The sequence below is a fragment of the Arachis stenosperma genome, chromosome 9 (assembly GCF_014773155.1).
Source record: "Arachis stenosperma cultivar V10309 chromosome 9, arast.V10309.gnm1.PFL2, whole genome shotgun sequence".
NCBI lineage: Eukaryota > Viridiplantae > Streptophyta > Magnoliopsida > Fabales > Fabaceae > Arachis > Arachis stenosperma.
In genome coordinates this window covers 80,401,444-80,473,532 of record NC_080385.1, presented here as the reverse complement: position 1 = coordinate 80,473,532, position 72,089 = coordinate 80,401,444, and the positions used below count along the sequence as shown (strand labels likewise).

The window sequence follows — 72,089 nt, the reverse complement described above, 5'->3', positions numbered from 1 at the left end:
ACAAGAATGGTTGTCAGTCACCTTGTTCATAGGTGAGAATGATGATGAGTGTCACGAATCATCACATTCATCAAGTTGAAGAACAAGTGATATCTTAGAACAAGAACAAGCGGAATTGAATAGAAGAACAATAGTAATTGCATTAATACTCGAGGTACAGCAGAGCTCCACACCTTAATCTATGGTGTGTAGAAACTCCACCGTTGAAAATACATAAGAACAAGTTCTAGGCATGGCCGTGAGGCCAGCCCCCAAATGATCCAAGAACTAGATGTCCGAAGATGATAATACAATAGTAAAAGGTCCTACTTATAGAAAACTAGTAGCCTAGGGTGTACAGAGATGAGTAAATGACATAAAAATCCACTTCCAGGCCCACTTGGTGTGTGCTTGGGCTGAGCAATGAAGGAATTTCGTGTAGAGACTTTTTCTGGAGTTAAACGCCAGCTTTCATGCCAGTTTGGGCGTTTAACTCCAAATTTTATGCCAGTTCCGGCGTTTAACGCTGGAATTTCTGTAGGTGACTTTGAGCGCCGGTTTGGGCCATCAAATCTTGGGCAAAGTATGGACTATTATATATTGCTGGAAAGCCCAGGATGTCTACTTTCCAACGCCGTTGAGAGCGCGCCAATTGGGCTTCTGTAGCTCCAGAAAATCCACTTCGAGTGCAGGGAGGTCAGAATCCAATAGCATCTGCAGTCCTTTTCAGTCTCTGAATCAGATTTTTGCTCAGGTCCCTCAATTTCAGCCAGAAAATACCTGAAATCACAGAAAAACACACAAACTCATAGTAAAGTCCAGAAAAGTGAATTTTAACTAAAAACTAATAAAAATATAATAAAAACTAAACTAAAACTACCAAAATCATACTAAAAACAATGCCAAAAAGTGTATAAATTATCCGCTCATCAATCGTCCGATTATAAAGCAACAGATCGACAGAAAGTGAAAAAAAATTCACTGTACGATCTCGATAGGAATGATCGATCGACAAAAGTGAAAACGCGATTCACCTAAAGACCGATCATCCCGGGATAAAGTCACCATCTACAAATCGGCAAAGATGAACACAGAATAATGCAAGAAGTTATCGAAAGTGATCCCAAAAAAGGAGCCTGACAAGGTCCTATGGATTGCTATATAATAACTTAAAAAGACTGGTCGATACCAAAAAATCTGACCAAGTCATCCCAAGTTATCAGCAAATCCCTGGAAAGAGGTCTGGCCAACCCTATTAAAGAGGAATTGCTATAACTTAGAAGAGATCGACCTAACGAAGTCGGTCTCCTACAAAACAAGTTGTAAAAGTAATCCCTGAAAGAGACCTAACAAAGGTCCAAGAAAGAGGATTACAAAAACAACTTAGAAGAGATCGACCTAACGAAGTCGGTCCCCCTACAAAACAAGTTGTAAAAGTAATCCCTGAAAGAGACCTAACAAAGGTCCAAGAAAGAGGATTACAAAAACAACTTAGAAGAGATCGACCTAACGAAGTCGGTCTCCTACAAAACAAGTTGTAAAAGTAATCCCTGAAAGAGACCTAACAAAGGTCCAAGAAAGAGGATTACAAAAATAACTTAGAAGAGATCGACCTAACGAAGTCGGTCCCCTACAAAACAAGTTGTAAAAGTAATCCCTGAAAGAGACCTAACAAAGGTCCAAGAAAGAGGATTACAAAAACAACTTAGAAGAGATCGACCTAACGAAGTCGGTCTCCTACAAAACAAGTTGTAAAAGTAATCCCTGAAAGAGACCTAACAAAGGTACAAGAAAGAGGATTACAAAAACAACTTAGAAGAGATCGACCTAACGAAGTCGGTCCCCTACAAAACAAGTTATAAAAGTAATCCCTAAAAGAGACCTAACAAAGGTCCAAGAAAGAGGATTACAAAAAACAACTTAGAAGAGATCGACCTAACGAAGTCGGTATCCTACAAAACAAGTTGTAAAAGTAATCCCTGAAAGAGACCTAACAAAGGTCCAAGAAAGAGGATTACAAAAACAACTTAGAAGATATCGACCTAAACAAGTTGTAAAAGTAATCCCTGAAAGAGACCTAACAAAGGTCCAAGAAAGAGGATTACAAAAACAACTTAGAAGAGATCGACCTAACGAAGTCGGTCTCCTACAAAACAAGTTGTAAAAGTAATCCCTGAAAGAGACCTAACAAAGGTCCAAGAAAAAGGATTACAAAAAAACAACTTAGAAAGATCGACCTAAAGATAAGTTATAAAAGTAATCCCGTAAGAAGAGACCGGACAAAGGTCCAAGAACGAGGATTACAAAAATAACTTAGAAGGGGACCAACATAAAGAAATCGGTTACGAGGCGCTAAAAATACAAACAAGAGCAAGGAAACCGAGAAACAAGATGGACCCCCCCCACATACACGGCCTCAAAAGGTTCCAAGCTACAAGCGACAAGCACGAAAGCAACCTTAAAAGGGCCAGATAGTAAAATTCCAACAGATATCATGCATAATACGATAAAGCTTCAAGGGGCCACCAAAATCCAACCTCAGAAAGCTACTTTTGTTTTTGTAAAGTTGCCAAGCAGGAAACTGAAAAGTGTCAGTAATCAAACAAAATAATAAACAGTTTAAAAAACCCACAAAACGGGCCATATACACAAATATCCAAGAAAAAAGATCAACTAAGATCAGGGGCCTTCCCAGCAGCATCAGTATGGGGAGAAGGAGGGCGAGTCTGCAGGGGCACAACATCTACAGTTCTATCATCCCGGTTAAGGACCTAGCAGTCCGGATCAGATGGAACAGGAGGAACAGAGGAGGTCGACACCTTAAGAGAAGGCACTGGAGGAGGATCAGTCTCATCATCATCCTGGTCATCAGGGACAATCTTACCATCTCTCACAACATTGTCCAAACTGATGAGAGTCAAGTCGGCATCAGGAGCTACAACCCGGAACTGCTCCATCAGATTCTCGGAGGCAGCAGTTACGCTACCCACAAGGTGACCCTGAAGCTCACCATAATTAACCCGAGCTGTTTCCAAATCCTCCCGAAGACGCATCAATTCCCTATAAGCCGAGACATAGCTATCCTTATGTTTCAATGCCATGTCTTCGGCCAGCTTCAAAGAAGCAGCAAGGGCAATAGAGCTGGCCTTCTCACCCTCCAGTTCCTTCTCCACCTTGGCCAACTTCACCTCCAACTCCTCCTTCAGACCCTTGATTTGATCAAATTCTGACTTGGCCTCCTCCATAAAAGATTTGGTAGCATGAACCGGAATCCCCTGAATTGTTCGAAAAATAGCCGCACCCATATGGGCCATCTTCACACTATTTTGGGTGATAAAATACAAATGCTTTAGAAGAGACACGTCGTCGATGGAAAGCCCACCATAGGGGGTAATTTGCTGGTCAACAAACTCAATGGCATCAAAGTCCGGGGCATCCAAGTTAAAAGGCTCGAATGTTTTTTGCTTCTTGCTAGGAGGGGCACCAGGAGCTGCTGTAGAAGATTGTGGAGGATTGACCAGACGAACCCGAGGAATAGGAATTACTTTCCTCGGCCCGGGAGAACTCGGAATAGGAGGTTTAACTGGAGCTTGGGAAGATCCCTCGCCGACCACTTTGGCCGAAATGTTTAAAGCAGCAGTTGCCTTCTTCGCCTTCTTGAAGGCCTTCATGGAGTCATTGTTCTTAGACATCTCTGCAAACACAAAAACAACCACGACAAAGAGTTACAAAAGAGGAACAAAAAAGGAAATAAATATAGAAGCAAGTCGGCCCAATAGACAAACAAATACCCAAAGCAGGCCGAACTAAAGACGGATCGTTCAGAAATCTCTTCGTATCCAGATGGGGAGGCTTCCCCCACAAATCTTCAAGAACAACTACAAAATCCTGCTCAACCTCACTAAGCATTTCCCATGTGTAACGTGGCACTCTTACATTCTTTTGCCACTCTAGAGGAAAAGCAGGCTCATCATTTTCATCAAGAAAAAAGGGGCGGGCCCCCTCAACAGCTCGAACTTTAAAAAAGTAGTTCTTGAAGTCCTTAAAGGACTCATCATACATTGCAAACACTTTATGGCCCTGGGCGGACCGGAAAGAAACCCAAGAAGCTTTCTTTTTTGAAGAACCGCCAGGCTTGGCAGAAACAAACAAGTAAAGAAAAAGAGTCTGGGAAGGTGTTACATCTAGTTCATGACAGAGAAGTTGGAAAATTTTAATAAAACCCCAGGAATTGGGGTGAAGCTGGGATGGAGCAATATTACACGACCACAACAGATCAGTCTCAAAAGCAGTAAAAGGAAAAAAAACGTTCAACTGGCTGAAAAAAGTATTCATAAGCATAAAAGAAGAGGCGTTCTCCCTCAAAAGAAGTCGGAAAGCACACTCTCTCGTCAGAATCAGGGGCAACAAGTTCGTAATCCTCCTCACGGGCATTGTTACCACAAATCATATGGCGCTTTCTCAGCTCTGTGCAAAATTCAGCATCCACAACAGAAACACACAACAAAACAAGGGAGTCCAGCCAATCAGACATCCCCTCGGGAACTCTGGAAGACATCTCTACAATGTTATTGCGAGAAGACATGAGGCCAACTAATCCTACAAAGTAAGAAAAGAAGATAAGGGTTACTACAAACATCTCGGACAAAGGGAGAAAACAACTCGGTCAGTAGATGAAACAGCGAAAAGGAAAACCCCAAGACTCAAACCAAAAGTCCTGGGGCATCCTTTGGAGGCAGTAGCAAAGCAAGGTTCCCAGAAATACTCTACAGCTTACATCCTAGCATTTCTCAAAAAGGATTCAAAACAACAAACGCTTTTCACCTAAGAAAAACACAGTAAATCATTACAAGCCTGCCAAGCAAAAAACATTCCCAAAACATCAAACACGCCAAGCAGAGACCATTAAAGATGCAACCTTTTTTCAAAGATCAGGCAAAAAGCAAACCTCCAAAAGCAAGAAACAGATGCAGATTCTCTGTCAGAAGCAACTAAACCCTAGAAAAGCCTCGACGAAAATGCCAAAAAGAGCATGAAAGAAAGCAAAACACGTTTACAGTGAAGGAAACAAGAGCAAAGATCACAAAAAGGTTCAAAGCTTTCAAACATGCAAAATCAGAACTTCACCAAAAAACTAAAGACGAAGCTACGAAAGAAGCAAGAAAGCTAGTACCAACCTGGAAAGGGCAGCGAGCTTCAAAGAAACTGAAGATGGAAATCTGGGAACACCTTCTCACAAAGAACGCGAACAAAGAGCAATGTCGCAGGGAGAAACGTGAAACTCCAGGCGAAAACAGAAGCTCCAGAAATACCAAAGGACGCCGCAAACACTGAAAAAAGGATAAGCGCGAAACAAAAAAAAAATAGAAGAGCGGAGAGAACGGAGATGAGAAGTTATGAAAAGGGCAAAAGAAGAGAAACCGTTTCTGGGCTTTCAAAAATCAAAATAAAGAGCCAAAAGGAAACGGGGCAATTAATGCTAAAATTAAGGAAAGCATTAAACCCTCGCACGTTCCCAAAACGCCGATATAAAAGCGCGCGCCTTTAGAGGAAACGTTCTACATTCAAAAGCTGCTACAAAGAAATCGACAAAATGCTTGAGTTCGGCTTCACCGAAGAAGGACTGAAGTCAAGGACTCGGCCTCAAAAAAAAAAAAAAAAAGAAGACCGAGCTCAAGCAGGGGCACTGTTCATACCCTGGGTTGAGCTGTCCGACCCGGGATGTTCTACAGGCAAAGCGACCGACCTCTTCAGGTCAGGACAACCCGACCTCTTCTCAAAGAGCTCGGCCAAGTCACAGGAAAGCCCAAACAAAGGGCCCAAATAGAGGAACACGCCCCAAATCCTAAGGCGGCCCAAGCCTACAGAGAGAAGGGCGGTTCCCTTAAAGATAAGATGACCTCACTTAAAGATAAGATAAGATAAGATAACTAACTTATCTTATCCACAGAAGGCCACATCTCACCATTATAAATACACTGGAGCACCCAAGTATAACTTATACTCTGATTTTACTCAATACATGTTTAATACCCTTGCTAACTTAAGCATCGGAGTCCCTTGCAGGTACCCCCCACCCTTCGGTGACAAAGGATCAACAGCATTCTCAGTTCCACAAGTCGGACACACCAGCTCCGGCTGCTATACACCTGCCGGACATGTCGGCTCCGACCAGCACAGAAGATCTCGACCGAGATCGACCTATAATTTCAGGTAACCCTCGGAACAGTTTTCTTTACTTTTGCATTTGTAAGTGTAGCCTTTTATGTCTCGTACTATTCTTACGAATATGTTAACCAGAGTCCCTCCTAGTCTTTGAGATTGGCTAGACACCACTGTCCTTTGTTGTGTCCCCGTGACTGATAGGGAGTATTGTGAGGAATTTCGTAGGCATCATAATATATGTGAGAATAGAGAGGATGAGAGGAACTATGTTTTAGACGCGCCTGATTCAGAAGACAGAGTGTGTTTCCCTCCACTAGAGGATTTAGAGTGACCATTCTTTTATGCATATGATTGCTTCTTCACTAGGTTAGGTATCCGACTTCCTTTTACTGACTTTAAAATGAATGTGCTTCGGTCTTGTAACCTTGCCCCTACTCAGTTGCACCTAAATTCCTAGGCATTTATGAAAATATACCACCTCCTATGTGGGAGCTGGATGTCCGACCTTCATTAAATATCTTCTTTTATCTTTTTGTTGCAACAAAACTATACAATTCCACAAAGAAGTCGGGGTGGATATCCTTCCGAGCTGTACAAGATAGGAAGGTTTTCTCTATTTTTGATTATTCTTTTTATGATTTTAAAAAGCATTTTTTCAAGGTCCGAGGTGTTGACGGAGTCTAACCTTTCTTTCTACCCAAAAATCAAAACCCCTTTTTTCCCTTGTACTAGCAAGATACCCTTATAACCCTTAGGCGTGATGCAGCCGAGTTATATGACATGGAGAGGGGTGTTGTAGATTTCTTTTAGATACCTGAGGCTAGGCTCCTTATTTGGATATGAAAATATTTTTGGGAATTCCCAGCTTTCTGAAGTCTGTGCTCAATAGCTCCCACTTCCTTTACTTGTTGACTTCTATTATCTATTATTGTCATTTTTGAATGCATTTTGTTTTGTTTTGCAGAGAGTATGGCTTCAAAATTGGCTATTAGAGTCCTTTAGAACACTGAGAAAATTGTTGTATCCCAGAACCTTCAGGAGCAGAAGGAAGTCCAGGTCTAGTCTTCGGTCTGATTTTCCCTGAGGAAGTCGGGATCGGGCCCTTCTAAACAGAAAATCATCATCCCTACCCGTTGTTCCCGACTTATACCTTCTAAACCTTCTCCTTAGTCTCCTTCTTCCACTGAACCTCCTTCCAAGAAAGTGGACGAAAAGGAAAGCATTTATACAAAAAACTTTGATGCCTTGCCTTGGAGGGAGAAAAATGTCCTCCCTTACCACCACTTGAGTACCGATGACGTGCCACTTCAAAACCACCTGCAGACTTTGGCACGTGGAGGGACTCGTACAGTCGGAGTATGCACTACTCTTGCCAGGGAGTTGAAGAACTTTCCTATTCAAGCCACGGCCAATGCGTTGGTGGCCGCCGGGGCCAACGTGGAGAGTTTAAATGAAATAAGGAAAGAATAGGAGCAGGAGAGGGTGACCTTGAGGGCCGACTTGGAAAGAGCTCAGGAGAGAACAAGCAAGTTAGAGGCTTCTACTACCTTAGCCGAGGAGAAGGCAAAGTGATTTTAAGAGAGTTATACTCGTGTCTTCGGGGAAAGACTGGCACTGGAGGAGGAGTTGGAAAAAATGAAAGAGAAGCTCGCTGACCTTGACGAGTCGGCAACATTGGGGATGGATGAGATGTTCAAGAACCTAGAGGCTTAGGTTAAGGTCTTGGCTCCTGACCTAGATCTTTCCCTTTTCAGCACGGACAACATAGTGGTGGTCGGTAAGATAGTCCCTAGACCCGAGGAAGATGAGGAGAAACCTCCACTTAATTTGAAGACCTCGTGGCCTCAAGTCGGTCAGACCTCCACATCGGGAGCCTAACCCAAAACTGCTGTCGTGGAGACCTCTTCTTCGGCTTCGGTTGTTGTTTAGACCATGCCAGTGTCCGTCCATCCTCCAACTCCTTCGGCCAAGAAAGATGAGGTTATAGGCGAGGACCTTATTCCTTTTTGAGCCTTTTGTATTCTGCTTTATATGTACTGGTATGGCCCGACTTGTGGGTCTTATAGCACTTTAATTTTTTTATAACAGCTTGTAGTTTTCTAAACACTTTTACCTTTTATTTAGTTGCTTTTCACAAATTTTTTATGAAGTAATGTTCCAAAAACTATTCTGTTTATATTGTAGAGTATTCTTCTATTTTTTGAAACAATGTTTATGTAGTTGGATTCAATTTTCTTTGACTTTAGAGCCTTAGCAAATCTTAACTTAAGAGTTTCCTTCGTAGTTCCGACTTTAAACAATCGGCCTTTGTTAAGTTATTTTTACAGCTCATTTTTTATCCGTCCTTTTTAGGTCGCCTTGTATGAGTTGTTTATATAACTTCTTACATTAACTTGTACCTCGTCACTTCATCTTGCCGACCACTTTAGGTCAGGCAATAATTTTCGCAGCTTATTGAGCTTAAATTAATGCATTCAAGATAGGAAATCTTTAGAGAAAGAAATGGAATACGAATTTTTATTGATATTTAAGAAATTCCTTTACAAAAGCATACTAGGGGCGTGAACATCCCTAGCCCTTGTGTTGGAGCCTCGTTAAAAAACTCTTGAAATTGGAAAAAAGAGTGCAACAATTAAACAAGGTTCACTACTTAGCTGTAGTATTTCTTTAGGTTATAAGCGTTCCAGGACCTTGGGAGCTCTCGCCCTTGGAGGTCAGACACCTTATAGTAACCTTTGCCTAAGACCTCTACTATCTTATATGGTCCTTTCCAATTTGCAGCCAGTTTTTCTTTTCCTGACTTCTGTATTCTGATGTCATTTTGGATTGGCATGAGGTCGTTGGTGGTGAAATTCCTCTTGATCACCTTTTGGTTGTATCTTAGAGCCATCGTTTGCTTCAGAGCTTCCTCCCTAATCCGAGCTCTTTCTCGGACTTCATAGAGGAGGTCGAGCTCTTCCTTTTGCGCCTGAGTGTTAACTCTTTCATTGTAAAATATAACCCTGGGTGATTCTTCAACTACTTCTATGGGTATCATTGCTTCCATTCCGTAAGCAAGTAAGAAGGGTGATTCTCCCGTTGTGGAATGTGGAGTGGTCCGAAAGGCCCACAAGACTTGAGGAAGCTCATCGGCCCAAGCCCCCTTTTGCGTCTTGTAGTTGGCGTTTAAACTCGGTCAATATGACTTTGTTGGCAGCTTCCGCCTGTTCATTGGCCTGGGGGTGCTATACTGATGTGAACTGGTGTTTTATTTTTAGGTTGGCCACCAAGTTTCTAAAGGTTGAGTAGGTAAATTGAGTCCTATTGTCCGTGGTGATGGAGTGGGAGACTCCAAACCTTGTGACAATATTCTTATACAAGAATTTCTGACTTCCTTGAGCAGTAATTGTTGCTAACGGCTCTGCCTCATTCCATTTAGTGAAATAGTCAATCCCTACTATGAGGTATTTGACTAAGCCTGTGCTTGTGGAAATGGTCCAAGTAGATCAAGGCCCCATTTCACAAATGGCCATGCTGAGGTAACACTGATGAGCTCTTTGAGAGGCGCAACATGGAAATTAGCATGTTTCTGGCAAGGCAGACATACCTTAACAAATTCGGCTGCCTACTTTTGTATGGTTGGACAGAAAAAGCTAACTCGGATAACTTTTTTGGCCAGTGACAGAGCTCCCAAATGATTTCCACATATGCCACTACGTACGTCCTCTAAGACTTCCTTTGTGTTGGAGGTCGGGACATATTTTAAAAGGGATGTTGAGATCCCTCTTTTGTATAAGATATTATGGACTAGTGTGTAATTTTGTGCCTCTTTTACGAGTCTGCTGGCTTCCTTTTCATCCTTGGAAAGTACGTCGAATTTGAGGTAGTTGACTATGGAAGTCATCCACCCTAAATGTTAATTGGATATGGTCAGTACTTCCTCTTCCTTTGATATGGATGGTGATTGTAGAGTCTCTTGAATAAGACTTCTATTGTTGGTCCCTGGCTTGGTGCTGGCTAATTTTGAGAGGGTGTCAACTCAGGCATTAGACTCCCAAGCTATATGTCGGACTTCACTTTCCAAAAAGTGTGTTTGTTGTTCTCATGTCTTATCCAAGTACTTCTTCATAGTGGGGTTTTTAGCTTGATAGGTGCAATTAATTTGCGAAGTTATTACTTACGAATCACTGACCACCACCACTTTTTTAGCCTACACTTCTTTAGCCAGCTTCAAGCCAACAAGTAGGGCTTCATACTCTGCTTGAATGTTGGAAGCAAGAAACTCAAACCTTAAGGATAGCTCTATCTGAGTTCCTTGGTCGCTTTCTAGAATAACACTAGCTCCACTTCTAGCTTTGTTTGATGACCCATCTACATACAAGCTCTATATAACTGGGCTTCCCGGGCTTTCAGTGTATTCAGCGATAAAGCCGGCAAGGTATTGCGACTTAATGGCTGTCGAAGCTTCGTACCTTAGGTCAAACTCAAACAGCTCCACCGGCCATTGTAGTATTCTTCCTGCCAAGTTCGTTTTTTGTAAGATATGTTTCATTGGATGATTAGTGCGGACATTAATGGTATGAGCATAGAAGTAAGGTCAGAACCTTCGAAATGTAAGGATAAAGGCATAAGCAAACTTCACTAACTTTTGATAGTTCAACTCTACCCCTTGTAGGTGATGGTGTTTTTGGAAAATGAATTCCCAACACACAAATCTAACTGGCAAGTGTACCGGGTCGCATCAATTAGTAATAACTCACTTAGAGTGAGGTCGATCCCACAGGGATTGATGGATCAAGCAACTTTAGTGGGTGATTAGTTTAGTCAAGCTAACATTGAGTGTATTGTGTGAAGTTGATCAACAGAATGTAAAGAGCAATGAATTGTAAATTACAGAAAGTAAAGTGGACAGAAGCTTAAAGAGCAAGAAATGTAAATTGATAGAATCTTAAATGACAAGAAATGTAAATTGCATGAAATGTAAAAGGGGGGTTGGGTGCTAGAAATTAAAGAGGCAGTAAATCAAAGCTTAGAACAAAGGACAGAATCTTAAATGACAAGGAAAGTAAACAGCATCACAGAAAAGGAAATTGAGGTGCAGGGAAATTTAAATTGCAGGAAATGTTAATCAAGCACACAGCAAACTCAAACATAAATTGCAAAGGAACAAAAGTGCAGGAAAGTAAATTGAGAGTTGCAGCAAATCTAAACAGAAAGGGAAAATTTCATTGAAGAACAAAATAAAAAGTAAATTCAATTCAATTTCAAGAGCTAGGAAGGAAATTCAAGAACTCAGAGGCTCAATGAGACTAGAAAACAAGTCTAGATCTCAATTCCTTCCTTGATCCAGCAGAAAACAATTTGCAGAAGGAGGAAAGATGGAAGCAGTAAATGAAAACTCAAATTCAATTCTCAACTCACTAAGATTATGCAGAAGAAGAACAAAGAGAAGTTTCAGATCAAGAATGAAATAGAATTCCTTCACTCCCAATCCAAAATTCAAATTCAAAAAGGAAAAACTAAAAGGGAGAGCTCTCTACTCCTAATCCTACTGCTCCCTAATGGAGCCAACCTTCTTTCTAAAATGAAAATGATGCCTTATATAGGCTTTTTACAAAATGAAAATGAAAATCAAATTCAAATAAAAATCCTAATCTAACTGATCCTTGTGCCTTTGAGTGATGTCAATTGGGCTTTGCTTGCTTTGGATTTGAGGAAGAGTGGATCCGGTTGGCTTTGGTTCAAGTTAGTTGGAAAATAAACCAAGGTCACCTCCCAGAGCAATGCTCGGTTGGTGGGGTGAGCGCAGCATTCCCTTGCCTTGGCCTTCCAATTCTTGGTGCATCCCAGCTTCTTGGTCCGTGTCAAGCAGCGCTCGGTGAATGGCAAGAGCACAGCATCCATGTTGCTTTGGGTGGCGCTTCTTTTTTTGTTCCATGTGTGCCTGGTTCAAGCCCTGGTGGATGCATTTTGGCTAATTTCCTTGCCAAAGCCTTGTGTTGCTCCTTCCTTGTGTCCCCCAGTTTGAACCTTAAACTTCACCTCTCCTTAGCATTCTGCATTGCTTTCTTTTCATGAGGAGCCCGATAAAGTTAACAAGGTTAACTTGGCGCTCTCTTTGAGAGCGCTACTTCCTTGCTTAATGAATGCCTGATCCTTGTGTAGCGCTCGGTTGTTGCAGGCAGCGCAGCATTCCTTTTAATAATGAGCGCTTTGTTGCCTTGGCTTTGATTTTGCATGCTTTTATGCCTTTGGCAAAGAAAACTTAATAATGCATGCATCATTGGCTTTGTTAATTAATTGCTAATGCATTGGCCAATTTGTTTTAACGGCATTAAAATGAAATGCATGCTTTCATTAGCTTTACTAATTAAATATTTCATGCATGCATTCATTATGTTTTAATTAATAAAACCAATTGCATTAACGTTGAAAAAGCATGATATGTTCTTTAGCCAATTGGCTTTAATAATGCATGCTTTCATTAAATTCATTCAGCCATAGTTAACTGCATGCATGCATAAGCATTAATGCATGTGTATAAGGCCAAGGCTTCATGGTCATGGGCCACGCTTTTAAAAACGTGGTCCAAGGCTCCAAAGCATGCTCAACTTTAAAGTGTGCCCAAAATTCCTCTTTTCTTCTTTTTAGCTTATTTTGTGCTCTTTTTGCTTCTTTTTCCACTTATTTCCTACAAAATTTATAAAATCAAAAGATCAAGAAAGTATACCATTTAAGCACAAAAGAATGCAATATTTAAGCACAAATCATCAATTTCTTATATGAAAGAGCATAGAAAAACATGACATGATGACATGTCATCACAACACCAAACATAAACCTTGCTTGTCCCCAAGCAAGAAAAGAATCATGCAATAAAGATTGACAACCCAAGGTAAGAAGAATAGCAAGTTAATGTTCATGGTTAGCTAGTTTTCTAAGCATGCTACAATCATAAAAGAAATGTAAATGATTGATGCTTCTATCTAGCTCAATTTATGAGATTTTTTTTCTTATATTTCTTCCTTGAAACAAGCTTTTGATTTTTCTTATTAGCTTCTCCTTTTGGGTGTTTTACCCCATGAGTTGATAGAAAAACTACGACACTAAATGCTTTGTCTTCAAGTATTACCACTTGATACATAAGCACCGCAAGCATTTAATTAGAGGACTTCATTAAGCTCATTTGTTTCTTTTCTTTACTCTCTAATCATTGATGCTCAAAGCCTTGAGCTTTGAAGGAGTGCTCTTTGCACTTGAGCCTAACCTTGACTTCTTAGTGTTTTGTTTTCAAGCTTTTTGCTTGATACATAAACACCACAAGTACTTAACAAATTAATTGTCATTGGTACTCAGAGCCTTCAGCTTTCTCATTCTTTCCCTTTTGCTTTTCTTGCTTTAACTGTATTTGCTTTTTCAAGGTTTTCATGATTTCAAAAGATTTCACAAAATATCCTAGATGAAAACTTCAATTAAATAAAATCTAATGCAATTGAGCAACAATTAACCATACTAGCCTTCTAATACTTGTATGCACATGCTAAGTTCTTCTTTAATGCCTTGTTTGTTTATGATCATGATACTTTACTGTTTTGAACTTTACAAAACTCAAGTTGATAGTCATAATGGCATGGCAACATATTACAGATCATAATTCACGCTATGCTCATTCATACCACACATGCATACAGAAAAGATAAAGGCAATCATGCAATTTAAAGTGCTTGAAAACAAATGAGAGGAAAAGGAACTTTACAACCTTGTAATTCATCTTCTCTATTGTTGTCATTTTCCTCCCATTCTTTCTCTTCCCTTTCCAAACTTAGAATGCTTGCTCATCCTCAAGCATCAATTAGAACAATGGCTATGGGGCTAACATGGATCATGAATGTCTTACACAATGAAATGTTAGTAACACATGTGTTTTAGGCAAGCAGCATTAAAGATAACAATCAAGGCACAAGAAATAGAGACATTGTGATTGCAAACTTAAGAAGGTGTGCATGATACTTTGCATAAAAATTTAGTGGCACATCAAACTTAGTGTGACACTTTCACTTGGAACTAATTCAAGCATCCAGTAAAGATTGGAAGCAAATTTTGTTGCATAGCAATACCAAACTTAGAATGCAATCCTATGTCAATTTATTTGAACTAAAACTAAGCAAATGAAACTATTATTTGTTAAATACAATCACCAAGTGAAGCATCTGTCATGAATAAGGATTTCTTGGTGATGTATTAACAAAAATAGCTAATAACAGAAAGCATTAAAAACAAGAAAATGGCTAAAACAAAGAGAAAACTAATATTGTCCAACTAAAAAGAAAAATAACACTGCAAAGGGCATTATGATTATACAGACAAGTGGTGTTGCTGAATGAGTTGCATAGAAAAATAAGTGGCACACCAAACTTAGAATCTTAGTGTGACACTTCCATGTAAAATTGATGCAATCATTCAAAGAGATTGAAAACAAATTGTTGCAGGACAACACCAAACTTAGAATGTAATCATAAGCCAATTTATTGAAATTTAACAAGGCAAGGAAAGAAAATAAATAGAGCAGGGAAATGAAATGTTACCCAAGGTTAGGTTGCCTCCCAACAAGCGCTCTTTTAGTGTCATTAGCTTAACATGTTGTTCTTCACTTTCTTCCTCTTCTTCCAGTTTGTTAAGAGGAATGACCTTAAGGGGAGACATGAACCAGCTAGTGTCCCTTGTCTTGGCCTCTCCTCAGCAAGCTTCCTTTTGTACATGGCTTGATTGAGCTTGCTTGCTGGATCAGGGACAGGATTGGTGTTCTTGTTAATTGCCTTCACTTCTTGGATGTCAAGACATGGTTGCTATGTGATTATTAGAGTGTTTTCTTCATCAAAAGCCTTTTGAATTGGTTGTTCCATGAGCCCTTCCTCTTTGCACTTCTTTGCTTCAATTGAGTGTGACTTCTCTTGAGTGTCTTCCTCACTTTCTTGCTCATCTACTCCTTTCTTTGCACTCAACATTTGACTTAATAGCTCTTTCATGGAGGAGGTTTGTTGATCTTTCCAACATCTCTTCATCTCCTCTTCATATCTTTTAATCACAGATTCAGTTATTGAGACTTTTTGGTCCAGGGGAGTTTAAGGAGGTTGTGAGTGTTCAGGTTCTCTTGTCATCTCAAATGCAGTTTCAGGTTCAAATATTTCCACCACCTCTTCCTTCTTTGCAATTTCACTTGACACATGGACCTTGTGTTCTTATTTTTCTATTTCCTCCTTCCTTGCAGTCAACAATTATTTTACCTGCACTTCTATATTTTTGAGGGAGTTCTCTTGTTCTTTCCATAGTTTCTTTGTTTTCTCCTCATGTCTTTTTAACATGGACTCAAGCTTTGAGAGTCTTTGGTTCATGGAAGTTTGTGTGGGTGGTGAGTTTTGGCAAGGATTTTGTATGGAGACAAAGTCTAGTGATGAAGAATTTTTAGATGAAAAACTGGAAGGTGAGGTTTGACAGCTTTCCATGAATGAATTGAAGGTTTGCTCAAGTGATGATAGCTCTTGATAAGTGGAGTATGAATCATTAAAATTCCCTTCCTAGCCATGGTTTGTGTAACTATCATCACAGTATGAGTCACTTTGTGGCTCTGGAAAATGTTCATATTCTTTTAATTCTTGGTGATACTCCCAACCACTATTAGAATAATAACTTGAATCATTTTATGGTGGTGGAAAGTATCCCATATGATTCCCTTGCTCATCTTGTGGTTCTGAGGCATATCTCCATGGATTGGAGTGCTCAGAATTGGTATTTTCTTGGTGATATTCCCAGCCACCATTAGAGATTGGTGATGGTGGGTAATATCCCATAAAATTTGTTTGATCATAAGATGAGTTGAATTCCATTTGAATTTTGTAAAACACAACACCAAGAAAAATTGAAATTCATGTCTCAGAGAAGAATTTCTTAGTGAAGCAATAACTCAAAAACCTTGGTTTCAATCTAAAATAGAGGACAAAAATAAAGAAAATACGTGATCTATGATGAGCGGATAATTTATACGCTTTTTGGCATTATTTTTAGTATGTTTTTAGTATAATCTAGTTAGTTTTTAGTATATTTTTATTAGTTTTTAGCTAAAATTCACTTTTCTGGACTTTACTATGAGTTTGTGTGTTTTTCTGTAATTTCAGGTATTTTCTGGCTGAAATTGAGGGTCCTGAGCAAAAATCTGATTCAGAGACTGAAAAGGACTGTAGATGCTGTTGGATTCTGACCTCCCTGCACTCGAAGTAGATTTTCTGGAGCTACAGAAGCCCAATTGGCGCGCTCTCAACGGCATTGGAAAGTAGACATCCTGGGCTTTCCAGCAATATATAATAGTCCATACTTTGCCCGAGATTTGATGGCCCAAACCGGCGTTGCAAATCAGCCTCAGAATTTCTAGCGTTTAACGCTGGAACTGGCATAAAAATTGGAGTTAAACGCCCAAACTGGCATGAAAGCTGGCGTTTAACTCCAGAAAAGGTCTCTACACATGAAAGCTTCAATGCTCAGCCCAAGCACACACTAAGTAGACCCAGAAGTGGATTTTTACGTCATTTACTCATTTCTGTATACCCTAGGTTACTAGTTCACTATTAATAGGATCTTTTGACATTGTATCTCTACCTCATGACACTTTACACGTTTCTTTGTGTACTTCTTACAGCATGAGTCTCTAAACCCCATGGTTGGGGGTGAGGAGCTCTGCTGTGTCTTGATAGATTAATGCAATTACTACTGTTTCTTATTCAATCATGCTTGCTTCCGTTCTAAGATATCACTTGTTCTTAACCCGGATGAATGTGATGACCCGTGACACTCATCATATTCTCAACTATGAACGCGTGCCTGACAACCACCTCCGTTCTACTTTAGATTGAGTAGATATCTCTTGGATTCTTTAATCAGAATCTTCGTGGTATAAGCTAGAATTGATGGCGGCATTCAAGAGAATCCGGAAGGTCTAAACCTTGTCTGTGGTATTCTGAGTAGGATTCAATGATTGAATGACTGTGACGAGCTTCAAACTCCTGAGGGCGGGGCGTTAGTGACAGACGCAAAAGAATCATTGGATTCTATTCCGGCCTGATTGAGAACCGACAGATGGATAGCCGTGCCGTGACAGGGTGCGTTGAACATTTCCACTGAGAGGATGGGAGGTAGCCATTGACAACGGTGAAACCCTACATACAGCTTGCCATGGAAGGAGCCTTGCGTGTTTGATGAAGAAGACAGTAGGAAAGCAGAGATTCAGAAGATGGAGCATCTCCAAAACCTCAACCTGTTCCCCATTACTGCAAAACAAGTACTTATTTCATGTTCTTTTACTTTTCACAATCAACCCTGATAATCTTTGATATCCTGACTAAGATTTACAAGATAACCATAGCTTGCTTCAAGCCGACAATCTCCGTGGGATCGACCCTTACTCACGTAAGGTATTACTTGGACGACCCAGTGCACTTGCTGGTTAGTTGTGCGGAATTGCAAAAGTGTGATTGCAATTTCGTGCACCAAGTTTTTGGTGCCGTTGCCGGGGATTGTTCGAGTTTGGACAACTGACGGCTTATCTTGTTGCTTAGATTAGGACTGTTTTATTTTTGTTGGTTTAGAGTCTTTTAGTGAGTCTAGTTTCATATTTTAAGTTTGGTGTCAATTGCATGCTTTTGCTTTTCTTTTAATTTTCGAATTTGCATGTCCCTAGTCCCTTTTTGATCCTTAAAAATTCTAAGTTTGGTGTCCTTTTTGTGTTTTTCCCTTAAAAATTTTCGAAAATTAGTGTCTGATTTCCTAAAAATTTTAAGTTTGGTGTCATTTTGTTATTTTTCTCTCTCCTCATTTCAAAAATCAAATCTTTTTCAAAATCTTTTTAATTGACTAATTGATTCAGTTTTCAATTTGCTTTGATCTTATTTTCTTTTAGTTTTCGAAATTTGACTTTATCTTCCATTTATTTTATTTTATTATTTTCGGTCAAAAAAATATATATATTTATCTACTTGCAATCCATATCATTTCCCTTTATCCATCATGGACCTAAGAGGAATTGAACAGTCCAGAAGGACTCTGGGGTCATACGCTAACCCCATTACAGCTGCATATGGGAGTAGCATCTGTACACCTCCCATCAAAGCAAGCAGCTTTGAGCTAAACCCTCAACTCATTATCATAGTGCAGCAAAACTGCCAGTATTCCAGTCTTCCACAAGAAGAACCTACTGAGTTTCTGGCACAGTTCTTACAAATTGCTGACACAGTACATGATAAAGAGGTGGATTAGGATGTCTACAGACTATTACTGTTTCCATTTGCTGTAAAAGATCAAGCTAAAAGGTGGTTGAATAACCAACCTACAGCAAGCATAAAGACATGAAAACAGTTATCAGACAAATTCCTGAATCATTTTTACCCTCCAAAGAGGATGACACAGCTAAGGCTGGACATCCAAGGCTTTAAACAAGAGGATAATGAATCCCTTTATAATGCCTGGGAGAGGTATAGAGGTATGCTAAGAAAATGCCCCTCTGAAATATTTTCAGAGTGGGTACAGTTAGACATCTTCTACTATGGACTTACAGAAAAAGCTCAGATGTCTATAGACCACTCAGCTGGTGGATCTATACACATGAGGAAGACAATTGAAGAAGCTCAAGAGCTCATAGACACTGTTGCTAGAAACCAATATTTGTACTCTAGCAATGAGTTCTCTCCAAAAGAGGAAGTCATGGCAGTAGTCACTGATCCTAATCCTCAAGAACAGATGATTGAGCTTAATCAACAATTGCTCCTGATGACAGAACAGTTAGCAGAATTTAAAGAGATGCTCCATGAAACTAAAGTTGCTAACAAAAAAATAGAACTACAGTTGAATCGAGCAAAACAGCAGATATCTAAACAGATAACAGAAGAGTGTCAAGCAGTTCAACTGAGGAGTGGGAAGACACTGAACAACACCACTCAAAAGAGCAAAAAGTCAAATAAGGAACAATTGACAGAGGATAACCAAGCCACTGCTCAAAATCCCTCTGAGGACAGTAAGAGCCCAGAGAGGAATACTTTTGGCGTTCAAACGCCAGAAAGGGAAGGAAAGCTGGCGTTAAACGCCCATTCCTTGCCCAGTTCTGGCGTTCAAACGCCAGAAAAGGGGGAGAAGTTGCCGTTAAACGCCCAATCTTCACCCATTCCTGGCGTTCAGACGCCAAGGGAGGATCAGACACCTGAGAGTGCTGACAGTAATCCCTCTAAAAAGGATTCTTCAACCACTTCTGTAAGGAATAAGCCTGCAGCAACTAAGGTTGAAGAATATAAAGCCAAGATGCCTTATCCTCAGAAACTCCGCCAAGCGGAGCAGGATAAGCAATTTGCCCGCTTTGCAGATTATCTAAGGACTCTTGAAATAAAGAATCCGTTTGCAGAGGCACTTGAGCAAATACCTTCTTATGCTAAGTTCATGAAAGAGATCTTAAGTCATAAGAAGGATTGGAGAGAAACTGAAAAAGTATTTCTCACTGAAGAATGCTGTGCAGTCATTCTGAAAAGCTTACCAGAAAAGCTTCAAGATCCAGGAAGCTTTATGATACCATGCACATTAGAAGGTGCTTGCACCAAGACAGCTCTATGTGATCTTGGAGCAAGCATCAATCTAATACCTGCATCCACTATCAGAAAGCTTGAGTTGACTGGAGAAGTCAAACCAACCCGGATATGCCTCCAACTTGCTGATGGCTCCATTAAACATCCATCAGGCATAATAGAGGATATGATTGTCAAGGTTGGGCCATTCGCCTTTCTAACTGACTTTGTGGTGCTGGAAATGGAGGAGCACAAGAGTGCAACTCTCATTCTAGGAAGACCTTTCCTAGCAACTGGACGAACTCTCATTGATGTACAAAAAGGGGAAGTAACCCTGAGAGTCAATGAGGATGAGTTCAAGTTGAATGCTGTGAAAGCTATGCAGCATCCAGACACACCAAATGACTGCATGGGCGCTGACATTATTGACTCTTTGGTGGAAGAGATCAATATGACTGAAAGCCTAGAATCAGAGCTTGAGGACATCTTCAAGGATGCTCAACCTGATCAAGAAGAACCAGAGGAAACAAAGGAATTTTCGAAAATTCTTCAAGAGGAGGATAAGCCTCCCAAACCTGAACTCAAACCATTACCACCATCCTTGAAGTACGCATTTCTGGGAGAGGGTGACACTTTTCCAGTGATTATAAGCTCTGCCTTAAATCCACAGGAAGAGGAAGCACTGATTCAAGTGCTAAGGACACACAAGACAGCTCTTGGGTAGTCCATAAGTGATCTTAAGGGCATTAGCCCAGCTAGATGCATGCACAAGATCCTGTTGGAGGATAATGCCAAACCAGTGGTCCAACCACAGAGGAGGCTAAATCCAGCCATGAAGGAGGTGGTGCAGAAAGAGGTCACTAAATTACTAGAGGCTGGGATTATTTATCCTATTTCTGATAGCCCCTAGGTGAGCCCTATCCAAGTTATCCCCAAGAAAGGAGGCATGACAGTGGTTCATAATGAAAAAAATGAACTGGTTCCTACAAGAACAGTCACAGGGTGGCGTATGTGTATTGACTACAGACGGCTCAATACAGCCACCAGAAAGGATCATTTTCCTTTACCATTCATAGACCAAATGCTAGAAAGACTAGCTGGTCATGATTATTACTGCTTTTTGGATGGCTATTCAAGTTACAACCAAATTGCAGTAGATCCTCAGGACCAAGAGAAAACAGCCTTTACTTGCCCTTTTGGCGTGTTTGCCTACAGGAGGATGCCTTTTGGTCTGTGTAATGCTCCTGCAACCTTTCAGAGATGCATGTTATCCATCTTCTCTGACATGGTGGAAAAATTCCTGGAAGTCTTCATGGATGACTTCTCAGTATATGGAGACTCATTCAGCTCCTGTCTTAACCACCTAGCACTTGTCCTGAAAAGGTGCCAAGAGACTAACCTGGTTTTAAACTGGGAGAAATGTCACTTTATGGTGACTGAAGGAATTGTCCTTGGACACAAAATTTCAAGCAAGGGAATAGAGGTGGATAAGGCAAAAGTGGAGGTAATTGAAAAATTACCACCACCTGCCAGTGTTAAGGCAATCAGAAGCTTTCTGGGGCATGCAGGATTTTACATAAGGTTTATAAAGGATTTTTCGAAAATTGCAAAACATTTGAGTAACCTGCTAGCTGCTGACACACCATTTGTGTTTGACACACAGTGTCTGCAGGCATTTGAGACCCTGAAAGCTAAGCTGGTCACAGCACCAGTCATCTCTGCACCAGATTGGACATTACCATTTGAACTAATGTGTGATGCCAGTGACCATGCCATTGGTGCAGTGTTGGGACAGAGGCATAACAAGCTTCTGCACATTATTTATTATGCCAGCCGTGTTCTAAATGATGCACAGAAGAATTACACAACCACAGAAAAAGAGTTACTTGCAGTGGTCTATGCCATTGACAAATTTAGATCCTATCTAGTGGGATCCAAAGTGATTGTGTACACTGACCATGCTGCTCTTAAATACTTACTCACAAAGCAGGATTCAAAACCCAGGCTTATAAGATGGGTGTTGCTTCTGCAAGAGTTTGATATAGAAATAAGAGACAGAAAAGTGACAGAGAACCAGGTAGCTGATCATCTGTCCCGAATAGAACCAGTAGCTGGGGCGTCCCTCCCTTCTACTGAGATTTCTGAGACTTTCCCAGATGAGCAACTCTTTGCCATCCAGGAAGCTCCATGGTTTGCAGATATTGCAAATTATAAAGCTGTGAGGTTCATACCACAAGAGTACAGTAGAGTGCAGAGAAAGAAATTAATTTCAGATGCCAAGTACTACCTATGGGATGAGCCGTATCTCTTTAAGAGATGTGCAGACGGAATGATCCGCAGATGTGTACCCAGAGAAGAAGCACAAAGGATCCTATGGCACTGCCATGGATCATAGTATGGAGGACATTTTGGAAGTGAGCGAACAGCCACTAAAGTCCTCCAATGTGGCTTCTACTGGCCTACTCTCTATAAAGATGCCCGAGAGTTTGTGCGTAACTGTGAAAGTTGCCAAAGAGCTGGTAACTTGCCTCATGGATATGCCATGCCTCAACAAGGGATATTAGAGATAGAATTGTTTGATGTATGGGGAATTGACTTCATGGGTCCATTCCCACCATCATACTCAAACACTTACATTCTGGTAGCAGTGGACTATGTATCTAAGTGGGTAGAAGCAATTGCTACACCCACTAATGATACCAAGACCGTGCTGAAATTCCTCCAGAAACACATCTTCAGCAGATTTGGTGTTCCCAGAGTACTAATCAGTGATGGGGGCACTCATTTCTGCAATAGACAGCTATACTCTGCTATGGTCAGATATGGAATTAGCCACAAAGTGGCAACTCCATATCATCCACAGACAAATGGGCAAGCTGAAGTCTCTAACAGAGAGCTAAAAAGAATCCTAGAATGGACTGTGATGGCCCGAAGAAAGGATTGGGCAAAGAGTTTGGATGATGCTCTGTGGGCATACAGAACAGCATTCAAGACTCCTATAGGAACCTCTCCATACCAACTGGTGTATGGGAAGGCCTGTCATCTGCCCGTGGAACTGGAACATAAAGCCTACTGGGCAACCAGATTCCTAAACATGGATGCTCAGTTAGCTGGTGAAAAAAGATTGCTCCAGCTAAATGAGCTAGAGGAGTTTAGACTCAATGCCTTTGAAAATGCAAAAATTTATAAGGAAAAGGCAAAGAAGTGGCATGACAAGAAGTTATCATCCAGAGTCTTTGAGCCAGGACAAAAAGTTCTGCTCTTCAACTCTAGGCTCAGATTGTTTCCAGGAAAACTTAAATCCCGGTGAAGGGGTCCGTATGTGATTACAGGAGTGTCACCATATGGATATGTTGAGCTTCAGGATATTGATTCTGACAAAAAGTTCATTGTTAATGGACAGAGAATCAAGCATTATCTTGAAAGCAATTTTGAGCAAGAATGCTCAAAACTGAGACTTGAGTGATTCTCAGTAAAGGTCCAGCTAAAGACAGTAAAGAAGTGCTTGCTGGGAGGCAACCCAGTCATTAGCAGGTTATATGTTTTGTTCTTATAAAGGCAAGTATCAAAAATGAAGGAATTCACAGAGTTACAGAAGGATTCAGTGCAAAAAGCAGAGAAAAAGAGCTTACTGGCGAAAAAATGCCAGTAAGGGGTACTTTGGGCGTTAAACGCCAGAATGGGCACCATTCTGGGCGTTTAACGCTAGTAAAGGTGCCATTTTGGGCGTTAAACGCCAGAATGGGCACCATTCTGGGCGTTTAACGCCAGGTGTGCAGCATCCTGGGCGTTTAGCAAAATGCCTAGTGATAAAGGGAATTCTAGCGTTTAACGCCAGCCAGGGCACCTGGCTGGGCGTTAAACGCCCACAATGGGCAGCAAATGGGCGTTAAACGCTAGAATGGTTGCCATTCTGGGCGTTTAACGCCAGAAAGGTGGGGGACCAAGATTTTGCTTTCCAATCAAATTTTTTTCAAACTTTACTTTTCTTACCCATACTTTTCTACATAAACACATCTCAACCTTTCATCATTCACTTTCAATTCCTCAAAAATCAAAATCATTCTTCAAATCTCTCTCAAATCAATCCCAAATCTTATTCAAAAACTCACCCTTCTCTCAAATTCTCTCCATATCTTCTCAAATCTCCTTTCAATTTTTTTCGAAATCTCCTTCCCCCCTTATAAAAACACGCTCGGCCTCACCATTCCCCCACACCATTCGAATTTTCTCTTCTCCTCTCTCTCCCCCTTCCTTTCTTTTGCTTGAGGACAAGCAAACCTCTAAGTTTGGTGTGCTTTTCCGTGATCACTAAAGCCAAGATTCATCAAGATCATGGCTCCTAAGGGAAAACAAACCAATTTAAGAGGAAAGAAAGAGAATAATCCAAAGAATCTTTGGAATCAAGAGAAGTTCTTAACCAAAGAACATGAAGACCATTATCACAAAATAATGGGTCTGAGGTCAGTGATCCCGGAAGTTAAATTTGATCTGAAAGAAGATGAATATCCGGGGATCCAAGAGCAAATTCGAAACAGAGGATGGGAAGTTCTAACCAATCCTGAGATAAAAGTTGGAAGGAATATGGTTCAGGAATTCTACTCAAATCTGTGGCTAACAGATAAGCAGAGAATGACTGGAACTGCTTACCATACTTACAGAACCATGGTCAGAGGGAAAGTTATGTACTTCCATCTGGACAAAATAAGAGAAATCTTCAAATTGCCTCAACTGCAAGATGATCCTGAATCCTTTAATAGGAGAATGGTGAAAGCAGATAAAGGGTTGGATCAAGTTCTAGAGGACATATGCCTCCCTGGAACTAAGTGGATAACCAATTCAAAGGGTGTTCCAAACCAACTCAAGAGGGGAGACCTCAAACCAATTGCAAGAGGTTGGCTAGACTTCATTGGGCGTTCCATACTGCCCACTAGCAACCGTTCTGAGGTCACTATCAAGAGAGCAGTGATGATTCATTGCATTATGCTTGGAAAAGAAGTGGAGGTTCATCATGTGATTGCTTGTGAGATCTACACAATTGCAAATAAGAATTTCACTAAAGCCAAATTGGCTTACCCAAGCTTGATCTCCTTGCTCTGTAAAGAGGCTGGGGTAAAGATGGGAGTAGATGAATTCATACCCATTGAACATCCAATCACCAAGAAGTCAATGGAAGGACAAATGCAAGACAACTCTATCAAAAGGAGGGCGCAGGAGTTCCTCCCTGAATTTCCTGAAATTGGCTACTGGGCCAGCCTAGAAGCATCTATCACCAAGTTGCAAGAGACTATGGAGCAACTTAAGGAAGAACAGCAGAATCAGAACTGCATGCTCTACAAATTGCTGAAGGAACAAGAGAAGCAGGGGCGTGAACTTCAAGAACTGAAACGCCAAAAGTTCTCCCCTCAATTTGAGGGAGCATCCACTTCTCAAAATCAAGGTTGTTGAGTCCTAACTCTGTGAAAAACCTCTATCATTAGGAGCCTATTTAAATTTTTGTTTTCTATTTTTAGTCCCATCTTATATCTATTTTTGAGTCTTGTTCTTAATTCATAAATAATAAAATTTAAAATTCATGTCTTAAAGCTATGAATGTCATATGAATCCATCACCTCTCTTAAATGAAAAATGCTTTAATCACAAAAGAACAAGAAGTACAGGATTTCGAATTTATCCTTGAAACTAGTTGAATTAGTTTGTTGTGGTGACAATACTTTCTATTTTCTGAATGAATGCTTGAACAGTGCATATGTTTTTTGAATTTGTTGTTTTGAGAATGTTAAAATTGTTGGCTCTTGAAAGAATGAGGGAAAAAGAGAACTGTTATTGAGGATCTAAAAAATCATCAGATTGATTCTTGAAGCAAGAAAAAGCAGTGTATTCGAAAAAAAAAAGAAAGAAAAAGAAAGAAATAAAGTTGTGAACCAAGGCAAAAAGAGTGTGCTTAAGAACCCTGGACACCTCTAATTGGGGACTCTAGCAAAGCTGAGTCACAATCTGAAAAGGTTCACCCAATTATGTGTCTGTGGCATATATGTATCCGGTGGTAATACTGGAAGACAGAGTGCTTTGGGCCACAGCCAAGACTCATACACTAGTTATGTTCAAGAATCATTATACTCAACTAGGAGAATCAATAACACTATCTGAGTTCTGAGTTCCTATAGATGCCAATCATTCTGAACTTCAAAGGATAAAGTGAGATGCCAAAACTGTTCGGAAGCAAAAAGCTACTAGTCCCGCTCATCTAATTGGAGCTAAGTTTCCTCGATATTTTGGAGTCTATAGTATATTCTCTTCTTTTCATCCTACTTTGATTTTCAGTTGCTTGGGGACAAGCAACAATTTAAGTTTGGTGTTGTGATGAGCGGATAATTTATACGCTTTTTGGCATTGTTTTTAGTATGTTTTTAGTATAATCTAGTTAGTTTTTAGTATATTTTTATTAGTTTTTAGCTAAAATTCACTTTTCTGGACTTTACTATGAGTTTGTGTGTTTTTCTATGATTTCAGGTATTTTCTGGCTGAAATTGAGGGTCCTGAGCAAAAATCTGATTCAGAGACTGAAAAGGACTGTAGATGCTGTTGGATTCTGACCTCCCTTCACTCGAAGTGGATTTTCTGGATCTACAGAAGCCCGATTGGCGCGCTCTCAATGGCATTGGAAAGTAGACATCCTGGGCTTTCCAGCAATGTATAATAGTCCATACTTTGCCCGAGATTCGATGGCCCAAACCGGCGTTGCAAATCAGCCTCAGAATTTCCAGCGTTTAACGCTGGAACTGGCATAAAAATTGGAGTTAAACGCCCAAACTGGCATGAAAGCTGGCGTTTAACTCCAGAAAAGGTCTCTACACATGAAAGCTTCAATGCTCAGCCCAAGCACACACTAAGAGTTTGTTTGGGTGAGCTTTTAAAAAAAAGATCTTTTTTTGAGTTATCTTTTTTTAAAAGATCTTATAGAGAAGTAAAAGTAATTTTATGTTTGGATATCTCATCTAAAAAGGTCTTTTTATCTATCAATTATGTTTGGGTATAACAATATAAAAGTACTTTTTTGTTTATTTATTATATGAAAAACATCTTTTTTTTAAGGAAAAAAGATCTTTTTTTGTAAATTATAGCTTCTCAAAAAAGATCTTTTTTTGATTTTACTAGTGCTTTTACTTTTACTACTAGAAATTTGCCAAACACGTTAAAAAATAAAAAAAGATCTTTTCTCATTGAAAAAAGATCTTTTTTTAACAAAATAATGGCGCTCAAACATGCACTAAGTGGACCCAGAAGTGGATTTTTACGTCATTTACTCATTTCTGTATACCCTAGGTTACTAGTTCACTATTAATAGGATCTTTTGACATTGTATCTCTACCTCATGACACTTTACACGTTTCTTTGTGTACTTCTTGCAGCATGAGTCTCTAAACCCCATGGTTGGGGGTGAGGAGCTCTGCTGTGTCTTGATGGATTAATGCAATTACTACTGTTTCTTATTCAATCATGCTTGCTTCCGTTCTAAGATATCACTTGTTCTTAACCCGGATGAATGTGATGACCCGTGACACTCATCATATTCTCAACTATGAACACGTGCCTGACAACCACCTCCGTTCTACTTTAGATTGAGTAGATATCTCTTGGATTCTTTAATCAGAATCTTCGTGGTATAAGCTAGAATTGATGGCGGCATTCAAGAGAATCCGGAAGGTCTAAACCTTGTCTGTGGTATTCTGAGTAGGATTCAATGATTGAATGACTGTGACGAGCTTCAAACTCCTGAGGGCGGGGCGTTAGTGACAGACGCAAAAGAATCATTGGATTCTATTCCGGCCTGATTGAGAACCGACAGATGGATAGCTGTGCCGTGACAGAGTGCATTGAACATTTCCACTGAGAGGATGGGAGGTAGCCATTGACAACGGTGAAACCCTACATACAGCTTGCCATGGAAGGAGCCTTGCGTGTTTGATGAAGAAGACAGTAGGAAAGCAGAGATTCAGAAGATGGAGCATCTCCAAAACCTCAACCTGTTCCCCATTACTGCAAAACAAGTACTTATTTCATGTTCTTTTACTTTTCACAATCAACCCTGATAATCTTTGATATCCTGACTAAGATTTACAAGATAACCATAGCTTGCTTCAAGCCGACAATCTCCGTGGGATCGACCCTTACTCACGTAAGGTATTACTTGGACGACGCAGCAAAAGTGTGATTGCAATTTTGTGCACCAATCTAGACTTCTCACCCACTTAATCATTGTTGATCTAATCAATTCCTGGCAACGGCGCCAAAAACTTGATAGTGTTTTTGGAAAACGAATTCCCAACACACAACTCTAACTGGCAAGTGTACCGAATCGCATCAAGTAGTAATAACTCACTTAGAGTGAGGTCGATCCCACAGGGATTGATGGATCAAGCAACTTTAGTGGGTGATTAGTTTAGTCAAGCTAACATTGAGTGAATTGTGTGAAGTTGATCAACAGAATGTAAAGAGCAATGAATTGTAAATTGCAGAAAGTAAAGTGGACAGAAGCTTAAAGAGCAAGAAATGTAAATTGATAGAATCTTCAATGACAAGAAATGTAAATTGCATGAAATGTAAAAGGGGGTTGGGTGCTGGAAATTAAAGCGGCAGTAAATCAAAGCTTAGAACAAAGGACGGAATCTTAAATGACAAAGAAAGTAAACAGCATCACAGAAAAGGAAATTGAGGTGCAGGGAAATTTAAATTCCAGGAAATGTTAATCAAGCTCACAGCAAACTCAAACATAAATTGCAAAGGAACAAAAGTGCAGGAAAGTAAATTGAGAGTTGCAGCAAATCTAAACAGAAAGGGAAAATTTCATTAAAGAACAAAACAGAAAGTAAATTCAATTCAATTTCAAGAGCTAGAAAGGAAATTCAAGAACTCAGAGGCTCAATGAGACTAGAAAACAAGTCTAGATCTGAATTCCTTCCTTAATCCAGCAGAAAACAATTTGCAGAAGGAGGAAAGATGGAAGCAGTAAATGAAAACTCAAATTCAATTCTCAACTCACTAAGATTATGCAGAAGAAGAACAAAGAGAAGTTTCAGATCAAGAATGAAACAGAATTCCTTCACTCCCAATCCAAAATTCAAATTCAAAAAGGAAAAACTAAAAGGGAGAGCTCTCTACTCCTAATCCTACTGCTCCCTAATGGAGCCAACCTTCTTTCTAAAATGAAAATGATGCCTTATATAGGCCTTTTAGAAAATGAAAATGAAAATCAAATTCAAATAAAAATCCTAATCTAACTGATCCTTGTGCTTTTGAGTGATGTCAATTGGGCTTTGCTTGCTTTGGATTTGAGGAAGAGTGGATCTGGTTGGCTTTGGTTCAAGTTAGTTGGAAAATAAACCAAGGTCACCTCCCAGGGCAATGCTCGGTTGGTTGGGTGAGCGCAGCATTCCCCTTGCCTTGGCCCTCCAATTCTTGGTGCGTCCCAGCTTCTTGGTCCGTGTCAAGCAGCGCTCGGTGAATTACAAGAGCGCAGTATCCATGTTGCTTTCAATGGCGCTTCTTTTTTTGTTCCATGTGTGCCTGGTTCGAGCCCTGGTGGATGCATTTTGACTAATTTTCTTGCCAAAGCCTTGTAATGCTCCTTCCTTGTGTCCCCCAGTTCAAACCTTAGCTTTAACTCTCCTTAGCATTGTGCATTGCTTTCTTTTCATGAGGAGCCCGATAAAGTTAACAAGGTTAACTTGGCGCTCTCTTTGAGAGTGCTACTTCCTTGCTTAATGAATGCCTGCTCCTTGTGTAGCGCTCGGTTGTTGCAAGTAGCGCAGCATTCCTTTTAATAATGAGCGCTCTGTTGCCTTGGCTTTGACTTTGCATGATTTTATGCCTTTGGCAAAGAAAACTTAATAATGCATGCATCATTGGCTTTGTTTATTAATTGCTAATGCATTGGCCAGTTTGTTTTAACGGCATCAATGGAAGAGAGATTCAAGAAGGAAGCTGGTTCAACTGAGAAGGCATGACCTCAAGCCCGTGGCTAGGGGATGGTTGGAGTTTATTCAACGCTCAATCATTCCCACTAGCAACCGGTCTGAAGTTACTATAGACCGGGCCATCATGATTCATAGCATCATGATTGGAGAGGAAGTAGAAGTTCATGAGGTTATAGCCCAAGAACTTTATAAGGTGGCGGACAAGTCCTCTATCTTGGCAAGGTTAGCCTTTCCTCATCTCATTTGTCACCTTTGTTATTCAGTTGGAATTGACATAGAGGGAGACATCCCCATTGATGAGGACAAGCCCATCACTAAGAAAAGGATGGAGCAAACAAGAGATCCCACTCATCATGAAATCCCTGAGATACCTCAAGGGATGCACCTTCCTCCACAAAACTATTGGGAGCAAATCAACACCTCCCTAGGAGAATTGAGTTCCAACATGGGACAACTAAGGGTGGAGCACCAAGAACATTCCATCCTCCTCCATGAAATCAGAGAAGATCAAAGAATAATGAGAGAGGAGCAACAAAGGCAAGGAAGAGACATTGAGGAGCTCAAGCACTCCATAAGATCTTCAAGAGGAAGAACAAGCCGCCATCACTAAGGTGGACCCGTTCTTTAATCTCCTTGTTCTTTATTTTTCTGTTTTTCGAAAATTATGCTTATGTTTACCTATGTTTGTGTCTTATGGTCATTAATGTCTTAGTGTCTATGCCTTAAAGTTATGAATGTCCTATGAATCCATCACCTTTCTTGAATAAAAAAAATGTTCTTAATTGAAAAAGAGAAGAATTGCATGAATTTTGAATTTTATAACAGATTAATTATTTTGATGTGGTGGCAATACTTTGACTTCTGAATGTATGCTTGAACAGTGCATATATCTTTTGAATTTGTTGTTCATGAATGTTGGCTCTTGAAAGAATGATGAAAAAGGAGACATGTTACTGAGGATCTGAAAAATCATAAAAATGATTCTTGAAGCAAGAAAAAGCAGTGAATACAAAAAAAAGAGAAAAACGAAAAAAAAACGAAAAAAAAAAAGAAAAAAAATTAATGAAGTTGTGATCCAAGGCAAAAAGAGTGTGCTTAAGAACCCTAGACACCTCTAATTGGGGACTCTAGCAAAGCTGATTCACAATCTGAAAAAGTTCACCCAATTATGTGTCTGTGGCATGTATGTATCCGGTGGTAATACTGGAAGACAGAGTGCTTTGGGCCACGGCCAAGACTCATAAAGTAGCTATGTTTAAGAATCATCATACTTATCTAGGAGAATCAATAACACTATCTGGATTCTGATTTCCCATAGAAGCCAATCATTCTGAATTTCAAAGGATAGAGTGAGATGCCAAAACTGTTCAGAGGCAAAAAGCTAAAAGCCCCGCTCATCTAATTTATACTGATATTCATAGATCTTTTTGGATTTCATTACATATTCTCTTCTTTTTATCTTATTTGATTTTCAGTTGCTTGGGGACAAGCAACAATTTAAGTTTGGTGTTGTGATGAGCGGATAATTTATACACTTTTTGGCATTGTTTTTAGTATGTTTTAGTTAGTTTTTATTATATTTTTATTAGTTTTTAGTTAAAATTCACTTTTCTAGACTTTACTATGAGTTTGTGTGTTTTTCTACGATTTCAGGTATTTTCTGGCTGAAATTGAGGGACCTGAGCAAAAATCTGATTCAGAGGCTGAAAAGGACTGCAGATGCTGTTGGATTCTGACCTCCCTGCACTCGAAGTGGATTTTCTGGAGCTACAGAAGCCCAATTGGTGCGCTCTCAATTGCGTTGGAAAGTAGACATCCTGGGCTTTCCAGCAATGTATAATAGTCCATACTTTGCCCAAGATTTGATGGCCCAAACCGGCGTTCCAAATCAGCTCAAAACTGCCCGGCGTTAAACGCCGGAACTGGCACAAGAATGGGAGTTAAACGCCCAAACTGGCACAAAAGCTGGCGTTTAACTCCAAGAAAAGTCTCTACACATGAAAGCTTCAATGCTCAGCCCAAGCACACACCAAGTGGGCCCGGAAGTGGATTTTTATGTCATTTACTCATTTCTGTAAACCCTCGGCTACTAGTTCTCTACAAATAGGACCTTTTGCTATTGTATTTTATATCTTTTGATCATTTCAGATCTTAGGATCATCTTTGGACATCTAGTTCTTAGATCATGGGGGCTAGCCTCACGGCCATGTCTGAACCTTGTTCTTATGTATTTTCAACGGTGGAGTTTCTACACACCATAGATTAAGGTGTGGAGCTCTGCTGTACCTCGAGTATTAATGCAATTACTATTGTTCTTCTATTCAATTCAGCTTGTTCTTGTTCTAAGATATCACTTGTTCCTCAACTTGATGAATGTGATGATCTGTGACACTCATCATCATTCTCACCTATGAACGTGTGCCTGACAACCACCTCCGTTCTACCTTAGATTGAGTGGATATCTCTTGGATTCCTTAATCAGAATCTTCGTGGTATAAGCTAAAATTGATGGCGGCATTCAAGAGAATCCGGAAGGTCTAAACCTTGTTTGTGGTATTCTTATTAGGATTCAATGATTGAATGACTGTGACGAGCTTCAAACTCCTGAAGGCTAGGCGTTAGTGACAGACGCAAAAGAATCAATGGATTCTATTCCAACTTGATTGAGAACCGACAGATGATTAGCACGTGTTGTGACAGAGCGCGTTGAACATTTTCACTGAGAGGACGGGACTGTAGCCACTGACAACGGTGATGCCCAACATACAGTTTTCTATGGAAAGGAGTAAGAAGGATTGGAAGAAAGCAGAGAGACGGAAGGGACCAAGCATCTCCATACGCTTATCTGAAATTCTCACCAATGAATTATATAAGTATCTCTATCCTTATTTTATGCTTTATTCATATATCATTCATAACCATTTGAATCTGCCTGACTGAGATTTACAAGATGACCATAGCTTGCTTCATACCAACAATCTCCGTGGGATCGACCCTTACTCGCGTAAGGTTTATTACTTGGACGACCCAGTGCACTTGCTGGTTAGTTGTGCGAAGTTGTGAAATTATGTTTAGACCATGGTATTGAGCACCAAGTTTTTGGAGCCATTACCGGGGATAGTTTGAGTTGTGCAAAGTAGAGATCACAATTTCGTGCACCATAAGTATATTGAAATACATTTAAAAGTTACACTGTATGCGGCTTGGCCGTAAGATTTATATGCACATTATATGCATCTGGAAAGCCATATCTGGGACTTGTGCCCGGGTAATGTCGGGAGTGGGTAGGCAACCGACACATAAGCTCATGACTTGCAATAGGAATAGACATGTATCATACTTGTTTGTGCATATTTGTTTGTGAGTGTGTTTCTTGTGATTGTGGGTGTGGCTCTGCTAAGTGGCTGTTTGAATCTGTGTTATATAATTGTTGAATTGGAATGAACCTTGTTGACTATTATTATTGACCAAGTATATATAAAATGAACTAAACTTCTAACCCCGATCCTACTAAGAACTTCCCAGTTCTTATCCACTATTTCCACCCCTTTAAGCTAAGGTGCAAAGATTAGGTGCGGAGCTATAGAAGTATAGAAGATTGTGTTTACAAGTTAAGTTCTTAGATTTTATTTTCCCCTCGTCATTTACTGTTTTAGTTTTTAGAGGGGTAGGACTTGCATTTGAGGATCTTGAATAAGTCTATGTATATATATTGCTACGTGAATATATATATATATATATATATATATATATATATATATATATATATATTTGTGATCAAGTGGTTTAAAATAATGAATATTCATTTTCTTAATTAAAGTTTCGTTTAGTATTCGCAAAGGCTCAATATTAAATATAGATAGTATAAAATAACAAGGTTTAAAGGTAAGTAACCCCTGAGCTTTTAGTACGATCATGAGGTACTAAAAGTTAGGGTGTTACATGAACAGGGCGTTCTGGTCGTCCTCCTTTTTCATCCTGTCTTCTGTTTCTCGAGTCATCTGACCTATCGGCCAGGTATATATTCAGCCAGCCTTCTCTAGCCAACTTTTCTATGACATTCTTTAAGTCATAACATTCATTAGTGGAATGTCCATAGAGTTTATGATACTCGTAATATTCAGCCCGACTTCCAGCTTTCTTGTGCTTAATCGGACGAGGAGGTGGAAGTTTCTCCGTTTGGCATATCTCTCTATAAAAATCTACCAGAAAAACCCTTAGAGGAGTGTAGTTATGGTATTTTCAGAGATTCTCTACAATTTGCTCCTCCTTCTTCTTGGGCTCTCTTTCCTTTTTCCGGGGGGTAATAGGGCAGGTTTATGCATGGAAAGGGTTCCCTAGGTCGGAAATTTTTCTCCATGTTGATGTATTTCTCTACCCTTTATTGAACTTCATTAAAAAAAATTGGGTATCATTTGGATATTGACTGGGAGAATGGTCCCTCTTTGAGTCCATTGACTAGGCCCATGATCACAGTTTCAGTGGAAAGATTTTGGATTTCCAGGCAGGCCTTGTTGAACCTTTCCATATAGTCGCGAAGAGTCTCGCCGACTTCTTGCTTAACTCCCAACAAGTTCGGGACATGCTTGGTTTTATTCTTTTGAATAGAGAAGGTCGTCAAAGCTGGTTATTAACCTAGGTAGCAAGTTATCAAACCACTTCATGGTTGCCTTTGTCAAAGAAGTCGGGAAGGCTTTATAACGGGTGGCATCAGAGGCGTCGGCCAGGTACATTCTGCTTTTGAAGTTGTTGAGGTGAAGGCTTGGGTCAGATGTGCCGTCATAGAGGTCTATGTCGGGTGATTTGAAATTCCTGGAAACTTTAGCCCTTATGATCTCTTCCGTGAATGGGTCTTCTCTACCTAAGGGGCTTTCTTCCTGATCTGTTCGATTACTCCTGTTCTGAAGATCGGCTTCCAGCTTCTGGAGCTTGTCTTTTAGCTCCTTTCGTCGTCTCACCTCTCTTCACAACTCCCGTTCTACTTTTCATTGTCGTTCAGCCTCGTGTTCGAGCTGTTGCAGTCGATTCTCCTGGCCATGAACCAGGTCCAGGATCTCGGTGGTATGAAAGCGGTCTTCATCCTCGGGATGGTGGATTTTAGAATGGATCCTCCTTGTATGAGGATTTCTCGAAGTTCCTTCCCCGTGAGGCCCTTGGGTGTTTTGTGGTAGAGTAGGAGGCACGAAGGCCTGGCCTTCTGGCTGAGCTTCTTGCTCAGATTTAGATGCCGTGTGGCCGTCTTCATGCTCATGGTCTGCTATTTGTCAGAGAGAGAATTTCAGGTCCCCGGCAACGGTGCCAATGTTCCGAGGGTTACCTAAAACGTTGATTTGGGTCTGAATGTGAGGTCTAAATCCGTTCGTATGGCAGTGTCCGATCTCTTTGGTGCCGAGGTGTCGCTTGTCCGAGTTCCTTGTGAGGAGGTGAGGGATGGTACCTACAACAAACTCCGATGTTTAACGTAAGGGTTTTAAGCAGGTTTTTGGTAGATTAGAACGTATATTATATTTGTGGAGTGCTAGTGTATTTATAGTAGAGTTGATAACCACTTTTGTTGGAGTAATTCCATCTTTTCTTATGGATGATCATTCCCTTTATCTTGGGAGTTTCTTGGAATCTATCTTTTAAGAAAGATAAAGATAATAAGAGAGATTCCTAGAAATAATTATCTGCCTTGGGTAGAAAAAGCTACGCCTCCTTATGTCGATGTCTAACCTTTTTAAAGTGGTCGAATTTATTATGAAGGCCATTTTTTTTTATGATCTTTTTGTCTCATTAGACTTGACTTTTATTTGCTGGATATGATAAATATATATTAAAAATAAATTAAATTACATATATATTTATATATATTTATATTGGTTATTAATTTTAGTATACAAGTAGCATTTTTGATATATTATAACACTTGGCTAATAGAAAATAGATCTCTTCCATTCAAAATTAATTTGGATGCTAATAAAATAGAAATAGTGAGCGCGTGCGTGCACGAAAGAAAGACTTCACCCCAGTTACCTTTGAGCAACTCTCTCTCTCTCTCTCTCTCTTTAAAGGCCACAGCGCACTCAACCATACCATTCTCTCCATCCTCTCATCACACCAAAAACTGTCACAACTATTACCAAAAGCTGATAATCAAAAACGAAAAATCCTCAAACTTTGAACCCCGTTGCCACCACCACCAACACACGACTCTCCTTTTATGTCTTCTTTCTCTTTCATTTTCAACTCTTCTTAAATTTCACACAGTGACACCACAACAAACATAACTGATAACCCAAACAACTTCATTGGGAACTGCGAAGTAGTGGAATTCCATTTCGGTTCACCCAAAACAACACGACATAACAACTTTTAAACCTTCCTTATTTTCCGCTCTTCGTGCTTCTCAAAACACAAAAAATGTGCCCATAACGACGCTTCTTTGATTCGTTTCTTCAACTAACAATCTGTTGAAACTTTCCCATATATATAAAAGAGTGAGTTTGCTGGTTTTGCTTTCGGCTTTAAGAGAAAGAGATCATCATGGCTGGTAACAATAATAACGGGTCGGAAGGTTTGGGCGACGATTTCTTCGAACAGATCTTGGCGGTTCCAAGTGAGTATGGCGGCGGTGGCGGTAGAACATTAGTGGGGTCCATGCCAATGGTGCTTCAGTTGGGGTCCACAGTATCAAGCACTACTGTTCCGGATGGCTTAAGAATGGGGATGCCTTTGGGTTTGAATTTGGAGCAAACTGGTTTCCTTAGACGCTTTCCTGAACAAGTTTCTGATGTTGAGGCTGCCATTAACAACAACCACCACCAACAACAACAATACCTTCGTCTTAGTAACAATACCAACAACAACAATATTAATAATAATAATAATAATAATAATAATAATAGCTCTCCATCTTCCTCTTCTACTGCTGGAATCACTACTGTAAGTATCTATGTTATATTCTTCTCTATGTATATCTTCGTTTTAACCAATTTAAATACATTAAGTTAAATTGTCAATTAACTTAAAATGTAAAAAGTAAAACGGAGTATAATTAAGTTGTATATTCCTTTCATGTTTTGTTATACAAAATACGAAATCTCAGCTACCAAAACAGTCATTAATAAGTATTTGTGTACAAAAGGATGTTAGTTGTTTAATTTGTTTAATTTATTTTTAATACATATTTTATATTTTAATATGTATTATAATAAGTGACTGATTTTTTGTATATATATTATAGTTGTTTGGTATATCTTTTCATCGTTGTAATTGAATCTAAAATGGAACGAGGGATATATGGCATGTTATGTTGTTGGTGGTGCTATATGCATTAATTTGGATATATGGTTGAGTGGAAATGACTACAAGATTAGAATTCCAAACTATCTATCTGATTAACTTACTGAAATGCCTACAAGCAAGGGATTACTTTATCATAGGAAGAAAAAGAAAAAAGAGAGTCTATCTGATCTTCTGGTTTATTTTGATTTGGATCTCCATAATTTGATTTGTTACCTTTAATTTGCACATGCATTTAGATAGACATAGATATATGTGTAATTTCAATTGGTCTATCAAAGCAGCTAGCCATGCAACGATGATAATATTATTGTTGCCAAGATCATTTTTGGGAGGTAAGAAGCTCACTAAGTTGGTTGGGGTGTGAGCAACTAATAATTATGCATGAATGTAGAGGACAAGAATTGGAGAAACTCAAGCATCGCACAAGAATATGAAATATTATACTTGATCTTGGTTTGGTTTCTATGTTTTGTTTTGTTTTCATTTGGATGTAATTGTTTATGGTTTGTCTTGTGTTGTGTGTATGGTAGGATCGGGATTCGATGCACATGAGAGGTTTGTTTCCAGCGTTTGGACAGTTGCAAAATACTCCCCCCCTTCCTCCTCCTACTCAGCCACCTCTTCGCCCCACTCTTCCATCTCCTCTCCACCACCACCAGGTATCTCATCTATTACTATTAACTGAAAATATAACTATTTTTATTTATTAAATTTACATAAATATAATTTAACTTTGAGTTTTCACTTTTTATTGTTATTATTATCATTATTTGAAAATAAAATTAATGTAACTCAGTTACTTTCAACTTTGATTTATATGCCTTTTACATTACTAATTTTTATAACCCCATTATTGTTATTAAATAATAGATGTTCTAACATTTCTTTACAACTATATATACAAATACACTAAATAAATTAAACTATACATATGATTATATGTATATTTATAAATAAATACATAGTACTTAATTTGTTGACTAATTTTAATACATAAATAATATTTTTTATCATTTTAATTTTTTATGTCCAAATTTATTCTGTTGGACATGTGTTTTAGACTTTTAGTAACGAAATTATTCCTTAATAGAAATATAAATGATAAATTTTAAAAGATTAATAGAAAATTTTATTTGTACATTTAAAATTTTTTTAAAAAATAGATCACACAATTTAAAGTTTAAAATATAAACTAAAATAATGTTACATATTAGTACAATTTATTATTTTTTATTAATAATTAATTAATAATATTTAAAAATGTTAGTTAAAGTTATAATATTAGAGTGCTGTACCAAAAATTTAGGATCTTAACTATAATTATCGTCTAAAATAAATTAATATTGTTGGACCTTAAGTTTTTTTTCTATAAATACAAAAAATATATATATTTTACTTTTTTCTAATTATTATTATTATTACTATTATTATTATTATCATTATTATTATTATTATTATTATTATTATTATTATTATTATTATTATTTTATAATTTTTTAATGAGGGGTAGTTTAGTAATAAAAAATAAAATTAGTAAAAAAGACGATTTTAAAACAAACTGAAATCTTGGGACCATTTTAGAGCAAAAAAAAGGTCGAAGACCAAATAAATTTTTAATCTCTACGTTGGGACCAAAATCATACTTATCTTTTATTATTATTATTATTATTATTATTATTATTATTATTACTACTACGTCTCTAACCCTTTATTCAGTAATCTAATACTATGATTATTATTATTATCATCATCATCGTGAAAGATATGATAATGATAATTATGCTTTAATTATACCCATCTGCCCAATGGGCCACTTTTGTTCACTCAATAATTACCTTAAACCTATACGACGACAAGTTATTAAAATACATTAACCTTAAAGTTGGATGACTTTACAATGCATATAAAGATGAGATGCCTCTGCACACACACACATATATATATGTGTGTGTGTTTCTTTTCTGTTATTATGTCCTTCATCCGTGGCCATTCATTCATTTCTTTACTATATATAAATAAATAAATAAATACATAGAATACTCAACAATTATTTTACTCCCTGATATCATTATATTTAATGAAAGGTTATTATGCGTGCCTTTCCCTTCCAACTCTTTTATTTATTAACTATGAAAATCTCACGGTTGGGTTTTGAGGCTTCCATTACAATTTGAACCTTCTCTGGCTCTGCTTTGGATGCGTTTATATTTATGTTCAACCGTTTCAATCTCTCAAGAGCAATATTCGCATTCTCTGAATAATTGCCTTTTCTCTCTTTCATTCACTCTTATATCAAAAATAAAAATGAATACTCAGGAATTAGGATTTTGTTTTGCATACAGTCGATCAAATTTTATACTTATTATTATTAGTATTTAGTACTATTTTTTACAGAAAAATATTAGAAACAAATACTTATTGATATATTAAATAATATTTTTTGTCAATATTTTATTTTTATATTATTAAAATTTATTTTTTAGAATTTTAAATTTAGTTAATACCATATTTTTTATATTATATATAAAATTATATTATTAGTCAAATACTATTTTCCTTTTTTATTTAAGCATACACATAATTAATTACCACTTTGGTTTAAGCTTGTAGGTAGGTAGCTTAATTCTACAATCAAAGACTGATGAGTACTTACTACTTACCAGTACTACTTTAGTTGAAATACCGGATTTGTCCCCCCTTTCCACCAAACGCGTTTTCTTTTTTCCATTTATAAATTATTACGAAAATAAAATAATATACAGGCATGCCCCTATGTTCCATCTCAGGGCCAATTATGGGACGATTTAGATAGCGCGTGGGTCACATATTTGAATATTTCTATTTCGTATAGGAGCTTGTCATTTTGTCAGTGGAATTATCATGTGCACATTTTGAAATTCTCAAGCTCCATCTTCATCTTAATTGTGGGACCCTAACTTAAATTCAGCAATTTTTTAAATGAAAATTAATGAAAACATTTATGTTTTAAATTAATAGCTTTAATACACTAATTAATATAAAATCCTTAATAAAGACCCAATTTCTTTTAATAAATACACGTATGTTTACTCCTAAACTTGGATACGATATCTATTAAGCTTAATTATAAAGTACAGATATTTCGTTGAATTACTGTGTTTATTTATCAGATATAGATATTTGTCTATTGTATTCAACCGTATTTTAATAAAAAAATAAAAAAATTTTGCCGAATATATTTAAACACATTTAAATAGTATCACGTATTAATATATCTAGCGTTATTCTTAATATATATTCTTAAAACGAGTTTAGAAATAATATATATTATTATTTATTAAAACAAAAAATATTTTAAATACTTTATATAATTTAAATAAAACATTAAAAATAGTTAAAAAATTATTTTATATTTTAATATCAATAAAATATCAAAATATCATTATAATTTATCTAAAAAATACTTTATATTTTATATATATGTCGTGTCTACATGTCTTATAAAATTTTAAAATTTATGCATATTTGTCTGTTGTATTCAACCGTATTTTAATAAAAAAATAAAAAAAATTTCGCCGAATATATTTAAATACACCTAAATAGCATCACGTGTTAATATATCTAGCGTTATTCTTAATATATATTCTTAAAACGAGTTTAGAAATAATATATATTATTATTTATTAAAACAAAAAATATTTTAAATACTTTATATAATTTAAATAAAACATTAAAAATAGTTAAAAAATTATTTTATATTTTAATATCAATAAAATATCAAAATATCATTATAATTTATCTAAAAAATGCTTTATATTTTATATATATGTCGTGTCTACATGTCTTATGAAATTTTAAAATTTATGCATCCACGTATCCCGTATCGTATCCTGTATCCATGTCCGTATCCATACACCATAGCAACTTAATAAAATATAAGTAGCATTCGTTATATAAATATAAAATAATTTTATCCTGATAATTAATTCTATAATGTGATATCAATAAATTAATTATTTTTAAATTTATTAGTTAAAAATTATCTAAATATATAAATTTAACTAATTTAAATTAATCGAATAATTAACTCACTCAAAATACTTTAAGTGTCTGAATTTCGATTCTTTATCTTATGCATGTCAAAATTCAATAACTATTGACAAACCCTTAAAACTCTACAATATCATTGTCAAATATCTTAATAACCACACTTTTTTCTAAATTAAATTGTGTATAACACTAACTCTTTTATGAAATCCACAGTCCAAAGGGATGTTGATGTGTCCTAACTGCTAATGCAATGAATTTGTATTCATGTTAATTGTAATTGTGCATGAATACGAAACATCTAGAATCTGTTTTGCTTGCACTTAATGAGTAATGAGTTGTCTACTTGTTGTCCCTAACAAGTTCTATTTATATATGTAGTGACTTAAGGGCAACGCCAAACATGTACTATGGCTAAGTCCTTGTTAGCTTTTTAGGGAATTGGTTCTATCTGCGCAAAGCATGGCATTTCTTAAAAAAGAATTCTCCTTTTACATAGAATGAGAATGTCACATTAAATGACAAACTAATCAGATGTTTTTGGAACATAAAATATTGTAATTAATTAGTGTGCTTCTCTCTTATTTGGAGAGTAATAAGTGTCCTGTACATATGAAAAGAATAATCCTTTTGCAATTGATAGTTGCTACCTGACTTCTTAGTTTTATTGAAAATTCAGAATATATAGCACGATATTAATTCTGGTCGTGCTACTCTATTATTGTGTAGGTTGCATTTCGAAGAATAGAGTGAGTCATTGTTATGGATCCAGCACGCGGATTCCTGACCCAAAGTAAAATTCCGAATCCGGTTATCCGAATCCGAATCATCGAAACTCTCTAGAAGGTCCGGGACCGACCCACTAGAACTCCCAACCAATTTTTGAATTCGAACGTCTCCCTTATCTTAGCCAGAGAAAATAAGATACGATAGCTACCTTCGCCTATAAATAGAGGACCCAGGTCCCTCCAGGTATTCATTCATTCCTCACACCTTGTACCTCTCAGATCCATTCTGACTTGAGCGTCGGAGTGTCTTTGCAGGTACCTCCCCCCATCGCTCCAGTCAAGTAATTCGGCTTCCGCCTCGACCTGCTAGTTTCCGATCCATCCCTCAACCCGTACTGGAGGCATCCAGTAGATTGGCGCCGTCTGTGGGAAACTTACGCCGGTTTAGTCGGAATGGCGGATGAACCCGAAGAGCATTCCATAAGTCGCCAAGATAACTCCCGAACACGAAACCCTACTCCTGAAAACCAAGAAGCCATACTCCAAGGAAGGATAGCAAGTACCGTCCATAACAAAGAAAACAACCCCGCCAAGACTCGGAATCTCGGGAATCCGGAAGACAAGTCAGCGCAAATAATCAGAGAACTCTGCCACAGAGTACAGGAACTTGAAGGTCGGGTTGCCAACAAAGAAAGGCATAACGCCGAACATGGAAGTCACGCAACCTCCAGATCCAGGTCCCGCCACGGCAAATCGCCAGAACGACGACACGCCAAAAGGCATGATAGAAGCACCTCACGTAACAGATCTCCAGAATGAAGATACAGCAAAAGATACGACCGCAGAATATCTCGCGATCCCGCCCACACGGACGATGACCAACGATACCGAGAAACCAAATGCACAAGAAACGACCATGTGATAATGGGAGCCACCCCCTTCACAGAAAGAATTTTGAAAGCAAAGCTCCCCAAAGGATTTGATAAATCCACGGACATGAAATACGACGGAACCAAAGACCCCCAGGAATATTTAACAGCATTCAAAGCCTGAATGAACCTAGAAGGCGCCACTGACGCCGTCCGATGCAGAGCCTTCCCAGTGACCTTGTCCGGACCAGCGATCAAATGGTTCAATGCCCTCCCCAACGAATCCATAACCGGCTTTCGCGACATATCACGAAGGTTCATGGCCCAATTCACCACCAGAATCACCAAGGCCAAACACCCCATCAGCCTATTAGGGTTCACACAAAGGCACGACGAATCCACAAGGAAGTATCTCGACCGATTCAACGACGAATGCCTAACAATCGACGGGCTCATAGACTCGGTCGCAAGTCTCTGCCTTACGAACAGACTCATGAATGAAGACTTCCGCAAACACCTTACCACCAAACCAGTATGGTCCATTCACGAGATCCAAAACATCGCCAAAGATTATATAAACAACGAAGAGGTCAGTCAGGTCGTCGCCGCCAACAAACGGCAACACAACAATGCCCAATACGGCAACCCGACTCCTCGGCACAACCCACCCAGAGAAGGCCTAAGGGAACACCACAAACCAACAAACACAAATCGACCACCCAGGATCGGCAAATTCTCTAATTACACACCCCTAACGGCCCCAATTACCGAGATATACCACCAGATAGCAGATCGAGGCATCATCTCAAAAGCCCGGCAACTCAAAGAAAGAACAGGTAGCAACAAAATCCTCTACTGCGACTACCACCGAGGTTACGGGAACAGGACACAAGACTGTTTCGACCTCAAAGACGCCCTCGTACAAGCCATAAGAGATGGCAAACTCCCAGAGTTCGCCAAAATCATCAGAGAACCAAGACGTGCAGAAAGGGACAGGTCAACTGAAAGAGAAGGACGCAACCCGAGAACACAAAAACAACCTCCCAAGGAAAGTCTAGAAGACAACCCGACCATAATAGTAAACGTTATCACAGGCAAAGACATACCAGGCAAATCAAAATCGACGCTAAAAAAGGACCTCAAGGTCTTGGCCGTCAGAAATCAAGCCCCATCTACCACTCCCGACAAAACGATAAACTTTCTACCCGAGGACTGCCAACACGGCACCTAGGCCGAAGATGCACCTTTCGTCATCTCGGCAAGAATCGGAACGGGACTAGTTCGAAGGATACAAGTGGACACCGGTGCAGACTCCAACATCCTCTTCCCAGAATCCTTCGACAAGCTCGGGCTCCGCAACGAAAATCTCCAAACACACTGCAATGGCGTTATAGGACTTAGGGACAATTTCCTCAAACCGGACAGCTCCATCACCCTACCCCTCACCATAGGGACAGGCAACCAAAGGAAGACAATTCTGTCCGAATTTGTGGTCCTAAAAGATTCCACCGCCTACAACGTCATCCATGGAAGGAAAACGATCAATGACATCTCCGCCATCATTTTTACCAAATATCTCCTTATGAAATTCATAGCGGATGACGGCTACATAGCCACTATTCACGGAGACCGCGAGGTCGTAGCAGAATGCGACAACACCAGTCTAGCTTTACGAAAGAAGTCTTGCGATGCGGCTGGGATATTCCTAGCCGACTTGGACGCCCGACAAGACGGCCAGCACAGACCAGAACCAGAAGGCGACATGGAAAAACTACAAATAGGACGAACCAAAGACGAATACACTTTCATCAACAGAAACCTCCCATACGACCTTAAAGAAAACCTTTCTCAATTTTTGAAACAAAACAGAGACCTATTCGCTTTCACACTAGCCGACATGCCCGGGATAGACCCCGACCTAATGTCCCACCGACTAGCCGTAGATCCCAAAGCCAAACCCGTGGCACAAAGAAGACGAAAAATGTCCCAGGACTGGGCAGCCGAGGTCAGGAGACAAGTAAATGCCTTACTCGAGGCAAACTTCATCAGAGAACTACCATACACGACGTGGTTGGCAAACGTCGTATTAGTAAAGAAGTCCAACGGGAAATGGCGAATGTACGTCGATTATACGGACCTTAACAAAGCTTGTCCAAAAGACGCCTTCTCCCTACCCAACATCGATGGATTGGTAGACGCCGCATCCGGCCATCGATACCTCAGCTTCATGGATGCATACTCCGGCTATAATTAAATACCGATGCACCGACCCGACGAGAAAAAAACAGCATTTATCACCCCCGACGGAACATACTGCTACACGGTCATGCCTTTTGGCCTAAAGAACGCCGGAGCAACCTACCAAAGGCTCGTCAGTAAGATATTTCAAAATCTGTCTGGAACCAAATTAGAAGTCTACATAGATGACATGCTCGCCAAAACTGAATCCGGCGAACAACTCATCAGCGACCTCAGGCTCATAATGAACACCCTACGAAAGCATCGAATGCGACTCAACCCGACAAAATGCGTCTTCGGAATGGAGGCAGGAAAATTCCTCGGCTTCATTTTCACTTAACGCGAAGTCGAAGCTAACCCAGAGAAATGTCGCACCATCCTTGACATGACAAGCCCAAAAAACCTCAACGACATCCAAAAGCTCGCCGGCCGGCTCACAGTGTTATCCCGCTTCCTCGGAGCATCGGCACAAAAAGCAATTCCCTTCTTCAAACTGATGAAGAAAGGAGCCCCCTTTAAATGGGAAGCAGAATGCGAAGAAGCCTTCCAACACTTCAAAAGAGTCCTAGCAGAACCACCAATTCTCGCCAAACCCCAAACAGGGGAGACCCTCTACCTATACCTCTCCAAAACGGATGAGGCACTGGCAGCAGCACTCATTCGCGAAAACGAGCAGAAAGAACAAAAACCCATATACTTCATAAGCAAGGTCCTACAAGACGCAGAGACCCACTACTCACGTCTAGAAAAACTCGCTTTCGCGCTCCTCACGGCCTCCCGGCACTTACGACAATACTTCTAGGCCCATCCCGTGACGGTCCGGACCGACCAAGCAGTCAAACAGGTACTACAAAAGCCCGACCTACCAGGAAGAATGCTAGCATGGTCCATCGAGCTGTCCCAATTCCAATTCAAGTTTGAACCCCGAAACGCAATCAAAGCACAAGCCATGGCCGACTTCATCGCCGAAATGACTCCGGGAAATCCCACTCCCGAGTCATGGAAGCTGCACGTCGACGGCTCATCAAACGTCACCTCCGGAGGTGCCGGGGTCATACTCGAAAGCTAAAACGGGGTCGTAATCGAACAGTCAGTACGATATGAATTCCCAGTTTCTAATAATCAAGCAGAATATGAGGCCCTCCTGGCAGGCCTAGCCCTAGCCAAGGACGTCGGAGCAAAAGTCCTGGAAGTAAGCACTGATTCACAGGTATTTAGCTCCCAAATCAACGGAGACTACCAAACACGGGACCCTTTACTCCAACAATACCTTGCCAAGGTAAACAAACCGAAAGAAGGGTTCAATCACATCACCATACGGCACGTTCCCAGAGAACGAAATACCAGAGCAGATCTTCTCTCCAAGCTAGCCAGCACCAAACTAGGACACGGCAATAAATCGCTAATTCAGGAAGTCATTAAATCACCGTCCATATCCACAGCAGCTAACGCTTGCCTGACACTCTCTGGCCAAGGATCATGGACCTACCCTATCCTACAATACCTCCTCGACGGAACACTACCTGAAGACCCCAAAGAGGAGAAATGGACAAAAAGAGAAGCCGCCAACTACACGGTTGTCGCAGGGCAACTATACAAACCTGGACTCTCGCAACCCCTCCTCAAATGCGTTGAAGCCGGAGACACGGAGTACATACTCCGCGAAATCCATAAAGGTTGTTGTGGCCACCACATCGGAGGTAAAACCCTCGGCCAAAAAGTTATCCGAGCCAGCTACTTCTGGCCCACGGTTATCCAGGACTCCATGCAGTTAGTAAAAAATTGCGATAAATGCCAAAAGCACGCCAACATCCACCAGGCCGCCCCGCACCAGCTCAGCATCATATCGGGAGAGCAGCCATTCGGCACCTGGGGAATCGACCTTGTCGAACCCCTTCCTACGGCACCCGGCCAACTCCGATATCTCATCGTCGCCATACTACACTAAGTGGATCGAGGCTGAGCCCCTGGCCTCCATCACGGCAACCCAATGCCGAAAATTCCTCTGGCGACAGATCATCACCCGATTCGGGATCCCCGAGATCGTTATCTCGGACAACGGAACCCAATTTGCTGACAAAAAGTTCAGAGAATTCCTAGAAGGACTACACATATCCCACCGTTTTAGCTCGGTAGAACACCCCCAAACAAACGGACAGGTGGAATCTGCAAACAAAATAATCGTCAAAGGACTCAAGAAACGGCTCGACGAAGCCAAAGGACTATGGGCCGACGAACTCGGTTTGGTCCTATGGTCATACAGAACAACACCCCAAACGACCATAGGGGAGACACCTTTCCGATTAACATACGGTATAAAAGTCGTCATCCCAGTGGAGATAGGAGACCCAAGCCCCAGAAAAACGGTCGGAAGGAACGACGAGGAAGCGGAACGCGACCTCATCGACGAAGAAAGAAGCATAGCTCATATCAGAAACTAGCCCTAAAACAAAGAATCAGCTTAAGGTACAACCACGGCGTCATCAAATGAGAATTTGCACCCGACGACCTCGTCCTACGACGAAATGACATCGGAGCCCCGACCCCAGGGGAAGGAAAACTCACCCCCAATTGGGAAGGACCATACAGAATCAAAGCCACCATCGGAAGGGGAGCATACAAACTCGAACGACTCAACGGCGACGAAGTCCCGAGAACATGGAACGCCGCCAACTTACGACGCTACTACACTTAGACCGACCTCTTTAGGTCATCCCTTATCTTTCTAATGTTTTTTAGATTTTACTCATTTCCCTTCTCTATCACACTACATTTATTTTCCCTTTTTAGAAAATTTTAATCACGGGTACTTTTTCCCTCTAGAAACGGAGGGTTTTAACGAGTCCCAATAAAATTCCATTGTGTTTTTTCCCTTTTCTTTTTCCCCAAAACAGAATAGAGACACGGCCGCAACACCGAGAACCGATCATCCTCGGGGCCTAACAAACGGATATCCCCAAAATACTAATGGCCTACCAAAGGTCCTAAAGTCACAACGGCTTAAAACACATAACGGCTCAAAATAAAACAAAAAAGACCAAACGACCACACAAGTCATCAATAGCAAAATATAAATGGCCACAATGGCACAAACCGAAGTTCAAAACATACCAAGTATACGGCCCACGGCCAACCAAATATCCATAATAAACAAAACAAACCAAAATAACAAGGTACAGTAAAAGCTACTCGAGGTCTACAATTCGGCCATCACGGACGGTCTTGAAAGCCCCCATCACGGACACATCCACACCCAGGGCCAACACCAAAGCCTGAGCCCTCATCGTTTCCTCGGTAGCCGCAATCGCACCCTTCGCATTAGCCAACAACTCCGCCTTCTCCTTTTTTAGAGCAACAACTTCGGCCTTTAAATCCTTCACCTCACCAAGAAGCACAGCAGCCTGAGAACCCGCATCGGAAGCCCGGTGCCGCTCCACTCAGCTGCGAAAGAAGCGAAGTCTCGACCTCGGAAAGACAGAGGATCTCCCCCCCGGCCTCCTCGGAAGACTTCACCGCCTTCTCCCTCGCTACCTCGGTAGATTCAAGCTGCTCTTTCAACTTGGTCACATCAGCTTGGGAGTGATGAAGCTTCTTATCCAACAAACCGACCTGAGCCATCACGGGCTCGGCCTTCCGAACAATAACGGCATACCATAAAAGGGCGCGATACACCGACTTGGCTTGAAAAGAGACATCACACTCACCAAAAAATGGCTCGGTGCCAGGCATCAAGTACTGATCTATGAACCCCGAAGCATCAAAACGTCGGTCTATCACAGTGGGAACATCACCCTCTTCCCCCAAGGTCTCACTACTAGGCTCCTCAGGCCTCTTTCTCTTCCGAGAAGCCTCAACAGCCGAAACCACAACGACCTCCTCCTCAAGCGAATTCACGGGACCGGGAGGAACCTGGGTACCAACCCTAACCCCAGCCGAAACCACTTCCTGAGAAACAGCTTGGGAACCCACAGCAGGATTAGAGACAGGGGTAGCAGGAGATGCCGACGACCCCTCCTCCTGATCCATCACAGCCTTCAACCTCGCCAGAGAAGTCAAACCACCAGCCATCTCAACTGAAAGAAACAAAAAAAAAAATACAAGTTACAAAGCCAAAAAGAAGACACAAGGAAAAACAAAATGATAAAAACACACCAATATACGTCCAACAAGCCACAGGGTCCCCCATGACATCCCAAGGATTCAACGGACGATCCCCAAACAAATGCCAAAGAAAACTAGCGACGTCCTTATCCTCCGGAGACAAAGCATCATACGTGACCTTGGTCAAGACCGACGACCCGGCACCAAAATTCCAGTAAGTCGAAAACCGACGCTCGCCTTCTAATGTCAACCAAAAAGGACGATGCCCCTGAACGGGGCGCACTTTAAAGTATTCTCTCTTAAAACTGTGGAAAGAATCTTCAAACAAACCGAATATACGATGATGAGGCTGAGCCCGGAAAGACATATATCCTTTCTTATGCTTCCCTTCCTTAGTCGGAAGAGTACATAAGAAAAGAAAACGGAAAACAGGCACGGAAACTGGAAGGTCGAGATATTAACACACAAGCTCAAAGGACCGAACAGCCACCCAACTGTTCGGATGAAGCTGCGACGGTGCCACGGAACACCGACTCAGCAACTCCTGAACAAACGGGGAAAAGGGGAGGCACACACCGAGTCGAGTAAACATCGATTCGTAAACCCACATCCAGTCCGGCACGGTCGGCGAATTGAGATTCAGATAACAAACCCGCTTGTCCTCATCAGGGAGGACAAGCTCATACTGCCGCTCCACATCACCACCACCACACACCGCCCCTTGATCACGGAGCCTTTGGAGATCGGCCTCCGTCATCCGCGACGGAACACCCCACACATCGCTAGTCACCCAAGCATAGCGAGCGGGGACGCCCCTGGAAGGGGCTATCAGAGTACCCACACCCTCGCTCCTCCGCCGATGCATACCTAAAACAAGGAGGAGCACCACCATCAGCCTACTAACCCTACGCAGAAGCAGAAAAAGACAACCAAAAACCAACCCACTACCTACTATCAAACGCGGCGGTTCTCAACCCCTCCAAAACGCAAAATACCACCATCACCCAAAAACACAGCACAAACAACATAGACAGCAGTAACAACGCATGGCAAAAAATAGAACAACAAGATACCATCAAATAGAAAAAAAAGAAGAAACAGGAGGATACTAACCTGACAATGCAGAAAACAAGAAAAAATACTGCAGTAGGGAAGCAGAAATCCAACCACGAGGAAACACCAGAACACAGCAGAGAGAAGGAGAATCTTCTTCAGAGGAAAGAACAAAAGAAAAATGAGAATGAACAAGGGAAGTAAGAAGGAAAGCCAAAACGGTTTCAAAAGGGGGCAGAAAAACGCAAATAACCCTGGACAACAAAAAGGCGCATAGGGGCAATAAAGGAAAGACACCGAAAAAATGTCCCCTCGCAATAAATGACCCCCTTGGAAAAAGAAACCAATAAAGCACGCCTCGAAAAACGCAACAGGCTCATTGGACACAGAAGAGTCGCGTCAGACCAAAACGGCCAGGCGAATCTTCGGCATAACCATAAAAACCGGGGCCGGCACACCGACCCCCCTCAAAAGAATCAAACGACCACCCGAGAGGGACTGAAGGCCCCCAGGCCAAGACCGCATCTCTCGACGACAAACTGACCTAGCTCACGGTCAAAATCGCATCTCCCAGCGACAGACCAACCTCACTCACTCTCCCACTGCGGGGGCAACTGTTATGGATCCAGCCCACGGATCCCTGACCCAAAGTAAAACCCCGAACCCGGCTACCCGGGTCCGGACCATCGAAACCCTCTAGAAGGCCTGGGACCGGCCCACTAGAACTCCCAACCAACTTTCGAATTCGAACGTCTCCCTTATCTTAACCAGAGAAGATAAGATACGATAGCTACCTTCGCCTATAAATAGAGGACCCAGGTCCCTCCAGGTATTCATTCATTCCTCACACCTTGTACCTCTCAGATCCATTCTGATTTGAGCGTTGGAGTGTCTTTGCAGGTACCTCCCCCCATCGCTTCGCTAGTTCCCGATCCATCCCTCAACCCGTACCGGAGGTATCCAGTACAGTCATGATTGTGATTAATGAGAAAACCAGAGGTGCAGTATTAAATTTAAAAGATATGAATAAATGTGTGCAGTAGTATTAAAATTTAAAAGATATGAATGTCTACTTAATTATTTATACAATTTGAAATCATTTATGTTTTAACGAAAACTAACTTGAGTTGATTGAGTGATCAATTTACTTGTTTCTTTAAGTAAGTGTTCAGAGATTCAAATCTCATCTTATAACAGACTCTTAAATAGAATTCAGATTCACGACGAATTAATTATTAGCCTGTCGTATTGAAAAATATTGTGAAAAAAAAAAACAAAACAAAAATTTATATTTTTAAGAACTATTTTGAAGTTGTATTTAGCTTGCCTTTTAGAGTAATCTAATTGAAATCGTTGATAATTTTCTTTTTTTTTTTATTCCTCAAAAATATCAATGCTCCAAGGTAACATTTGCACATAAGCACATTAGTTTATGTTTCCAAAAAGAAAAAAAGTTTTAGAAGCTAATATTATAAAACCAACATATATGCTAATATTTAATATAAGAAAAAATATCTAAAATTTTTAAAAATAAGAATACTTAAAACTCAATTAAAAAAATATCTGATACAAATTCATATCATTTTTAATGAGCTTCATATTAGACTTGTTTGACAATTTGTTATAATATTGACCGAAATTAATTGATATAGTATTGATTTTCTAGTATTACTCAAGAAGAAATAACAAAAAAGATATTGCTAATTTTAGTGATGAAATGCTCTAACTATTTATGGTATAAAATTGTGGTGTTACTAACGAAGGAGGAGGTTGGCATTGCAGGCATTTCAGAGGCAGCAAGCACCAAATCCAGTGTCTGTAACTGCTCTGCCACAACAACCACCGGGGATACGCCCTCGAGTGCGAGCAAGAAGAGGCCAAGCTACCGATCCTCACAGTATTGCTGAGAGGGTATGTGGCTTTTCTTTTAATTCTCGTTCGATTTTTTTTTATCTGTTATTGTAACTTTTTGTACATCTTTAAATTATATTTGAAGAAAAGGCAACCGAGAACATAATAAGGTGCATGTTGTCATGTTTACTCATATGCAATGCAGTTACGTCGTGAGAGGATTGCTGAAAGAATGAAGGCATTGCAGGAATTAGTTCCCAGCATCAATAAGGTATTCTATGCTTTGGTATTACGAATTTCAACTTCAATATCTTTTGTTTGCTTAGATATTGTGAATCTATGTTGTTGTAGACGGACAGAGCAGCCATGCTTGATGAAATTGTGGATTATGTCAAGTTTCTAAGGCTCCAAGTTAAGGTATGAAAATCTTTCATTAATTATATATGTCCTAAGTCCTAATACAATTTTTATATTTTCTACTTTTCTAAATGATAGAGACAAATTAAAACAGTTTTCTAATATTTATCTTTACAACCTAAAGATATTTGGTCTCATTTATCTACTATCTATGCACATTGTGTATATTTCACAAGGCTCCACACACATGATTTGATGACCTTTAGCACTATAATTACTACTTTTTTAAGTAGTAGTTACAATGTCATTCATGGATTGACATTATTATCTCGTGTGTCTTCTTCCCATTTGTGCAATGAGGTCTCAATCGAATTAGGGATATTGTGGGCTACTATAATAATAATAACTTTTCAAACGTGGTACATGGTTTTCACCAATCATGTGCGTTGATACAGGTATTGAGCATGAGTAGACTAGGTGGGGCTGGCGCTGTTGCCCAGCTTGTGGCTGATGTTCCTCTATCTGCTGTCGAGGTGATCATCCTTTTAATTTTCAACATTTGAAAAATCAAAATGCTACTCTTTTTCTTTTTCGTATTATTTTCATTGTGTATGTTAACAATGTGTATACAGCAGGGTGAGGAAATAGAAGGCGGAGGGAACAATGAGCAAGCATGGGAGAAATGGTCAAATGATGGAACAGAGCAACAAGTTGCAAAGTTAATGGAAGAAGATGTTGGAGCTGCCATGCAATTCCTTCAATCCAAGGCACTTTGCATTATGCCTATTTCTCTTGCCTCAGCCATTTTCCGTATGCCTCCTTCAGAACCATCATCACTCATCAAGCCTGAATCTAACTCCCATTCATAGATATTCCAAACATCGTATTTTATTTTGTGCTAATATACCATCCATTATTCATCATTCAGTATAGCTTTATTAGATCAATCTAAAATACATGTTGTGTACACAATTAACACTTATCTATATATCGTTGTATTTGGTAGTTGAGTATGATACAAATGGAGACAAATAATTACAAAATTATGCTTCAAATTAGGGAATTATAAGATCAATATATGTTTGTGTATTTTCTGCCTTTTTTAAAAAAATTTGAAATTACACACAATTTTATTTCTTTAATTTGTCTCTATGTTTTTGTGTACGCCTCAACTATCAAACTACAATCTACATGCACTAGCTATATGTGACAAAGGCACCATACGATGAATTTGATCAACACAATTCTCCACCTTAAGATAATTTGGTCCCAATCTTTTTGTGTTTTCTTTTATTATTTTTTTTTCAACAACCTTTATGAACCACGACAAAGGAGGGGGTGGGAGGTGTTCTACTTTCTTGCATACTTTACAAATTGTGATTGGATGGAGAAGGATCTGGGTCGGTTCAGCTATTCTTTTTAATTTTAATTTAAGTCTTAGTTTTTTTTTTTTTTTTTGGAATTTTTACGATAAATCTTTGTTTAGAAGGTCAATAAATAATTGATTACATATTTGAACTTTATTTAAGAATTTATTGTATGTACATGATAAAATTTAAACTCCAACATTTATTTAAATATGTGAGTGAGATAACCATTGACCAAAATAAACTAAGTTTTAAGAGTCTTAATTAAATTTGTTTTGTTGTATTTTCTTTTTAAACAAGTAGTAGTTGCGATTGCTAATAAGTAAAACTTTGGTATCCCAGCATGTCATTGTCATGGTGAAGATGATTAAAATAAGTGTTTATTTTTTCTATGGCCTTCTTGATGATTTTTCTCTCTAAATTCTATGGTGGGGTTGGTGGTGGATGACCAAATTTGTATGTAGTGGGAGGCTCCTTTTTTCTCTTTATTTTTGAATTTTTTGGGTCAGTGGAGAAAAAAAGTGGGACCATTATTCAAAAAGCGGAGGGATGGTTATGTAACGTATGATGTCGGTAAAGAAATTTTTAATGCAAGTTGAACTAAAAAAATTATTATTTTGGTTGCATTGTAAAGGTGTTTGGAAGCATATCATAACTGGTGGGATTTTTTTCGTAAATAAAATAAAAAATATTTAATTTCTCAAATAAAATATTTTAACTTTATTCTTTAGAATATGATTTTTTTTTTGGTAATAAAGACAAGTTCGTTGCATTTTCGGCGAACTCTATATAAATTAGAGTTTGCTGCACCTCTGGCGAACCCTATAATTTATATAGAGTTCACCGTATCCCCGGCGAACTATATAATTTATATATGAGTAAATGCCCAAAATAGTCCCTGAATTTCAAATCGGTATTCAATTTAGTCCTTAATTTTTCTAAATGACCAACTAAATCCCTTAAATTCAGAAACGTGCGTCTCCGTTAGTCCTTCGCAGAAGTACCGTCAAAAACATTGCTGATGTGGAACGTTAACTGCAATGTGGGCATTCCAGCTGTATGCTGATGTGTGCCAAGGTTGAATTTGATTCAAATTGGTATTTAGAATTGCCTAATATTACCCAAATTAGTCCATTTCAATTATAAAACCCTAATTGTCTTCCCTTCTTCAAACTGTATGCTACGTTCTTCTATTCTTCGACTTTCCTTCTCTTCTTCGACTCTCCTTCTCTTCTTCAGATGAAAAAAATAATGTTATTTCATTAACAATCTGCTATTACACAAGCAGCAAGTACTTTGATTAGCAAAATAACTTACCTCCACCACCATTCATGGTCTTTCACAAATAATTGAATTTATGTGAGGCCAATATTGACCAATGCAATTATGACAATGGCAGCGATAAATGTGATGAACAAAATGCTAGAAAGAGTGTATATTTTATAGTCCTACATACTAGCATATTTCTGATGTAACTACAGGACAATTGCACTAAATGACACAAGATCGCCAATAAACATTTGAAATGGTATTTTCCTATATCAAGCAAATTGCTGAATCTTCCTAGAATATCTCTTTGTGGAAGAAGGGTTTTAAAACTCAATTCTAAAGTCGTATCCAACAACTCCATCAAACACGAGCAAGGGGATAGCAAGGACTATGAATATAACAAGAATCACAATAATGGAGTAAAACGTGAGAGCAGTTGTGGCACCATAAAATATTGCAATAATATTGAAGATAGAGGCTATGACAAAAACTAGTCTAATGTAAAGAATTACTGCTAAATTAACACTCTTTTTCTGGAATCATAATCAAGTAACACAATAGACATAGGATGTTGATAAAAAAATATAATGAGACATCATTTATTTTTCATGTTAATTGTATATGAAATTACCCATTCATTTCCAACAAACTAGCCATAGAAGGATGCTGATAAGTACCTGAACAGCAAAGAAATTTTTGAATATATATCCATCCTATTCTCAAAATGCAGTGCAGTTGCATTTCAGGTAATTGAATAAGTGAACTTAAATCAACATCAACATCAACATCATTACTTATATCAATGGCACCATTTGGATCACCAAATACATTCATTTCTATGACTTGGTCTCCATTAAAAGAATATCAAATTGAACATGCATAAAAAAGTAATATTTTGTCCCTCCCTTAGCAGGACTCCAATAATCCTCCTCAAACTTCCCAATAAACTCCCAAAATAGAAGGTAATCCAAGTAAAACTGGAAGTAGTAGTCATAGTTAATAGCTTCGTTGAAGCTTGCAACCTCATCAACATCCATTTTTGGCACAATGTCTCATCAATTTTGTCCTCCATGAACTTAAATTCATACAAAGCATTGCTCAAATAAAAAGCCACAATAACAGAATTGAAATCCCCATCTTTTTTATGCTTCACTTTACCAATAACTCCCTTTATTCCTTTATTCTTTTTTCTTTTTCTATCACTATAATGTTTTGAACATCATTGGAGCGATTTATCTCAATATAAATTACATCCACACATTCAAGATTTGTATCAAAAAGAGTGATAGTGAGAGATAACAAAAACCTAAACACTCACCTTTCACCTTTTGCAATGTGCGAATACAATGATACTTCATGCAAAACTTGCTTCACTGAATACAACTGGGAGTGCCACGGAGGGGCACTTGTGAAGCTCGACAACTGCGAGTTGAAGGAGATGAAGAGATGATGCAGAAGAGAAGAAAGTGTTTTTGATAGCAAACGGCATCGTTTGGCCTGTTCCCCTTAAACGGTGTCACTTTTCAAATTGCCAACTAAGCATTTAACTGCACACATCAGCAGTGTTATAACGTCTGGTAACTTTTGGATTAACGGAGATTCACGATTTCGAGAGTCAGAGATGTATTTGGTCATTTTAAAAAATGGAGGACTAATCTGAAGCGAGTTGGGAATTTCAAGGACCATTTTGGACATTAACTCATTTATATATAGTTCGAACACTCTTAGCAAACTCTATGTTAGGTTTTCAAAATAAAAGCATGTTTGTTGGAGAGCGGATCAGAGAGGCACAAATTCGTTGTTCATTTTCTTTTTCACTATTGACATTTTTTCTACGATGTCAAGGAATCCATTGTTATCTATTCATTGTGGTAGTGAAATAGTGTATAACAAAGAAGGTTCTATCGTTTTTAGATCGAAGCAATCGATAATTACCTATATGACACCGGAAGTCAACAATTTAACAACTCTGAAGAATTTGATATTGCATTCCATCGGGCAGCAAGAGGCAAAAAGGGTGAAAAATTTTACTACAGATATCCGACCGAAGTAGATGGCAGTTTGTTTTATAAAAGGTATATTACAATTGTATTCTCTCTGTTACTAGTATATTTATTAGACTACGATTGTGAGAAATATTTCTATTGTTTTGAATTAGATACCGTTTGTGCGACGACGAGGATGTACGACTTATAAGGTCATGGCACAACCAATGGACAAATATTCATCTGTCGGAATTATTCGTGTTTTTAGTTGAGTTGGGTGGCCGAGGATTATCTGCAGATACTGTCGATGATAGTCCGTTGAGTGGAGCTGGTAGACGAACTATCAGAAGGATGATGGTGGACCTAAATATGCCACGTGAGGGTAGTCAGGAGGGGTCTAATATTGAAATTTGTAATGTTGACTTAATGGATGATGGAGTTGAAAGTCATGATGGTTCTGCTATCAGAGATCCGATGATGGATCAATATGAAGTTAACCCCGATGACGGAAAAGATGTTGACGAAGAACCACCTGAAATTCCTGATGATGGTGACGAGAAAAAAGAGATGAATTACTACGGTGACACACAAATTGCTCTGACACTGCCTGCCATTTCTCGACTATATAACCGGCCGGATCATTTCACGAGGTTGAATCTCGATGCAATGACTTCGGATTGGTCGTTTACCCAGGGAGGCCCTAAAGAGGATCCAAGCAAAGAGTTTTAGATTGGATAACAATTTAAAAACAAGAAAGAAGTCATGTTGGCAGTTAAACAGTATAGCCCATCAGAGTGCTGCGGAGTACAAAATAGTAGAGAGTGATCAGTTGAGGTACAATGCACAATGTATCCAGTTCAGATCAGGTTGTAATTGGAGTATGCTCATATGGTATCGCCGAAAGCAAGAAAAGTTGGAGGTTAGGAGATACACTGGTCCTCATACTTGCATGCAAAATTCGATGGGGTAAGTGGTGCACGAAATTGTAAATCACACTTTTCACAACTCGTACCACTAACCAGCAAGTGCACTGGGTCGTCCAAGTAATACCTTACGTGAGTAAGGGTCGATCCTACGGAGATTGTTGGCTTGAAGCAAGCTATGGTTATCTTGTAACTCTTAGTCAGGATATCAATTATAATTATCAGTTGACTTGCAAATGAACAAGAGAGCATGAATTAAATAATACTTGTTATGCAGTAATGGAGAATATGTTGGAGTTCTGGAGATGCTTTGTCTTCTGAATCTCTGCTTTCCCCCTGTCTTCTTCTTCATGCACGCAAGGTTCCTCCTATGGCAAGCTGTGTGTTGGTGGATCACCGTTGTCAATGGCTACCATCCGTCCTCTCAGTGAAAATGGTCCAGGTGCGCTGTCACCGCATGGCTAATCATTTGTCGGTTCTCACTCATGCTGGAATAGGATCCATTGATCCTTTTGCGTCTGTCTCTACGCCCAACCCTTGTGAGTTTGAAGCTCATCACAGTCATTCAATCCCTGAATCCTACTCCAAATACCACAAACAAGGTTTAGACTTTCCAGATTCTCAAGAATGCTGCCAATGGATTCTAGCTTATACCACGAAAACTCTGATTAAGGAATCCAAGAGATACTCATTCAATCTAATGTAGAACGGAGGTGGGTGTCAGGCACGCGTTCATAGGTTGAGAATGGTGATGAGTGTCATGGATCATCACATTCATCATATTGAAGTGTGAATGAATATCTTAGATAGAAACAAGCGTGTTTGAATGGAAAACAGAAGTAATTGCATTAATCCATCGAGACACAGCAGAGCTCCTCAGCCCCAACAATAGAGACTCATGCCATCAAAGAGTACAAAGTTCAGATCTAAAAATGTCATGAGGTATAGAATAAATCTCTAAAAGTTGTTTAAATACTAAACTAGTAACCTAGGTTTACAGAAAATGAGTAAACTAAGATAGATAGTGCAGAAATCCACTTCTAGGGCCCACTTGGTGTGTGCTGGGGATGAGACTTGAACTTTTCACGTGCCTGGGCTGTTTCTGGAGTTAAACGTCAGGTTGTAACCTGTTTTGGGCGTTTAACTCCAATTTGCAACTTGTTTTTGGCGTTTAACGCCAAAATGGAACATGGAACTGGCGTTAAACGCCAGTTTATGTCATTTGTCTTCAAGCAAAGTATGGACTATTATATATTTCTGGAAAGCCCTGGATGTCTACTTTCTAACCCAGTTAAGAGCGCCCCAATTGGACTTCTGTAGCTCTGAAAATTCCATTCCAAGTGCAGGGAGGTCAGAATCCAACAGCATCAGCAGTCCTTTTTCAGCCTGAATCAGATTTTTGCTCAGCTCCCTCAATTTCAGCCAAAAAATACCTGAAATCACAAAAAAACACACAAACTCATAGTAAAGTCTAGAAATATGAATTTTGCCTAAAAACTAATAAAAATATACTAAAAACTAACTAAAATATACTAAAAACTACATGAAATTACCTCCAAAAAGCATATAAAATATCCGCTCATCACAACACCAAACTTAAACTGTTGCTTGTCCCCAAGCAACTAGATAAATAAAATAGGATAACAAGAAATCAAGAAGCAAAAATATCTTAGAGTTTTAAGTGAAGCTCAGATTCTAATTAGATGAGCGGGACTAGTAGCTTTTTGCTTCAAAACAGTTTTGGCATCTCACTTTATCCTTTGAAATTTAGAATGATTGGCATCCATAGGAACTCAGAATTCAGATAGTATTATTGATTCTCCTAGTTTAGCATGTGGATTCTTGAACACAGCTACTTTATGAGTCTTGGCCGTGGCCCTAAGCACTTTGTTTTCCAGTATTACCATCGGATACATAAATGCCACAGACACATAACTGGGTGAACCTTTTCAGATTGTGACTTAGCTTTGCTAAAGTTCCCAATTAGAGGTGTCCAGAGTTCTTAAGCACACTCTTTTGCTTTGGATCACGACTTTAACCACTCAGTCTCAAGCTTTTTACCTGGACTTTCATGACACAAGCACATGGTTAGGGACAGCTTGATTTAGCCACTTAGGCCATGATTTTATTCCTTTAGGCCCTTCTTTCCATTGATGCTCAAAGCCGTGGATCCTTTTTGACCTTGCCTTTTGGTTTAAAGGGCTATTGGCTTTTTCTGCTGCTCCTTTTTTTTTCACTGCTTTTTCTTGCTTCAAGAATCAATTTCATGATTTTTCAGATCATCAATAACATTTCTCTTGTTCATCATTCTTTCAAGAGCCAACAATTTTAACATTCATAAAATTCAATATAAAAAATATGCACTGTTCAGGCATTCATTCAGAAGACAAAAAGTATTGCCACCACATATAAATAATTAGAATTTTTCTTATTAAAAATTCGAAAAAATATTGCCTCCTTATTCTAAAAATCTGGTATTTTATTCATGTTTGATGATGATGAGAAAAATAAATTATAGCTTAATTGGAGATAAAATCAAAGTAGAGATACTAATTACTACTACTCATATATAACTTCTAAGGTAAATTCCTGATAAGAACAATTTTCACAGAGTTAAGGCTAAGATTAGGACTCAACAAACTTTATTTTGGGAAGTGGATGCTCCTTTAGTCTGTGGGGTGCTTGGCCCTTCAAGAGATAGCTTCTGACGCTTCAGTTCATGCCCTTGTTCTTCTTGTTCCCCAAGCAGTTTGCAAAGCATGCTATTTTGATTTTTCTGTTCTTCCTTTAGTTGGTCCATAGCTTCTTGTAACTTGGTAATAGATGCTTCAAGACGCTCCCAGTATTCAATTTGAGGGATTTCCGGGAGGAACTCCTGTGCTTTCCTCTTGATGGGGTCGTCCTGCACTTGTTGTCCTTCTATTAACTTTTTGGTGATTGGTTGCTCAACTGAGATATACTCATTTACTCCCATCTTTACCCCAGCATCTTTACATAGCATAGAGATTAAGCTTGGATAAGCCAATTTGACATCTTTGGAGTTCTTGTTTGTAATTGTGTAAAGTTCACAAGAGATTAGCTGATGAACTTCCACTTCTTTTCCCAACATAATACAATGGATCATTACTGCTCTTTTGATGGTGACTTTAAAGCGGTTGCTAGTGGGCAATATAGAACGCCCAATAAAGTCCAGCCAGCCTCTGGCGACTGGTTTGAGATTTCTCCTCTTGAGTTTGTTTGGGACACCCTTTGTGTTGGTTATGCACTTGGTTCCAGGGAGGCATATGTCCTCTATAATTTCGTCCAAGCCCTTATTTGTTGTCATCATTCTCCTATTAAAGGAGTCTGGGTCATCTTTCAGTTGAGGCAGCTTGAAGATCTTTCTTATTTTGTCAGGGTGGAGGTGAACAATCTTCCCTCTGACCAGAGTTCGATAGTCATAGAAGGCGGTTTCATCTATTCTCTGCCTGTCTGTTTGCCACAGATTAGAGTAGAATTCCTGAACCATGTTTCTTTCCACCTTTGTTTTAGGATTAGCTAGGATTTCCCAGCTCCTATTTCGAATTTGCTCTTAGATCTCCGGATATTCGTCGTCTTTCAGATCGAATTTAACTTCCGGGATCACTGACCTTAGACCCATTATTTTGTAGTAATGGTCTGAATGTTCTTTGGTTAAGAACTTCCCTTGATTCCAAAGTGGTTTTAGAATATTCTCTTTCTTGCCTCTTGGAGTGGTTTGTTTTCCCTTAAGAGCCATGATCTTAGTGGGTATTGGTTTAGTGATCACGGATAAACACACCAAACTTAGAAGTTTGCTTATCCTCAAGCAAAAGAAAGGAAAGGAGAGGGATAGAGGGAGATCCAAGTTTGAATTGTGGAGGAGAGGAGGGAGGCCGAACATGGATTTAAAGGGAAGGGGGTGGGTTTTCGAATATTTTTGAAAAATATATGATAGAAGATATGATTTGTAAAAGATAAGTATGATAAGAAAAAGATGTAATTTAAAATTGAAAAGATATGAAAGATATTTGAAACAGATAAATCTGAATTTTAAAAAGAAGATATGATGAGTTTAAAAAGATTTGAGAAGAATTTAAAAATGTTTGAAAAGAATTCAAAAAGATAAATGAGTTTTGAAAAAGGTTTGAAAAGATATTGAAGAAAAATTAAGAAATATGTTTAGGATTAAAATTTTCGAAATTGAAGTTAAAAGATGAGAGTTTGTAACATGTTTATACAAGAAATCATGAATTGAAACATGAAAAATGGAAAAAATTTGAAGTGAAAAAGAAGTTACCTTCTCCCCACAATCCTGGCATTAAACGCCCAACTGCTGCATGTTTTGGGTGTTTAATGCCCATCTGTTGCTTCTCCTGGGCATTTAACGCCCAGTTGTAGCTTCTGGCTGGCGTTAAATGCCAGAAAATCCTTTATCACTGGGCATTTTTCTGAACGCCCAGGATGCTGCAAATCTGGCGTTAAACGCCTAGAATGGTATCCATTCTGACGTTTAACGCCCAAATGGCTATCCCTACTGGCGTAAAATGCCCAGTAAATGCGTCTTTTGGGCGTTTGACGCCCAAAATAGCTTTTACTGGCATTTTTCGCACCAGTGAGCTACTTTATGCTGTTTTATCCTCTGAATCCTTCTGTAACTCTGTGAACTCATACAATTGCTATTTTACCTTGAAGATAAATAATATAAACCTATAAAATTATCATTTATTTAACAAATAAGCTTTGTTAATGGCTGGGTTGCTGATATGGTATTTTACAACCCACATTACTAACCGGCAAGTGCACCGGGTCGTACCAAGTAATACCTTACGTGAGTATAGGTCGATCCCACGAGGATTGATGGATCAAGCAACAATGATTGATTGATTGGCTTAGTTAGGCAAGCAGAAATTGGTTTTGAGATGTTCAAAAGGTTTAAGTTCGAACTCAGAATATCAAAAGGATAGACAAATAAATAAGTTGGGAATAAAATATAAAGAAGATAGTTAAAGTTTCAGAGTTATCTTATTTTTCCGGATTAACTTTTATTACTAATTAATTTAATCATGCAAGATTTAATTTCACTATATGTGACTAGGCCCTAATTCCTTAGGCCTTCCTTGTCTCCTCTAAAATTCATTAACTGCCAATTCCTTGGTCAATAAATTCCAATTAGAGGGTGATGATCAATTTCTAGTTTATATGCCAAAAGAATCCAAATTATCCAAAAATAAAGGAATTATATGTCACGTATCCCGTTAAATACAAACAATTGGAAATTCAGTATAATATGTTTTCAAGCTATTGTTCAAGTAAAGAGCTTTTCCAAGTTTTACAAGAACTTAATTAGAACATGGGTCATACTTTCGTTCCACCCATATTCATAAAATAAAGAACAAAAACAATAATTGAAATATAAATCAAGACATGAATTAAATTAAAAAGATCAAACGAATCAATCCATGAAAATAGACAGAGCTCCTAACCTTAACAGTGGAGGATTAGTTGCTCATGGAAAAGAGAGAAAATTAGGATTGTCAGTTATGTTCTAATCTGATGGCATCTAAATTCCTATTTATAACTAATCCTAATAATTTTAAAATCTAATGATCTAAATTTAAAAATATTATCTTTTCCTAAAAGATAAGATTTGAATTTAAATTCGAATTAATTAACAGATCTTCAGTTGATGGGTGGGGACCACTTGATTTGTCCATTCTGCGGCTTCTAATTTGTGTTTTCTGGGCTTGAAACTGGGTCGAAACAGCCCAGAAATTGCCCCCAGTATTTTTTGTATTATTACAGATCGCGCATGTGACGCGTCCGCGTCATCCACGCGCTCGCGTCATTTGTTCAGATTCCAGTCCACGCGTTCGCGTCAGGCACGCGATCGCGTCATTGCGATTTCTCCATTCCGCGCGGTCGTGTGAGCCATGCGTCTGCGTGGGTCCTCGCTGGTTATCTCTTTGGTTCCTTCTCTTTCTCTGTAGAAACTTCATCAAATCCATCCGAATGCTTCCTAAAATAAATAAAATTGCACAAAACTCAAAATAGCATCCATAGTGGCTAAAATATAATTAATTCTTAATTAAACTAAACAAATTAGATGCAAATTCACTAGGAAAAGATAGACAAGATGCTCACGCATCACAACACCAAACTTAAACTGTTGCTTGTTGGTGGACGAAATTGTGATCACATACTCTTTGTATCTCGAAACAATCTCCGGTAATGGCTCTAAAAACTTGGTGCTTAATATCACGGTGTCTAAAATTCAACTCACAACTCCGCACAACTAACCAGCAAGTGCACTGGGTCGTCCAAGTAATAAACCTTACGTGAGTAAGGGTCGATCCCACAGAGATTGTTGGTATGAAGCAAGCTATGGTCACCTTGTAAATCTCAGTTAGGCAGATTAAATTGGTTTATGATGAGTTCGAAAACTAATAATAAAAAGAAAATAAAAAGGGATAGAAATACTTATGTAAATCAATAGTGGGAATTTCAGATAGGCGTATGGAGATGCTGTGCTCCTCTTGAATCTCTACTTTCTCATTGCTTTCATCCAATCCTTCTTACTCCTTTCCATGGCAAGCTGTATGTAGGGCATCACCGTTGTCAATGGCTACATCCCATCCTCTCAGTGAAAATGGTCCTATGCTCTGTCACAGCACGGCTAATCATCTGTCGGTTCTCAATCAGGTTGGAATAGAATCCCTTGATTCTTTTGCGTTTGTCATCACGCCCAGCCTTCAGGAGTTTGAAGCTCGTCACAATCATTCAATCCCGGAATCCTACTCGGAATACCACAGACAAGGTTTAGACTTTCTGGATCCTCATGAATGCCGCCATCTATCTAACCTATACCACGAAGATTCTGTTGGGGAATCTAAGAGATATGCACTCGGCCTAAGGTAGAACGGAAGTGGTTGTCAGTCACGCACGTTCATAGGTGAGAATGATGATGAGTGTCACAGATCATCACATTCATTAAAGTGTTGTGCAACGTATATCTTGGAATAAGAATAAAAGAGAATCGAATAGAAAGTAATAATAATTGTATTGAAACTTGAGGTACAGCAGAGCTCCACACCCTTAATCTATGGTGTGTAGAAACTCCACCGTTGAAAATACATAAGTGAAAGGTTCAGGCATGGCCGAATGGCCAGCCCCCATGATCTGAGAACTAATCGTCCCAAGATGTTCCTTAGATCTAAAGTGATCAAAAGATGACTAATACATTAGTAAAAAGTCTTATTTATACTAAACTAGCTACTAGGGTTTACATGAGTAAGTAATTTGATGCATAAATCCACTTCCGGGGCCCACTTGGTGTATGCTTGGGCTGAGCTTGATCTATCCACGAGCTGAGGCTTTTCTTAGAGTTGAACTCCAAGTTATAACGTGTTTTGGGCGTTCAACTCCGGATCATGACGTGTTTCTGGCGTTTAAGTCCAGACAGCAGCATGTACTTGGCGTTCAACGCCAAGTTACGTCGTCAATTTCCGAATAAAGTATGGACTATTATATATTGTTGGAAAGCTCTGGATGTTTACTTTCCAACGCCGTTGAGGGCGCGCCATTTGGAGTTCTGTAGCTCCAGAAAATCTATTTTGAGTGCAGGAAGGTCAGATTCCAACAGCATCAGCAGTCCTTTTGTCAGCCTTTTTCAGAGTTTTGCTCAAGCCCCTCAATTTCAGCCAGAAATTACCTGAAATTACAGAAAAACACAAAAACTCATAGTAAAGTCCAGAAATGTGAATTTAACATAAAAACTAATGAAAACATCCCTAAAAGTAGCTTGAACTTACTAAAAACTACCTAAAACAATGCCAAAAAGCGTATAAATTATCCGCTCATCACAACACCAAACTTAAATTGTTGCTTGTCCCCAAGCAACTGAAAATCAAATAGGATAAAAAGAAGAGAATATACTATAAATTCCAAAATATCAATGAATATTAATTATAATTAGATGAGCGGGACTTATAGCTTTTTGCTTCTGAACAGTTTTGGCATCTCACTTTTTCCTTGGAAGTTTAGAATGATTGGCTTCTCTAGGAACTTAGAATTTCGGATAGTGTTATTGATTCTCCTAGTTAAGCATGTTGATTCTTGAACACAGCTACTTATGAGTCTTGGCCGTGGCCCTAAGCACTTTGTTTTCCAGTATTACCACCAGATACATAAATGCCACAGACACATAACTGGGTGAACCTTTTCAGATTGTGACTCAGCTTTGCTAGAGTCCCCAGTTAGTGGTGTCCAGAGCTCTTAAGCACACTCTTTTTGCTTTGGATCACGACTTTAACCACTCAGTCTCAAGCTTTTCACTTGGACCTTCATGACACAAGCACATGGTTAGGGATAGCTTGATTTAGCCGCTTAGGCCTGGATTTTATTTCCTTGGGCCCTCCTATCCATTGATGCTCAAAGCCTTGGATCCTTTTTACCCTTGCCTTTTGGTTTTAAGGGCTATTGGCTTTTTCTGCTTGCTTTTTCTTTTTCTTTGCTACTTTTTTTTCGCCAATTTTTTTTCTATTTTTTTTCGCAAGCTTTTGTTTTTCACTGCTTTTTCTTGCTTCAAGAATTAATTTCATGATTTTTCAGATTGTCAATAACATTTCTCTTTGTTCATCATTCTTTCAAGAGCCAACAGTTTTAACATTCATAAACAACAATATCAAAAGACATATGCACTGTTCAATCATTCATTCAGAAAACAAAAAGTATTATCACCACATCAATATAATTAAACTAAATTCAAGGATAAATTCGAAATTCATGTACTTCTTGTTCTTTTGAATTAAAACATTTTTCTTTTAAGAGAGGTGAAGGATTAATGGATTTTATTCATAGCTTTAAGGCATGGTTACTACATACTAATGATCATGAAGTAGAGACACAAAACATAGATAAACTCAACATAAAAAACCGAAAAGCAGAAAGAAAATAAGAACAAGGAATGAATCCACCTTTAGTGGTGTCTTCTTCTTGAAGGACCAACAATGTCCTTAAGCTCTTCTATGTCCCTTCCTTGCCTTTGTTGCTCCTCCCTCATTGCTCTTTGATCTTCTCTTATTTCTTGGAGAATGATGGAGTGCTCATGATGTTCCACCTTTAATTGTTCAACATTGTGGTTCAAATCTTCTAAGGAAGTGTTGAGTTGTTCCCAATAGTTGTTGGGAGGAAAGTGCATCCCTTGAGGCATCTCAGGGATTTCTTGATGATGAGCTTCCTCATGCATCTCTTGAGAACCGTGAAGGGTCTCTCTTGCTTGCTCCATCCTCTTCTTGGTAATAGGCTTATCCTCTTCAATGAGGATGTCTCCTTCTATGATAACTCCAGCTGAGTAACACAGATGGCAAATAAGGTGAGGGAAAGCTAGCCGTGCCATAGGTGAGGGCTTGTCGGCTATTTTGTAGATTTCATTGGAGATGACCTCATGAACTTCTACTTCCTCTCTAATCATGATGCTATGAATCATGATGGCCCAATCCACAGTAACTTCAGATCGGTTGCTAGTGGGAATGATGGAGCGTTGTATGAACTCCAACCATCCTCTAGCCACAGGCTTGAGGTCCAGTCTTCTTAGTTGAACTGGCTTGCCTTTGGAGTCTCTTCTCCACTGAGCTCCTTCTACACATATGTCCATTAGGACTTGGTCCAACCTTTGATTAAAGTTGACCCTTCTAGTGTAGGGGCGTTCATCTCCTTGCATCATGGGCAAGTGGAATGCCAACCTCACATTTTTCGGACTAAAATCTAAGTATTTCCCCCGAACCATTGTGAGATAATTCTTTGGACTCGGGTTCATACTTTGATCATGGTTCCTAGTGATCCATGCATTGGCATAGAACTCTTGAACCATTAAGATTCTGACTTGTTGCATGGGGTTGGTTAAGACTTCCCAACATCTTCTTCGGATTTCATGTCGGATTTCCGGATACTCATTTTTCTTGAGCTTGAAAGGGACCTCAGGGATCACTTTCTTCTTTGCCACAACATCATAGAAGTGGTCTTGATGGCTCTTGGAGATGAATCTTTCCATCTCCCATGACTCGGAGGTGGAAGCTTTTGTCTTCCCTTTTCCTTTTCTAGAGGATTCTCCAGCCTTAGGTGCCATTGATGGTAATGGAAAAACAAAAAAGCTTATGCTTTTACCACACCAAACTTAAAATATTGCTCGCCCTCGAGCAAGAGAAGAAAGAAGAGAAGAAGAAGAAGAAAAGAATATGGAGGAGAAGGAGAAGTGTAGGTTCGGTCAAGGTATGGAAGAGGGGGTTGTGTGTTGTGAAAATGAAGTAGAATGGAAGGGTATATATAGGGAGAGGGGGTAGTGTGTATTTGGCCATTTAGGGTGGGAATGGGTGGGAAAATGGTTTTGAATTTTTGAAGGTAGGTGGGGTTTATGGGGAAGAGTGGATGGATGTGAGTGGTGAAGGGGGTGATTGGGAAGAGGAACGGAGGTGATTGGTGAAGAGTGTTGGGAAGTGTGACATGGGGAAGAGTAATCACAAAAACTGGGATTAGGAGGTAAGATGGGAATATGGTAGGTGGGGATCCTGTGGGGTCCATAGATCCTGAGGTGATCTTGTGGGGTCCACAGATCCTGAGGTGTCAAGGAATTCCATCCCTGCACCAAATAGGCATGTAAATTGCCTTTGCACACCATTCTGGCATTTAAACGCCGTGTGGTGCACATTTTGGGTGTTCAACGCCCATGTAAAGCATGTTTCTGGCGTTGAACGCCAGTTTCATGCTTGTTACTGGCGTTCAGCGCCAGCTTTTCTTCTCTAGGCACATTCCTGGCGTTCAGCGCCAGAATGTTGCTTGTTTCTGGCGTTCAGCGCCAGAATGATGCTCTGTTATGGCATTGAACGCCAGCCAGATGCATTTTACTGGCGTTGAACGCCAGCCTGTGCTTCCTCCAGGGTGTAATTTTTTTCTTCTGCTGTTTTTTATTCTGTTTTTAATTTTTATGATTTTTTCGTGACTCCTCATGATCATGTACCTAATAAAACACAAAATAACAATAAAATACAATAAAATAAAAATTAGATAAATAAAATTGGGTTGCCTCCCAACAAGCGCTTCTTTAATGTCAATAGCTTGACATTGGCTCTCATGGAGCCACAAGGTGATCAGGTCAATGTTGTATAGTCCTAACACCAAACTTAGAGTTTGGATATGGGGTCTTAACACCAAACTTAGAGTTTGGTTGTGGCCTCCCAACACCAAACTTAGAGTTTGACTGTGGGGGCTCTTCCTGACTCTGAACTGAGAGAAGTTCTTCATGCTTACTCTCTTTTGTCACAGAGGGATGGCCATGTGCCTTAAACACAAGGTAGTCCCCATTCAATTGAAGGACTAATTCACCTCTGTTGACATCTATCACAGCTCCTGCTGTGGCTAGGAAAGGTCTTCCAAGGATGATGCAATCATCCTCTTCCTTCCTAGTGTCTAAGATTATGAAATCAACAGGGATGTAAAGGCCTTCAACCTTTACTAACACGTCCTCTACTATTCCATAAGCTTGTCTCAATGACTTGTCTGCCAATTGTAATGAGAACAAGGCAGGTTGTACCTCAATGATCCCCAGCTTCTCCATTACAGAGAGTGGCATAAGATTTATCCCTGATCCCAGATCACACAGAGCTTTTTCAAAGGTCATGGTGCCTATGGTACAAGGTATTAAGAACTTGCCAGGATCTTGTTTCTTTTGAGGTAAAATTTGCTGAATCCAGGTATCCAGTTCACTAATGAGCAAGGGAGGTTCACTTTCCCAAGTCTCATTACCAAACAACTTGGCATTCAGCTTCATGATAGCTCCTAAGTATTGAGCAACTTGCTCTCCAGTTACATCTTCATCCTCTTCAGAGGAAGAATAGTCTTCAGAGCTCATGAATGGCAGAAGGAGATTTAATGGAATCTCTATGGTCTCTATATGAGCCTCAGATTCCTTTGGATCCTTAATAGGAAACTCCTTCTTGCTTGAGGGACGTCCCAGGAGGTCTTCCTCACTAGGATTTTCGTCCTCCTCCTCCCTTGTGCATTCGGCCATATTGATTATATCAATGGCCTTGCACTCTCCTTTTGGATTCTCTTCTGTATTACTTGGGAGAATACTGGGAGGAGTTTCAATGACTTTCTTACTCAGCTGGCCCACTTGTGCCTCTAGATTCCTAATGGAGGATCTTGTTTCACTCATGAAACTGAAAGTGGCCTTGGACAGATCAGAGACTAGATTGGCTAAATTAGAAGTGTTTTGTTCAGAATTCTCTGTCTGTTGCTGAGAAGATGATGGATATGGCTTGCTATTGGTCAACCTATTACGTCCACCATTGTTAAAGCCTTGTTGAGGCTTTTGTTGATCCTTCCATGAGAAATTTGGATGATTTCTCCATGATGAGTTATAGGTGTTTCCATAAGGTTCACCCATGTAATTAACCTCTGCCATGGCAGGGTTCTCAGGATCATAAGCTTCTTCAGAAGCTGCCTCTCTAGTACTGTTGGATGCATGTTGCCATCCATTCAGATTTTGAGAGATCATGTTGACCTGTTGAGTCAACACTTTGTTCTGAGCCAATATGGCATTCAGAGCATCAATTTCAAGAACTCCTTTCTTCTGAGGTATCCCATTATTCACGAAATTCCTCTCAGAAGTGTACATGAATTGGTTGTTTGCAACTATGTCAATGAGTTCTTGAGCCTCTTCAGGCGTTTTCTTTAGGTGAATAGATCCACCTGCAGAATGATCCAATGACATTTTCGAAAATTCAGATAGACCATAATAGAATATATCTAATATGGTCCATTCTGAAAACATGTCAGATGGACATCTTTTGGTCAGCTACTTGTATCTTTCCCAAGCTTCATAGAGAGATTCACCATCTTTTTGCTTGAAGGTTTGAACATCCACTCTCAGCTTGCTCAACTTTTGAGGAGGAAAGAATTTATCCAAGAAGGCAGTGACCAGCTTATCCCAGGAGTCCAGGCTATCCTTGGGTTGTGAATTCAACCATATTATAGCTCTGTCTCTTACAGCAAAAGAGAAAAGCATGAGTCTGTAGACTTCAGGATCAACTCCATTCGTCTTTACAGTCTCACAGATCTGCAAGAATTCAGTTAAAAACTGATAAGGATCTTCAGATGGAAGTCCATAAAACTTGCAGTTTTGTTGCATTAATGCAACTAGCTGAGGTTTCAGCTCAAAGTTGTTGGCTCCAATGGCAGGATTGGAGATGCTTCTTCCATCAAACTTGGACGTTGGCTTTGTGAAGTCACCAAGCATTCTCCTTGCATTATTATTATTTTCGGCTGCCATCTCCTTCTCTTGTTCGAAAATTTCTGAAAGGTTGTTTCTGAATTGTTGTAATTTAGTTTCTCTTAGTTTCCTTTTTCAGAGTCCTTTCAGGTTCAGGATCAATTTTAACAAGAGTACCTTTTTCCCTGTTCCTGCTCATATGAAAGAGAAGAAAACAAGAAAAGAAGAGGAATCCTCTATGTCACAGTATAGAGATTCCTTTATGTTAGTAGAAAAAGAAAGGGGAGAAGAATGTAGAAGAGGGAATTCGGATTTTTAGATGAAGAGAGGTGAAGAGAAGTGTTAGTAATTAAATAATTAAATAGAAGAAGAGAAGAGGAAGAGAATTCGAAAATAATTTTAAAAAGGGGTTAGTGATTTTCGAAAATTAGAGATAAAATGTAATTAAAATTAAAACATGAAACAATTAGTTAATTAAAAAGAATTTTTGAAAAAGGGGTGAGATATTTTCGAAAATTAGAGAGGGAAAAGTAGTTAGGTGGCTTTGAAAAAGATAAGAAACAAACAAAAAGTCAAATAGTTAGTTGAAAAAGATATTAAAATCAAATTTGAAAAAGATAAGAAGATAAGAAGTTAGATAAGATATTTTGAAATCAAATTTTGAAAAAGATAAAATTTTGAAAAGGATAAGATAAAAATTTTAAGAGAAAGATATTTTGAAAAAGATTTAATTTTTAAAATGACTTAACTAACAAGAAACTACAAGATAAGATTCTAGAATTTAAAGATTGAACCTTTCTTAACAAGAAAGTAACAAACTTCAAATTTTTGAATCAATCACATTAATTGTTAGCATATTTTCGAAAATATGATATAAAGATAAGAAAAATATTTTGAAAAATAATTTTTAAAATTTTCGAAAATAAGAAAAAATGGAAGAGATATGATTTTTGAAAAATATTTTTAAAAGATAAGATTTTTAAAATTTTTGAAAATTTTGACTTGACTTGTAAGAAACAACTAATTTTTAAAATTTTTGACCAAGTCAACCCAAAATTTCGAAAATTTGGAGGGAA

At 39.2% G+C, this 72,089-nt stretch overlaps 1 protein-coding gene across 3 annotated transcripts; it reads left to right on the top strand.

Moving 5' to 3' along the window:
* Positions 1–35,759: 35,759 nt before the first annotated feature.
* LOC130948470 (transcription factor UNE12-like) lies at positions 35,760–53,602 on the top strand. Of its 3 annotated transcripts, none has more exons than XM_057877213.1 (7): positions 35,760–36,619; positions 37,513–37,641; positions 51,780–51,908; positions 52,054–52,119; positions 52,200–52,265; positions 52,661–52,738; positions 52,838–53,602. In XM_057877213.1, exons 1-7 carry the CDS (start codon positions 36,221–36,223, stop codon positions 53,072–53,074), a joined length of 1,104 nt encoding a protein of 367 aa, XP_057733196.1. In that variant the 5' UTR covers positions 35,760–36,220; the 3' UTR covers positions 53,075–53,602. The 3 variants fall into 3 exon arrangements, 2 of the variants coding, with proteins under 2 accessions (XP_057733196.1, XP_057733197.1); XM_057877214.1 differs by having other exon boundaries at positions 35,762–36,619; positions 52,841–53,598; XR_009073068.1 differs by lacking the exons at positions 35,760–36,619; positions 52,054–52,119; positions 52,200–52,265; positions 52,661–52,738; positions 52,838–53,602 and adding an exon at positions 41,738–47,552.
* Positions 53,603–72,089: the final 18,487 nt, after the last annotated feature.

Excerpts from the sequence above, each read along its gene's own strand:
- LOC130948470 (XM_057877213.1), top strand. The coding sequence starts at position 36,221 with ATGGCTGGTAACAATAATAACGGGTCGGAAGGTTTGGGCGACGATTTC. Across the intron at positions 36,620-37,512 it reads CTACTGCTGGAATCACTACT|GATCGGGATTCGATGCACAT; the intron begins GTAAGTATCTAT and ends TGTGTATGGTAG. Across the intron at positions 51,909-52,053 it reads CTCACAGTATTGCTGAGAGG|TTACGTCGTGAGAGGATTGC; the intron begins GTATGTGGCTTT and ends TATGCAATGCAG.